Consider the following 72,089-nt stretch of genomic DNA (forward strand, 5'->3'; position numbering starts at 1 on the left):
GATTGTATAGATAATGCAAAGTTGCAAAAGATGTTAAAAGTTAGGACCCATCAGTACGGCATCAGCCTCAGAACTAAAGTACATCCTTAAACCTTGGCCTTTTAGAGGATTGGCAGTAGATGTCATAGGAGAAATCAATCTTGCATCTTCTAAAAAGCATTTATACATCCTAATGGTGACTGGTTATTTCGCTAAATGGGTAGAGGCTCAGGCTTTCAACAAGAACAATACACAGGTTGTGATAAATTTCTTGGAAGAAAAAATCTTTACAAGATTTGGGATTCCATAAACCATAACTTTTGATCAAGCCACAATGTTCAGAAACCCTGACTTGCTGGACTATCTTACTCAATTTGGGATTACTAAATTGCATTCTACACCTTACTATGCTCAAGCGAATGGCCAGGCTGAGGCTACCAATAAGATTATAGTGAAAGGAATCTAAAAGATGGTAGATAATAATCCAAGGAAGTGGGATGAATTATTGTTATACGCTCTATGGGCATATAGGACCTCTAAAAGGGAAGCAATAGGAGTTACTCCTTTTAACTTAGTTTATGGACACACTCCAATAATACTTGCTGAAATGAATGTAAGGTCATCTAGGGTAGCCTAACAAATGGGATTATCAGGAGATGATTAATAACAAGCAATGAATATTGAAGTCATTGATGCTCTAGAAGTTAAGGAAGAAGCCTTGGCTAAAATGAGAATCCAAAAAGAAAAGGTTGTTAGGGCCTACAACAAAAAAGTAGTGTCTATGATAAAGTTTGAAAAATGTTTCTGCCAGAAGCATCTTACAAAGATCCCCAGCTAGGGAAATGGTCACCCAAGTGGCAAGATCCCTTTTATCATTCATAAGAAAATGTCTGAAAATGCATACCTATTAAAAGACATAGATGACAATGTAAATGATAAAGCCTGGAATGACAAATTTCTAAAGAAATATCATCCCTCTATATGGAAACAACACGACCCTGTGTTTCAACAAAAAGGTGTAGAATTGTTTCAAACATACAGGGATTACTAAGATTACATCATTAAAAATAAAGATATACATTTTAAACGTTCCAACATTGTCTAACAACTGAACTAAGGTTTTTCATGGCTGACCAAGCATTATAGAGTTTCTCCCTCTGGAGGATCAATCTTTATTGCACATCCATTTCTTTAAACATTTCTTGCCTCAAATCGGCAAGCTTGGTGCACCCTTGGTCTAGCTTTCCCTTTTCAACATCAATGGGACTTTGGAGCGAAGACTTCTCATTGATGATGTTGATCTCTTCTCTGTTAATCTCAGCCAAGCGATACTATAGAGATTGTCTTTCCTCAAAAAGAGATTATATCCTCTGATCATAAGAACTCAAAGAATCTTGAATCTGTGCAGTGAAGTTTCTAAAGGACTTGGCTTAAACCTCTAAAGAAACCTCCTCTTCTTGGAGTCTGCGAGCTGAGAATTTAAGAGATTTAACTCTTATGTCAATGTTGCATTGCTGAAGAAGAAGAGTTTCCTTAACATAATGAAGGCAGGGTAACTAATACTCAAACCTTTGAGAGATTAGGGATTCCAAAATCTGCTTGAGAGCTTGTCTAGAAGTCTGATCATGAGGATTTTCTGAAAGAGTCAGGTAGAGGTCCCATATTTTGTCTTGCTCAGAAGACCCATCATTCAAGGAATTATCAGTATTTCTAGAAGCAGATTGATCCCTTATAATGATGGACATATTCACTTTAACCTCCTTTCCTCCATCAGACTCTTTCATCACACTTGCTTCTTGAGTGCTTCCCTCTGCATCATAAAGAAGAGAAGCCAAGTTAGAAAGATAGTGAAGTCTGGTTTTATGAGGATATGGGTTCATATAGAGGAAGTATAAGATGAATTCACGAGGAAAGAAGGGAAAGCCGGTCTCAAAAGAGGATTGTGAAGCTGATGATGAACCCTTGGATATAGAGGTGGTCAAAAGCTCAAGATTGCTCCTCAAAGGTATGACATATAAAGGAATAACACATGCTGGGACCTCACCTCCAATAATAGAGGGGTTCGCTATAATAATCGTTGGAGTAGTTGGAGAGCTTGGAAACTCAACATCGATCTAACGGAGTTGAATCCAAAGGATCTTCACTACACTGATTGAGTAGGTCTTCTTCAACAGACTCCATGCTGGGATGCATAGTCTCTTCTAGCTGGGGGGGCACCTTGTCCTTCCAAAGCAGAGATAGCTCTTGACTTCTAACTTGGGGGCAACGTTGCTCGGTGCAAAAGTGGGAAGCAAGATGATAGGTTCATCAGCAGGCATGATGACAGGTTCATCAAGAGAACCACTTTCTATAGTTAGTCCTGGATCAACTGTTACAGGAACATCTACAGAAGGTTGACTGATAGAGTTAAGATTTGATGGTTGTGCAAAATTGAGATTTGATGGCTTTTCAAAAGACGGATCACTAATATTCTTAGACTCTTTCAAACTAGAAGAACCTCTAATAAACATAGGTTAATGACAGAATGAAACTTCGTACAAAAGAGTGAAAGAAGGTATCCATACCTGCTTTGACTCCATGAAGTTTCATTTTTGGGAAGATTTGAGATATGGTCTTTGCATCATCCTCATCAGAAGAGATATCATAATGTTGGACCTCAGAAGATGCTTTTAACTTAGGATGTTTCCTGTAGGAATGTGATCCATGTGAGAAATGGTCATTTCCTACAAATGATAGTTCTATTAAGATTGGTGTGTTATCTAGTTCTAGTAGGAATAGGACTCCTAAAATCCTAATCCTAGTAGGATTAGAACTCCTAGTTTTGATAGGAGACTTTGTATTTTATTTGCTTTATAACTCTTTATTTTAGGTGTTTAAGTGATAAAGGAATCCTATTATGTTTAGGAGTCTAATTCCTTTATCATAGAGTCTTGTTAGGAATCTAGGTTAGATAGGATTGCTGAATTCTTATCCTAGGCGTATTTTTACTTATCTTAGGCGTGTGTGATGATTACTTAAATTTAGTTAGGAGTCTTTAATATTTATCTTGTTAGTATAATATTTATCTTTTTAGTAGTTAAGCTTGTTTAGGAGTGTTTAAGTTGTGTACTTATATATACACGTTCATATCAATAAAACAGGAGAGATGAATGAATTGTTTTGAGTTATTCGAATGCTATGTGCATTGAATTTTTGTTGTCGTACCAAGAACACATAAATCGTGGTTTGTGTGCATCTCCTAATCGAGGTTAAGTAGAGATCCTCTAGTTCTCGAGGCAACATAAGAGTTTATCCATTTAAAGTTTCGATCCTTAAGTGTTATTTACATCGTTTTTGTTTCAAGCATCTGCGGAATCACATCAGAATGCCTCAAGGATTTAGGAGCAGAAAGACAGCTAATATCTCTCTTCTTGGTAGCCTTCTGAACAAATTCAGATTGCTCCGCTAGTTCTGGGGATGGAGTGCTTTTGAAAGCTGAGAGACAGTTGTAATCTCTCTTCCTTGCAACTTTCTTAAAAGGATCGATCTGCACCATTGGTCCCATGGTTTAAATGTCCTCCACGGTCTGTACATCCCCATAAGAAAGCCCTGGATCATTAACAACATCATCCTCATCTTCTGAAGGAACAGGTTCAGGAATTCGCTGGCCTACAATGTTCCAATATAATATAGTCTGTCATATCTAGAGTCCACTTGCATTTCATCAGGAACTTTCAGTTTCTTCTTGCCAATTTTTGCTAAAAAGTAATAGAAGGCAAAAGGAAATGAGTAATATTCATTCCTCTTAAAAGTTATAAATAGTTATGGAAAGAGATCACTTGCAGCCTAAAAAGAGTTGATCCTCAAAGTGTGTTATAGCATCAGCACATTATTGATCACTTGGGAACAGATGAACCCACCATGTCTGGAAGCCTTAAACAGTTCTAGTAACCCATTTCCAAGGAGTAATGGATACAAGGGTGAGACTAAGAGTGTTGTTTCGAAGGGCTTTTCCTTCCTCACAACGACACCTTGACATCCAAGGATCATTGCGGGTCAGGAAATAAGGTATAGCTAACATTTTGAGCAATCCAAATTATCTTGCTACCAGTTGTGGGTTATAGACTTCAAAACCATAGTACTCAGGTTCAGCTATTATTAAATTCCTGGACCTAAGGACACTACTCCAAAAGTTCCCACTCCCTATGGAACTAGAGTGAATGTCTAAGGATTGCAGCCAAGCAGGCATTGCATAAAGGCGCCAAGGTTCCTTTTTAATAGAGACAACTTGCTTACCTGGGAAGATATTTCAGGTGCTAAGTTTGCTAGTAAAAACCAAGAAATATGAGAAAAGCAGACTTGGATGCCAAACCCCATCTGGAGATACAAGATTAAAGCTGACTTCACCATAATAGCTATATTCTTCAAGTTTAGAAAGGAATGAAAGCGGATCAAATGAAAGATCTTTTTCATATGAACCCCTAGATGCTTCAAAAGCATAAGGAGGGTTGATCATCATTAGAGTAGGAAATATAAGTGGCCCCTGCAAGTTAAAACCCACAAGGGTCCAAACCCCTTATTTGAAGAGAATATAAGGGATTCAGAGGTAGGAATGCCAAAATCTTTGAAGGATTCTATACTCCTAAAGAGGCCCCTATAAAGTCGTCCTAATAAAAAAAGGAGTTAAGGCCACTTCTTCAGAAGTATTGGAGATGTTAACAGTTAGAGATAGCCATAATATTACCACTCCTCCAGCTCTAGACATCATCAATTTGGAAAGCCCAAAAGTGAGGAATAATACTTCCTCGTGGGGAGTCGCTGCTTCACTTGAACCCTTATTGGTGAAGAAGTCAACAAATCTTTGGAAGCCACATTTGCTAGCACTAGTAGAAGGACTAGCAATTTGGCGGAAGATTGATAAAAATTGACTATATAGCTGATTATACTCCTTCAGATGATGGAAGATGGGAAGGTCAATCCCATATTTATCCGTTGTAGAAGTCCTAGTGATAAGGGTAATATCAGTCAATGTTACAGTCATCGGTTCCCATCTGAACAAGAAACAGTTGATGGTAGGGTCTAGGGGTGTTAACGAGCCAGGACGGCTCGCAAACTATTCGGATTCAGTTCGGTCAAAGCTCGATCAAAGCTCGGTCGGCTCGGAGGGGATCGATTCGAGTCCGGGATCGGCTCGAGATCTTAACGAGCCGAGCCTGAGCCTAATAGAGTTTGACTCGAAAGCTCGTAAACACATTCGATAAAATTTACATTACTATTTATATTTTACTATGTAATCCAATTTGAACCTTAAATAGTACTCCACTAGGCACTAAAATCCCACATTGGTTAAGAAAACAAGCACCAATCTTATTTTCCTTATGAACATTAGCTACTACTCCTTACCTTGACTTTTGAATTTGATTTTGTACCTCGGTTGGAAAATAAACTTTATACTCTATTTTCTTCACAAAAGGAATGAAGTATATATTAAAATATTTTATTATTTGATAATTCAACAATTTAATGATTTATTATTTAAATGCACTTAGAGCCTTATTGTTACAAGGTTGAAAGTTTTTTAAATAAAACATGAAGTCCTACATTGAAACATCAGTGAAGTTAAGAGGGAAACCAAGTTATAAAAGAATATATAGGGTGAGTTTTTCTCTTAAATAAAACATGGAATCCCACATTGAAAGCTTAGCAATGCTAAGGGAAACCAAGTTATATAAAAACATATGTAGAATGACTTAAATAAAACATGGAGTCCCACATTGAAAACTTGGCAATGCTAAGAGAACAACCAAGTTATAAAAGCATAGGTAGGATAAATTTATTTTCCTTCAACAAACTATGGACTCCTACATTGAAATTTTAGCAATGCTAAGAGGGAAACCAAGTTATAAAGGCATTGGGTGGGTGAGATACTTGGCCTATACAATTGGGCCTACCGCCTACATGTAACTTTAGTTGTTGACTTAGGCCTGTGTGGTTGAGCCTAAGCCCAACTTCTTCAAACTAAGTTTTGAGTCGAGCCTCGAGCCGAGCTTGGACTTTGTCTTGTCGAGCTCGAGCCGATCCCAAATATTGAAGGCTCGTTGAGCTTCTAGCTCGAGCCGAGCTTGACTTCCATTAGTTTTGAGCCAAGCCGAGCCTAAGCATGTTCGGTCTTGGTTCGGCTTGTTACCACCCCTATTAGCAGGGTCGCAACAAGCCAATAAGGCAGTGGATATAGCTCCATCAAAAGGAATGGTTTCATAAGAAGCTAGTCTCAAGAAAGGCAATATCTTTTTCTTGGTCCATTTATCATGAAAAGATTGCATGCGCAAAAACCATGCTCTTGCATCCACTCCTGAAATCCAACCTTTAAAAGGTTTGTTGGATAAAGGCTAGTGTAAATGGAAGGTTCACCTTGAAGTAAAAGGAAGCGTTCTGGGTTTAGTATCTTCTAAAATGATATGATCCAAGAATTAATAGCATTGTTCAAAAATAGGTTGATGTTGTTGGCTCTTTATTGTGAAAGGAAATCCAGGTCCAATGGCGGCCATTTTCTCCTCCAAAGGTGTATCAGGAGTATCAGTGCACTTATTCACATACCTGAATACTTGGGACTTATAGTTCCTAATGTTCACTTTGATGGCGTTGCATAATTGACGAGTTGCCTCAGATTGCATGGTAGCAACCTTTTTAGCCAGTGCCTCATGAATTTCATTTTCACCGTGAGTTCTTTGCTTAGACATGGTGAATTTAAATTTGGTAATATAATGTTTGTGAATTTGCAAAGGAATTAAATTGGTCTGAAAGATTTTAAGTTTTCTTGAAATCCTTGAAAGGATATTAATGGAGAAGACAACCAAAATTAAAACACGTACATAGTGCGTGTCATATTTTAGTTTGGATCAAAATGCAAGCACCGTGGCCTAGGAAGGTAAATGGTGGGTGATTTTAGACTCATGTTGAGATAATGAATGATATTGAGGAGAAAACTACATTATATATACGTAAGTAGGATGTGAAAGAGACTTTTTCTTTTTGGATAATATATGAAGTGAGGATGGCGAGGGGTTAAAAACTTGAATATGTGGTTGCTATTTATAGAGAAAATTTTTATGAATTTGTGGAGCTTAGTCAACCTCCATTAATGGAGGAAGTGAGGCTATGGTGTAGCTTTTGAAATTGTTGCCCCTAAAAATCTGATTTTGTAGACTGAAATTCAAATATTTACTGACAAGCTGTGAATTGTTGACAATTTGGCTCCTTTAGAGCTGCTGTGAACCAGACGAGCGAAAAGAAGGGAGGGGAAGAAGATGGTGAATCAATTTTCACTTCTTTTCCCTTTTTTTTGTTTTATTTTATCTTTTTCTTGTTGACTAAAAGACTTATGGTATATGGACTTGGACTTGGTATTTGGGTTTTGGATTGCTAAAGTGGATGGACAACATGAATGGATAACTTGTATAAAGATACCAAATGTAACGAGTTTAATTTATTTAGGAATAATGACATGAATAATAAAAAAAGTAAATGAATTATTTTAAACTTGTTAAATAAATCAAAACTAAATGAAATCATTATTTTGATAAACATAGTTATCAAATAAAATCGCATTATCATAAAAATAAATTTAAGTAGAAATGATATTAAACTTTAATAAATAATAAAATAATCTTTGAAATTCGGGGTATGACACTTCGATCTGGAGTTTAACCATTAATGGCGTGTGCAAGTGAGATTTGTCATCATTACTATTCGAAGTAATTTTGTACCCAAGGTTTAAATGATTAACAGTTTTAGTATCCCAAGAGACACAGCATGTATAACTTTAACCATATAATTTTAACATGCATTATTTGATTTGATTGCTCATTTTTGAATTTCTAATTCTTTGATTGGACTTAAATAAATAAATAATGCAAAAATAATTTAGAACAATTAAATGAGAAAATACTAAATTTTCATTTCATAATAATAAAAATTACAACCTAGAAATTTTTTTAAAAAAAAATTTTAATTTAATTTAGAATTTAAATCCTAAATTCCTAGACCTAATATAAATCATCCATAGGGGTCCTAGGCTTAAAAGCGTCTAAGTCAGCGTCGGAATCGCTGCCCTTGGTATCCCCCACAGCAGGGTCGTACTCATCGCTAGAAGTATCATGAATCCTCCTCCTTTAGGCAGGAGGTTCATCATCTTCTTCTTCTTCTTCCTTGTCATCTTCTTCATCCTCATCATCATCTCCGTCAGAATTGTATGACGAAGAGGAAGAATCCTCCAGAGAAGAAGAATTTTCTGAGGAGAAATGGTTTCCTCTCTCATCATCTTCTTCTTCTTCCTCCTCCTCCTCCACTTCTTCCTCTGAGTCCTCTGGGATTGCAGGAGGAGGGGAAGGAATACGTGGTTGAGGTTAATCAACCTCTTGGGAGTTGACCTCTGTTGTGATGCAGGATTCTGCAGAGGGTTGATGGATGTCCATTTGGAGATGGAAGTGTTTTGAGAGAGAAAGTTTGGGGAGATGAGAAGTTTTCTTTGCGGTAAGTTTTTTCAAGAGAAGGGTGTGATATTAGAATTATTACACTGTCCCCTTTTATAAGGGATTTCACTATCTTCTGAAAACCTGGTAAATCAAAACTTACGCCCCCTTTGTTCTAAAATGGGCCTTAACCAGATATACTCTTTATAATGGGCTTCTTAGTCATTACTCATTTAAATGGGTTTCTCATGACTTCAAAACCTTTATGTTTTAATTTACTTAATATCAACTTGGCCCAATAAAAGATGATCCAAACTAAAATATGACACGCACTATGTACGTGTTTTAATTTTGGTTGTCTTCTCCATTAATATCCTTTCAAGGATTTCAATAAAACTTAAAATCTTTCAGACCAATTTAATTCCTTTGCAAATTCACAAACATTACCAAATTTAAATTCACCATGTCTAAGAAAAGAACTCATCATCATCCTCTTCCGTGTCCTCATCTAAATATTTGTCCAACTCAATTTTAGCATCTCCCTCTTTCTCACACTTGTGTTTCTTATACTTGCTCTTCAAAGCCTCAATTTTTTTTATGTTTAGGAGAAAATGGTATTTGATCCTTACTTGATGATACCTCCTCCTTCAACACATCACTTGATGAAAAACCACGATACTCCTCATACATGGCATTCAAAGCCTCCCTCAAATTAGTTATCAAGGTACTTCCCATATCAACAAGATAAATTTGGGTTATCATCCACTCAACATAATCAAGTTTATAACGAGGATCAAGGACAACAGCAATAAAAATCAGCATGTAGACTTCTCCTTCGTTTTAGAAGCCATAACACACATTTCAAAATCCTCACTTGATTCTAACTCTTTCAACAATAAAGCAACATTCACCAACTCATGAAAGAATAAATTGGAAGTGACATATAGAGAGGCCGATACACGCAAGGTAAGATCATAGAAGGCTTGTAAAAATTCAGAAAATCTTTTCACATTACTCCAATCATCATAAGTAGGTGTACCCTTACCCTCCCTTTCATTCAACTCAATCACATAGTGAGGGTCTTCCTCACCATACCTCTCAAAAGCAGCTTCAAGATCAATGGCGGCACTCAACATTAAATAGGTGGAGTTCCACCTAGTAGGCACATCAAGACATAACAACTTTTTTGTGTTTATCTTTTCCTCCGAAACACATTTTTTAAACCTTAGCAACCTGGCAGGAGATTGTTTGATGAATCTCACAGCATGCTCAACACGATTAACAGACTCATTCATTGTTTTTAAACCATCAGAAACAACCAAAATGATTATATGTGCAACACAACGCATGTGAAGATACCTCCCCTTAAGAACCCCAGATTTCCAGTGATTAATTTTCCTTCTCAAGTATCCTATGGCAGTGTCATTGAAACTAGCATTGTCTACAGTTATGCAAAACACCTTTTCAAGCTCCCAATCAAGCAAACATTTCTCCACTCCTTTCCCTATTTCCTCACCCTTATGACTTGAAATGGGACAGAAATTTAGAATTCGTTTTTGCAACTCCAATTGTTATCAATAAAGTGAACAGTGAGACACATCTAATTAATTTGCTGAATCGAGGTCCATGAATCAGTAGTTAATGAAACCCTTGAATTACAATACTTTAACACATTTTTAAGCTTTCTTTTCTCAGTCAAATAAGTTTGATAACAGTCTTTGGCTACTGTGATTCTGGAAGGAACATGAAATCTAGGCTCCATAACATTACAGAAATGTCTAAACCCGACTCCCTCAACAAACTTAAAAGGCAGTTCATCAACAATCACCATGAAAGATAATGCTTTTCTAATACTAGCAGGATCATACTTTTGATAAGTTAAATTACTAGTACCATCACCTATTTTAGCACCCCTAAAAGAAAGAATATTTTGCTTTGAATCTTTAGGAGTGTTATAGGGATACTTACGACATCTATTAATGTGACCCCACAGAGCACTAGTGCCATTCTTCTTCGGATTGCACTTGTACTCCATACGACAATACTTGCAAATAGCTCGCAATCCAAGGGGTGTTTCCTTTTTCAGAAAATGCTCCCATACTTCTGAACGATCTTTCATTCTCTTCCTTTTTGTCTTGCCATCACCGTTATTTTCGGATGGAGAAACGAGCACTTCTTGCACATCATCATCCTCTTGTTCAACTTCTTGAACACTTTTTCCAGGATTACCAATGTTGGATGACATCTATTCAACAAGAACAAATAAAATTTATTGTGAAGAACAAATGAAGTGCGAAAATAAGCAAAAATAACAAAAAATTAACTAAAAAAGAACAAGATCGAGCATTTAGTGTACCTTTAACAGACGAAAGAATGAAACTATGAAAGATCGAGGAAGTGCAAAGAACTGTGAGAGATTGAGAGAGTAGAGAGGGAGATTGTTAATTTGTTATGAGACTTGAGAGAGAGGGAGTGGCGAACAGGCGAAGTGCTGAGAGGGAGTGGCGAAGGACTCTAGGGTTTTTATTTTTTAGGTTTTAACTTTTAACTTTTTAAGGTCTTTTTGGTTTTGGGCCATAAAATTGGGCCAGGTTATATAGTTAGACTATACTCGGTTAGATCGGTTCGGTGTACGGTTTGGAGTTCGGTTTTTTGACCTCCACACCAACTCCAAACCGAAAACCGAAATTTTATAAAAAATAGGTCCAAACCGCACCGAATTTTTAAAAAAACTGAACCATATTTCTTGTGCGGTTCGGTTTTCGGTTTTAAACCGTTTTAGTTTCACCCATACTCCTCTGTCCTTCCTCCTCTTATTTCATTATCTCTCTGTCTTGTTTCTCAGTTTTGGAGAAACTCAATCTTTTAAAACTCATTTCTTATTTTCTTTTTTAGTTTATTTGTGTTTTAAAGTAGTTTTATTTTGTTTACTTTTATTTTGAAACTAAAACCCATAATTTCCTAAACAAGCCTACTTAATTGTATTTTTAGTTAACTTAGTCATTGATAAACTTGATAAATGTTTCTTAATTTTCTAAAATAAAATAAAGAGTATAATAAAGTTAGTTTTGCCATGTTTAAAATAATTGTTCAAGTTAATAAAAAAAAATTAAGTTGAAGTACTTTCAGAAGAACTTAAAATGATTTCATAAATGATTTACTTTGATTTATAAACTCTCTTAAAATCCTTAAGAATTTCTTTAAGTTACTTGGATTATTTAAATCATTTATTTATATACGTATATAAAAAGGGGTTATTTAGGAAATAACTTAGATCTCGTTAATATTTATTGTAGACTCCGATTTCGTAGACGAGGAATATCAGGGGTGCTAATACGTTCGGTGAACTTAACCTTTGGGCACGCGTCACGAGGTAATCTTCGATGTCCATCTAAACATAGATCCCGTTAGCGTAAAACAAATTGATTACGTGATTATTATGTGCTTATAAAATTTATAACTATGAAGTATAATTATGGATTATCGACTTAATGCGGATTATGAATACGAATGACAAATGGACAATGACTATGGATTCTCGATTATGAACATGACTATGGACGATGTACGATATGACAAAGATGTTTATTATACCGTTATTAAAAATTGGTTAATGTCATTTAATAATGTTATGATTATTATTATATTATTATGATCATTATTATTATTATTATTATTATTATTATTATTATTATTATTATGATAATGATTATGATTATTATTGTTATTATTATTTTATTATTATTATTATGGGAATTTATGAAAATTGGTATTAATAAAGACTTGTGATATTGAAATGATTATGAAGCTGAAGTGATAAATGAACTCAAGTGATGGTTGTGTCTATGAAATGAATTATTGCAATCTCTACGAATGGATTGAGATTATGATGGATTGAATATGTTCACACTGGATTGAACAAGATGACGTAAATTGAACAAGATAACGTAAATGTGTATGCGATTTATGTGATGCCGTGAATTAAAAGATGTTAATCACGTAAAGTGAAATATCGGAGGGAAATGATGAATAATTTGCCCTGTATGAGTGGTTTAGCGGCCCCTACAGGTTCTCTGGTTACTATGCGGATTATTCAGTTACTGTCATTCTTCTATCTTGTTGTGATCCAAGTAGAAGGGGTGTGCACACTAGGGACTTTGTTATATGTTTATTCGTAGGTGGTTACAGGGGATTGACCCCGGCCTACAATGTTGAAGTAAGTGGTTACAGGGGATTGACCCCGGCTTACTGGCGTTCTCTTTCCTCTCCTTGAATAACTGGATTTGAATTAATGATGTGATTATTCAATGTATATATATATATATATATATGTGTGTGTGTGTATATGTGCTACGACTTCCAAAACTATTAATCTACTATTTTACAAAGTATTTTAAACGTAAGTATTTTACGGGATGGAGTTGGAATTACTCAGTTTTTCTGATTTTTGGGAGCGTCTCTCTTGTTTCTTTTCAATGTATTTGTGCAGGTGGGTGATCGAACGGGGGGACAAAAGGGAGATCATTTAGAGTGTCATCCACGTAGCATATGATTAGCTTCCGCTGGAACTCTGAAATATTTAATTAATTAGTAATTAATGTTTAACGAACTATTTACTTAGTTGTAATGATTAATGAATTTGAGTTTAGTTTGTTTTTAATTTAGCCTTGCATTTATTTCCAAGGAGATAAGTGCGGCGGTAGCGCCACCCGTCAAGTCGAACCCTCGTGGATTTTCTCCCCCAAACCCAAGCTTTGTCGATCAAAGAAGGGTTCGGGTCTGCGGGGGTGTTACAAGAAGATAGAGTACAAATTAGGAGTTAGTGGGAAAGTCTTGTTAACCCATGTTCACCCACTAAGGGCTAGAATTTGGGAATTAAAATGACATTATGATAATAACAAATGACGCTTAGTTATCCCTAAAAATAGGAACAACAGTTAACGAAATGTATTATAAAGACATGGCGTTATTGTTAAACTTATCTCACTCCCAAAATTCTTTACTTTCTACAAAATCCTGAACTCTTAAGAAATGGCTAACCAACAAGTTGTCACTCCCCCTAATTTCCCCGAAGAATGTTGGAGGCATATGTTCAACATAGAAATCATTAAAGAGGATTCGGAAGAATTTAAGGAAGAGGAGATTAATGTAATCCCCCACAATTTTAAAGAATTTTTATAAATATATTCAGTATTTATGTAGTTATATTTAAATCCAAATAAGTTTGGAAAATGATTTGACTATTTAAAAAGGGTTGACTATTTTGAAAGTCAAATGAAATTATTTTTCATAGCTTAATAAAATTAGAAATATTTTAATTAAGCATGTTTTAATAAAAGTTTTAAATATTAAAAGTATGTTAAAAAGGAAGTTTAATGGAATCGAAAATCCAAAAAGGGATAAAAAGGGAAAGAGTCATTTGATGACTAGAGTCTTAAATAGCCCATCTTATTAGTCATCAAGTTTCATTAATTATAATCTCTTTTCCTAAGCCCATAAAGGGAAGCCTTTATATAAATATCCTAAAAACCCAAATTATTTCACCCTACACATTATTTTCTCTCAATTCTCACGTCACTTCTCTCTCCCTCTACTCGACTTTTTTTCTCTCCCCTTCGTGCGCCATTGTTGCTCGTTCTCTCTCAAAAATTCGTTTATTCTTCTTCAAATAACGTTTCTTGTTCAACAAGAAACGTCACAAATCCCTCTCAAGAACCGAAATACCATCGCCGACCAGTCCCGTGCTGCTGTTGTGCTGTCCGGCGCCTCCTTCCCTCATTGTTGTTGGTTGTTTTCTTTCTTCCTTCCTAAGATTCCATTAAAAGACTAGTTTTTATGTTATTTTATTATTATTTATCATGTTTGCGAATTAAATTACTGTTTTATTTGTGTAAATATTTTCGGCTATCATGATTGTTAATATAATAAATTTTAGATTTATTATGTTGAGTTTATTTTTAGTTTTAATTATGAAATAAGAGTTTTTGGGTTTTTAATTTCTAAAACTAAAGTTATATATTATAAAGTATGAGATTTATTTAGTACGTAATTTTAAATACGTTTTATATGTTTTGAGGATGGTTATTAAATTTTATAAGTGCTGTAATTTTAGAAAAGAATGATTTATGGTGTTTTTAAGGATTTTTAATTGCTAGAATAGTAATACTATACTAGGAATTAAAAATAACGTAAGTTTAGTACTTAAAAACGATTTTAAAACGTGTTTTAAGGGGGTTTTAATCGTTTTAAAGCTGCTGTAATTTTTGGTTCAAGTTATTAATTTTAATTACTTTACTTTCTAGGCGGAGATTACATTGTAGGAGACTTTTAACGACTTAAAAGTGGCCTACAGGCTAGTGTATACAAGGTACGTACATTATCTACGTGTTATGTGATTTATCAGAAGTATGCTCTAAGAGTATTTTAATATTAGTATCATGTATAGGAACTTGTTTGTTCATATATGTGAATGCTAGAATTTATTTTACATGTTATGTGCCTATGTGCAACATGTGGTTTAGAAGTGATTATGTTATCAGATTATAAATGTTTTTATGGACTGTTTGATGCAAGCATGTTAAGTTAGTTTATTTATTAATTCGTGAGTGAATTAATATAAGTTAAAGTGAATCATGTATTACATGTATTCTTTGAGTATTATTTATTATCTTATAAGGACCGTGGACCTTATTTGGTAAGTTACAAGTTATACCTATATAAAGGTAAAGTTTATTGTTGGCTAGGTTCAACAAGTAAGTTAGTAAAGTATAAAAAGGAGTTAAAGGAGTCTTGATTAATAAGTTGTGATCACTTGTTAATCTGAAGATAAAAGAAATTATGTTATGACTGTTTGGTTATTAATTATGTGTTACTTGCTTGGTTGTGTCAACACAAGTAATAAAATGTAATTAATGTAAAGTGCAACCAGAATAAGTTATACACTTTAGACAGGTGCACGTCTAGAGTTGGACACTAAGGGTTGGAGTACATGGTGAGCGTGCCATGGGCTCTTCTAGGAATGGATTGATCACATCCCTCTATCAGTTCAAAGGTTCCTTGATATAGCAAGTCATTTTTGGAATATGTGGTAGCTCCCATATTTCATATTTTTAGATAAGTCAACTCGTCCAATAACTATTCCTTTTAAAGCAAGAAATAATATTTAGAGTCTAGTTCAGTATAAGTTGTCTGCAGATTATTTTATGCTTATATTGTTATTTATCCCTGCATGTTATTTTTATAGTATCATGTTTAGGATTATTTATGTCTGATATGTAGTACTCTGCTTTGCTGATTACGTGCTTGTTTGTGTGTGTGATCATGGTTTTTCCTACTGATCCTGTGATGATCCTTCTAGTGAGCAGAGTCAGTATTTCATTGACATTACAGGTTCGCAGATGCATCTCATTGGGAATCTGGAAGGGAGAGACTATTCATATACCTAGCATAGTTTAAGTTCTGTTTTCGTACGAACATCTTTATTTCAGTTTATGGTTTATTTAAGTTGGTGTGTTTAAGATTCAAACACTTGTCTTTTATTTAGTGAGTTTTAATAAAGTTGGTTTTTAGTAAATTATTTTCCGCTGCAAAATTCTGAGTAAGCCGATACGTTATTACACGGGCGATAATGCCTGGGTAATTCTCTAAGGTTTATTATAAAAGTATTTTCTAGAAAGAGAGAATTATCGGGGTGTTACAATTAGAAAATGGTAGGCCAACATCCTCAAATGCTTTGAAAAGAATTTAAAGATCCAACCAAAAGAAGTAAAGGAAAAAGGTTCAAGTGCTACAAGCATAGGAAGTGACATAGACTTCCTGACGACGAACCTATGGCCAAAACTAGGAAAAGGAGACTTACTCAAACCCCTAGTGGTTTGTAAGGCAATGGGCGAAAATATTGCAAAACAATATTTCCCTACTGACCTTGCCTTCATGTATCACAGATCAATCATCTATGAGAGCAGTCCGAGGATCTTCGTAAGGAAATACCGAGTTGTCCAATCGGATAATAACACGAGCTTCAAAAAGCTCTTACAATATAAGTGTACGTGCCTTTTGTGGCAAGAACACATTCTGGAGATGAAGTTTCCAATGCCCTTAGATGTACGTGTATTATTCAATTGTTCCATAAAAATGAATGATGAACCAAGGAAGTAACACCTAGGCTGTAATAGCCTATATTTTGAAACGTGTTTAAAATAAAGTGATTATGTTTATTACTTTAACTAAGTTTTAATAGAATAATAAGAAAAGGATTATTATTTTAAATACAATTATATCTTTGTGGGTGTATTTTATGGAAATAAATAAATTGAGTTAAAAAAAAATCATCAATTCACTTTTACGTGGCTTTAGTGGGAATTGCCACATTACACCTTTGTTGTCATTCCTCAAACATCATGACCCCAAAGAAATGGAGAGAACTCAGTGAATATGAAACCCCAAAGCCCAAAAATTTTCTCCTCAAAGCTATCTCGTATCACTTTCCTTCTGCCGGCGTTCCGTCGCCGCCATTCATGCTGGTTGCACGAATTGTCTTGTGTTCAGTTCAGCTTTTCAATTTTCTCTCTCCTTGGTGTTGATGCTGGTGGCTCGAATTACCGTCGCTGCTGCCATTTTTTCTCTCTCCACTAATTTTCTTGGTGCTAAAGTTGCTGCCGAGTTATTTCTTCAAAATCGACAATATGCAATGGGTTTTTGGAAATATATGCTAAATGAAAGTTGTATATCTCTTCGAGATATTCAATTTGGAGTCAAAAATCACTCAATTCCGACTTGTGTACTATAAGTTATGCCTCTTGCAAGTTTTTGTTATATGATGTTGTTTTCTCCCTCCTCTGCTGCGTTCTGTGATGGGTCGGTGCCGCCGCTGTTGGTGGTTGTTGTTGCAACCATTGTTTTGGTTGTTGATGTTGCTTCTTGGGATTGTTGTTTGGTGTTTTTCTCATTCTTCAGAATCTTGTTCACATAAACCATTGTTACAGGTATTAGTTCAATTTCCTCTTCTCCTATCTTTCTTCTTTTATTTATATTCAAAAATCAGATTTTTATGAGGTTTTGTAGCTATGATTTTCTTAATGGATTAAGATAAAAATGTTGGTGTTGTTTGTCAATTAGTTTGAAGAGTTGAACAGCAAAATGGTTTTGGTCTTAAATTGTTTAAAGACTTCCATTAGTAGAATATTTTTGAATCTGGGTATAGATTGCATAATCAAATTGTGAACTGGAAGCTAACTAGTATTTTTTTAAAAAGAGAAATTATTTAACATCATTATTTCTATAGATATTTATCTAATAATATGTTATTGTGTTTAAAGAAATCAGATAACAATCGAGTATTTATCATACTCACTCTTATTTTTAAGAAATGAAGTGGTTAAGTCATGGGTATCTTCTGTATCATTATTGATTTTGAAAAAAAAAAAAAGTATTTAAGTTAGTTTTGTTAGCAGAAGCTTATGATTGTAGGGCTCTCTTGGCATTCTGTAAATTGGCGAGTTAAGTTTTGAAAATAGAGTATCTTTTTCATATTGGATATAAGTTATAAGTGATACGACTTATAGTAAGTTATAGTTTCCTAGTGTTGAATAGTTGGTTGAGTTTAGTTAGTATATATAACATGAGATTGGGTTGATTATAAATTGTTGTTATTATTGTTGTGAGGTGATGGTTGGAGATTGGTTATGAATTTGGAGATATTGTACTCTTGGAAATTATTATGGAATCGAACGTTATTTGGGAGAATAAAAGAGGTACATACATGTCCTTCCATTTTCCAAATATATTATTGATATTTCGATCGATCATTATATAAGTTGATCTTGATATGTTTTCATAAGTTAAACTTATGTTGTATTAAAAATGTGATTTGAGTACTATATGGTTTGTGAAATACATGTTTATGAGTTTAAAGACAACGGCAGAACTAAATCGCATGTTAAGTTCTATTAGCTATAAGTTATGTTGTTTTGAGACTCAATAATATAAATTTGTTTGATGAACCATGTTACAAATTATGGTTGTATATAAATGATTTTATAAGTGGGAGTGTTCAGACATATTTATCAGTATATATATATATATATATAGCCCTCTCAAGTTGAGTTTATGAAATACATTCTAGGGAGTAAGTAAGTTGCCATATTTTCAAAAGTGCTTAAAAAGCTCATGAACTAGACTATGTTTTCACTAAATTAGGCGTATGAGTTCAAGTACATGTAAGTTATAAATGGAATTGACTCTAGAGAGATATCAAGTATAATCGATATATCTACTAGACAAATTATGAATCTATATTGTGTATGTAAATTATAGATAGATGCTTGTGATGCGATTCATTATGACTATAAGATGAGTCTTCAAAAGGAAGGAGTTTTCCGATATAATTTGAGGATTTTATCCTTCAGCTTCGGGGAATAAGAGTTTCTAAGTTCAATAACTAAATATCGTGTTATGTGTTTGCAAGGGGAAGAAGTTCAAATTATAATTAAATTATATTATTTAGAAGCACCTTTAGATATCCTCTTGAAGAAACTTTGGTTATACGCTGGGAATTTATAATACTATTGGAGTCAGCAATATATCATTTGGGATATTAGATTTAGTATGCATCTGTAAAGTTATAAGTAAGTTTTTTGAATGTGTTTTGGGGAGGAAGAGAACTTCAGACTAGAAGATATATCACATTACTCAGAGGTAGTCTTTGGAGAATCCTTTATGGAATTGAAGCATAGTTTCTTTAAAGTCCGTATTTGAAAGGGATTTAGCCAAAGAATTTTTATAAAAGGCTGATTTATACCAAGTTACTAGAAATTCGATTATATTATACAAGCAATTTAATTTGGGTATATTTAATACCCGAAAGTGATTCTGTTATGAGAATTTGAGATTTATGAATCTGAATTTTCGAAAATATGAAATTATGTATTCATTCTTATTCTGTTTTTATGAGGGGAAGAAGCTGCTAAAGCAGTGACGAACAACATTCGTAGAGCGAGTATTGCTCATTATGTGTTAGAGCGGGTATTGCTCTGGAGCGGGTATTGCTCCGTTATGTGGGGTCATGACCTAAAAGTCTTACAAGCAGTAAACAATGGAAGAGGGAGACGTCCCTTGTAAAAAAAGCTTAGAGAATTCGCCTGGAAGGCAACTCTATTCGTGTTCTCTTCCCCAGTGTAATATGATTTCTGAAAGAAAATAGAATATGTATTTGAATATTAGTGGTTTCGTGGAAAGTTATTTCAAACTTTAATTTCTGAAATGATGTTTTACTCACCCAAGTTATGGGATTCATGCGCCGATTATGGAAATGTTTTACCAAGAAACTTGTTAGGAATTTGAAGGAGTTAACTACGATATACATAGGGATTAAATGTTTTTGTGTATGATCCACAGAAGTGGGAGATATTTATTGACGTAAAGTATGTTAGAGTTGACTTCGGAAGATCGTATTAGTTCTATAGAAGTAACATTATAAATGGTGTTCAAATATTTGTTATATAATTCTTTGTTTATGACTTCGCTGTATCTTGATTTCAATTGTCTCGTAAGATAAACTTAAATCTGTAAATACGTTTTAAGCCACTGAAAAGATTTCTGGTTGGACAGTGTGTACTCAGTTTATCTGATTTTGTTCTTGGAACCTGTCCTGGTGGGGGCAGAGTTCATTATTAGAAATTGTGCAGGCAAGCACGCTCCAGAATGGATTGATGATCGTTAGTTATGGTAGGAGAGGTGTCCAGTTCAACCCGAGATGGAAATCAACGTTGTTGAAAAATATTCTTACAATGTATGATTTTATCTATTGAGAGATTTAATTGGTTTAGACTTTGAAGTTGTATATACTATTGTGGGCTGTCGTATCGTGGCGAAAAAGAACTGGAAGTGTATTTTTGAATTATATTTTGCTGCAGGTGATTGTGTAATCAAGGTTAATCACTGATAAATTAAAGTTTATGATTGTTAAGGGTAACTAGCGAGCAGCTCAGAAGTGCGGGCTGTTACATAGGCGATAAGGTCTTAGCATAATATTGAGGTTTTCCAACAAATTGGTAAAAAAAGCCTATTAAACTTCTCGAAAAAGGGTCCAAGTATTTAATTACTTACTAACCCTAGAAGTTATTATAAAAATGACTATTAAGAAATTAGACCAGTTATTTAAAGAAGTTGGCTTTAACAAGCATATTCATCATTTCACTTTCATCTCATAAAAAATTAAGATGGATAATGAAGCTTATGCAAACTTAGCGGCTGAATTTGATGATGATTGCTTCAACCATCGTCGTACTCTTAACATAATAAATGAAGACAAAGAAGCCTTCATAGCAACTAAGACAACACAATGGGGGGGAGAAAATAGCAAGGATATTTGGCGCTAATCCCATAGTGGAGCCAGAAGATTTGGCATTAGCAGAATCAAGAGCCACCAAAGTTGGTGCCAACATGGATATGTTGTCTACCCACATATGGCCAAAGCTAGCAGAAAGATCACACGATCAACTGCTGAAGGTCTGTAAAAACTGGGGAAAAGAGGTAATTAATACCTTAAATTTCCCAAGGCCACAAACTTTGAATTGGGCATATGCAGAGTACCTAATTCTCTCCTGTACCCAAACTTCTGTCAAAGTGGTGAGGGTAGAAGAAGGCTAAGAGGAAACTGAGGGAAGGATAGTACACTTCAAATGTGTATGTCAACTTTGGGAACTATGGCCCCAGAAAACTTCTTCTCATGGATGTATCCGGCATTAATCAATAGGAGGTATGCATGGGACAATAACTATCACATGTTGATCTTCAAAGCCAGGTTCAATTACTCCCCTGAAGATGACTACTATTTTAGGGTCACAAGGAGTACTATGTGGCGAGAATCAGAGGCTAAAGAATATCATGCCATGGTAGGACTTGTATGTGGAGAACATCTCCAAATGTTATCTATAAATGCATTTAATTAATTAAAAATATAATTTGTCTATGAATAAATGAATTGTAATATGAATATTTATGAAATTACTTCTCATAGTAATTTTCCTAAATGCGTTGATTAATCACTTGATTGTTTTAAATAATTATTTCATCAAAATGACATAAGATAATACATGTCTATCTATGCTTATGTTTCTCAATAAACTTTCCCCATGAATGAGCAGTTAAGAAAATGAGTGGGTGGAAAAAACTGAAGTCCATATATATATATATATGTGTGTGTGTGTGTGTGTGTGTGTGTGTGTGTGTGTGTGTGTGTGTGTGTATTCAATCTCCAAGAGATTTAGGATTTAAGAATTGATTACACTCACCTATCCATGTTTCGTCAATCTTTACGCCATATCCATTAAAATGTCCAAATTATCATAAGGCATTGGATATCATATCTGGAATAAGGATGAATTTATGAAGAAATAATCCATTAAATGGACTTCTTCTATTAAGAAATATTTTGGTAATAATCCTATCATACAACAGGATCCGAAACATACTAGGGGATCTAAAGCCTTTCAATTAGGGTCCAATTTAGATTTAACGCAATAATGTATATTTCCTAAACTTGAAAAAGATGATCAAGTTACTAATCTATTGGTTTGCAAATCATGGGGTAAAACCATAGTGGAAGAAATGTGGCAACCTAATATGCCCTGGAGATATCTAAGAAAAGTTTTTGTTAAAGGAAACACAAAAAGCATAAAGATTTATAGAACGGTGGATGGGTCATCTTCAAGAGATCTAATACAATACAAATGTGCATGTTAAATATGGCATAATCTCATGATCCATGATGTGGATCCTTATTGGATATTACAAAATTATCCTATAAGATTACGTCCTAAACGAACTTTCTTGATGGATTTCACAATGGCTAGAAAAAGAGGTGAGAGAATACACGAAATATTATTCTTCACAACTAAATTTAGACATCCTAGAGAAAGGTATGTTGACCACCTTAGAATAATGGAAGAAGAAACGTTCAGAATACTACTATATGATATTAACTATAACCCACTAAAGACAGCTCTTTGCTAATAATTTGTGGGCTCTGAGCACATCACCTCACAAATCAGGGGGGTAATTTGTTACTACCATTTTTGGATGATGATTAAGCATTTATTATGGTACATTGTATTAGGCCCCAACGGGTTTGATATTTATGTTAATATAGAAGCCCAATCATAATAGGGAGCCCATGAAATAAGGTCAAGAAAAGTCAAGGACCAAGTGAAGTGTTCAAGAGATGGAAGTCAAACGACAATGAAGGTGTGGGCAGTTAACAACATGATGAGGCAAGCTATGTGGCATCAGAACGTGCTTATTCCAGCGGCAGAAAGGAAGTTATGATTTGAATTAAAGATGATTCGAATCATTTCCCTCCAAAGATGCATGGGAGTTACGTATCATATTGGCGTATAACTACAAGTGAAAGGATCAAGCAGAAGACAACAAACACAACATACAACAACATGCAACTTACTTTCTAGCGTAGCCTTAGCTTAGCCTAGCCAACCCCCTTGTAGGGTTATAGTTTAGTTCTTACACTAGTAGAGAAACGTCGATTTGCGTCGGACCTGGGACCCCTATTTGCGTCGGACATGGGTCCAACGGCACAGGTCTCGACACAAATGACCTATAATTGATCTGCGTCGTATGCGAAAACGACGCAGATCGTTTAGCTATTTGCGTCGCACCTTGTATACGGTGCGACGCAGATGGCTCTCCCCAGCCCAACAAAGAAGGGAAATTTGCGTCGTACATAGCCAATGGTGCGACGCAAATCACGCATCTGCGTCGCACCATTGGCCATGTGCGACGCATAAGCTTCATTTTTTTTATAAAAAAAGTAGGATTTGCGTCGGATGGAGGGCCACATCCGACGCAAATGGCTCATTTTTCAAAAAAAAAAAAACAAAAATTCATTTCACCATTAACAACCAGATCTAAATTACAGACTTGAAAACAGAGACAAACTCACATGAACGAAAATAAAACACCAACCATATCTAAAAATGTCAAAATCATATTATACAACATGGATGAAACAGAATTACAACATGGTCGAAGCCAACATGGATGAAATACAAAATGTCAAAACAGAATGAAACACATGAACGAAAACAAAACAAAATCAGATCTAAAAACTGAACGAAAATAAAACGAAATTGAACATAAAAATTGAACGAAAATAAAACAAAATTGAACCTAAAAATTGAACAAAAATAAAACTAAATTGAATCTAAAAATTGAACGAAAGTAAAATATTATTCTTCTTCAATTTTGTTCTTTGTCAGATCTAAAAAATACAAGACTAAGATAAAAAAATTGAACCTAAAAATCAACAAAATCAAATCTAAACAAACTCCTCGTTCTTCTTCAATTATCTTATGGCTCTTCCTCAGTTGTTCTTTGTGAAATTTCTGGAAATTCGAACTGGAAAAGCGAAGAAATGTCGACAGTCACGAAATTGAAAAAACGAGGAGGTCTTCAAACAGATATGGAAAAAATGACAAATAACTAAAAATTAAGACATGCGAAAAAGAAGAAAAAGGAAAAATAAACAAGTTACCTTATTCTCGGAGTGCGAAGAACGAAATCAGTAGACTCATAAAACAAAATCGGTGTTTCACGAACGAACGAAATGGAGTGTTGTACGAACGAAATTTCACGAACGAAATGGAGTGAAGCGTGAAGAAATTGAAATGATGAACGAACGAAATGGAGTGCTGAACGAACGAAATTTAACGAACGAAATGGAACACGAAATGGAGTGAGTGAGGGAGGGGAGAGAGATGAGAGAGGAGATGAGTGTCGGCTGCTGGAATTTTTAGGTTTAAGGAAAGAAATGGAGTGAGGGAGGGGGGGGGGACAGAGAGAGCAGAGTGAGAGTGGAAGCGGATCAACGAGTTTTTACGTTAAGTATAAGCTAAGGCTGGAGTTTTTAGGTTAAGTTGTGGGCCGCGGATCTGCGTCGGACGTGCCATGAAGTCAGACGCAAATTGGGCTTTTGCAACGCGCTAAAGTACCATGCGACGCAGATCCGTGAAGACGATTTGCGTCGTATTTGCGTGAAGGTCCGACGCATATTGGGCTTTTGCAACGCACCTATGGTATATGCGACGCATATAGCTCAAACTGGTGCTCATTTACACATGATGTGCGTCGCACTCTTCTTCGCGTGCGACGCAAATGTCCCTTTTGCATCATTTCCGTTTCAGTGCGACGCAAATCAGAGGACGCAAATCGTCGTTTTTCTACTAGTAACGAGTTTGTTCATCTCCAGTTTATCCGAAACTCATGGAGGTAATCATCTTTGTGTTTTCCCTTTAATTCTCTAGCCTGGATTATCCTCATATGTGTTATAAAAGTTCATTCTAGATGTTTGTGACGTGAATGGTAATGTTTGGCTTTAATTAACAGATTAATTATTGCACGTCTTATTCTCTTTAATGTTTTTCGCTTGAATTATTAGGCGTTGTAGTTTAACCAATTAGATTACAATAAAGTACGTTAGCAAGGTTTTATCGAATTAAAACCGGTAACCCCCGGGGACTAAGACTCATGTGGCGCTCAGTATCAAACTATTGAGTGTGCATTGACTTGTTTGCAAAGTCAACCAACTGATTTGCACCAACAATCCATCATGACCATATCAAGACTTATCAAACTTTCTCCTTTTTTATGATCTGTGACCTCAAATAGTCTAGAAACGCGAACCTTGATTTTTCAATTATTTTAGTAGGATCAATTTCATGGAGAAAAGAATCAGACTGACATATAGATATATGGATAAGACAAACATAAATAATTATGTAGACAATAAATATTATTGGAATAAAAAAATTAGTCAATTGCATAATACCTTTGTAATGTCATTGACAAACTTTCATTTGATTCATCTCTAATGCCATCATGGTATGCTATAGTCTATAGGTTCAAAATTATATATACATATTTTGCATCTTTAAATAACTCAATTTTTAAAAATATGATTTTGAAAGATATAATTGATATCGTCACATATAATATGCTATTTTTAGAGTTATTTTTATATGTATTTAAAATAAAGAATAAATAATATGTTATTGTTCACCTAAATAAATAAATTTTATAAGTTGTAAAACTAATTGTACATGGAAATTATTTCGAAGCATATTTCAAGTAGTCTCTAATGGTAAAAAAAATTATAATATTGTGAATTTTTAGCAAAAGTTATATTCAATTTACATAGTATAGTAATTTAGGTTGTTTATTTAAAATAAGTCTGTAATCTTAACTTATCCAAAATAACTTATATGTATTTACATCTAGATTGAACACTATTGTATTTAAAAAAAAATAAAAAATTTAAAAATATGACATGCTTAGATAGAGTTCTCTATAATATTCTAAGGTCGTTTTTTAAAATCAAACTCTAATTTTCCATCATCCAAAATTCTAAAATATATGTAACTTTATTGTATAGATTTTAGTTTTTGTTGTAACAATGAATTTTCCTTAATAAATTTTGTTGCACACTAAATTGTTTAATTCTGTAAATTGGACCTATTATAAAATGCTATAATCACATATTGTATATGTAACACCGCGACAATTCTCTACTTTTCAAAATAGCTTTTAAATATAAAACTTAGAGAATTATCAAAGTATTATCGTCCGTGTGATAACGTATCAGCTTATTCAAAACTAGAATTTTTTGCACGCGGTGCGTGCTTGAATTTTTTTCGAAACAAAAACTCAATTTTCTTCGGTATAAGAGTCAAATTTTGAACATTAGACATACGAAGTATAATTGTTTTTAGTTGCAAAATTTGATTGGTTTAGTTCTGTCACTTAAGTCTCTCACCATTTTTTTTTACTTTTCAAAGTTAAATTCTATGAACAAAATAGAAATTTTATTGAATTTATTTATGATTTCTAATATTATAATTTTTTAGTTGATTTTGAATTAAGTACATTATTTCATAAATTGTAAAGAAAGTGGAAACTTTGATTTCGAGTCAATTTTTTCATAGGTTGTAGTTTGTAAGTGAATTTTTAAGTTTTTGTAAAGCTTAGCTTCCTCATTTTATTGATTTACATACGCAAATTATGCAATTTTATGATTTTAATTGACTTGTGAGTGATTGTTATAATTATATTTTTGGTATTTTTATTTGAAGCCCCCTTTGATTTGTAAGTGAATTTGTAATTTAGAATGGGAAGGGGGTAACATAATATGTTCATTTGGGGACACCATAGCTCCCCCCTTCCCTTATATAATAGAGATATGTTTTACTTTAATTCTTGAATGATATTTTACATAAACCTTTTTACCTCGATAATTAATCGTTATTATATATAACAGAAAAAGATAGGTCCAAATATATGTAAAAGTTCCATTATACTATATAGGAAACACTATAAAAAAAGTAAATAATTTTTTTTCTTGTCTAACTTCTAAATTATGATTTCACTGCAAATGCATCTCCAATTTTTTTTATCATGACCACGATTAATTGTGAATGGTTCTTGAGAATAGTGATTTGTAAGTAAATTTTTGTATGTATTGACGTTCTAAGTTATTAGTTTTAGTTTATAGTATGTTAATTTTAAGTTTTTAATAAAGTTTCCTGATTATTTGAGTGATTTGCGTGATTTTTATAACGTGAGTTTTTCAATTGTATGAGTGATTTGTAAAGTTTCTTCTTTTAAGTGATATGTGAGTGAGTGTTGTAAATTAATTTAAGTTTTCTTTGAGTGTCAATTTTGATTTTGACATTCCTTTCGTAATTTAGAAAGGAAAGGAGGGCAAAATAGGCATTTCAAAAGAGGACACCACACCTCCTCCTTGGCTTATATAATAGAGATTTACAATGGAAAACATAATAAATAAATCTTATAATAAAACTTAGTCAACCCAAAAGTCAACTGAAAAAGTCAAACCAACAAAAGTCAAAGTCAACGGCAATTGTCAAAATCAACTTCAATAATTAAAGTAAAAGTCAACCATGATAATTAATCTACACAGACTCTCTAATCCTCGAACCCATGATGCATCATCTTCAAACCTGTAGATGGACAATGTACTATTGATCCTTAGAGACTGCTCATCAAGATGGGTCATCACAAGATCAATAAGGCATACTCATGATCAACATACACACACAAAAGCACATAATCAACAAAGTTGAGTACTACATAATTACAAATAAATAATCCTAACATGATACTACTACATAAGAGTCCTAACAGCATTGCTTCGGGTTTCTTTCTATTCCCCGAACAATCATGATAATTAATCACGTCAAGTCAAATTTTTGTGAATGTTTTGTGAGTATGTATTGACGTTGTAGTATATTTGTAGTTTGTAGGTGATTTTTTTTAGTTTTTGTAAAGTTTCCTTATTTGAGTGATTTAACGTAAATTATGCAATTCTATGATTTTAGTTGACTTGTGAGTGATTGTTATAATTTTGTTTTTGGTATTTTTGTTTGAAGGTCCCCTTTAATTTGTAAGTAAATTTGTAATTTAAAAAAGCAAGGAGGGTAAAATAGTATATTCATTTGGGATACCGTAGCTCCCCTAAATGAACCACCTCGTTTGTTTACTGCGGGATATGTCTCGTTTCAAGAGTAATTGCCTGGAATCTTATTTCCATTTTGTTTTCCATTTCACCTGTAATTATATACAAATATATATTTATACTATGGTATGATATGATATGGATAAAGGATAAGAGTTAGCTCAAGTGGGTAGAGCGCTCCCCACCTCCCCTTGGCCCTTGAGGTTAGGGGTTTGATCCTTATCCATGTTAGTAGCCTTATAGGGGTTAGTCCTTAGTCTAACTTAATTTCCTAATATAATGAAAAAATGATATGATATGGATAGACATGAAAAGTGTAAGGTAATACCTCGAGTTAGGTTTAAATCATTAAAACACGGTTTTGATCTGAGGTCTCAGCAGTCAGGCAGTCACTCCACACCCCCAGCAGCAACCTACGCAAGAGGAGAGAGAAAGTGCGCGACGAGAGAGCAGTCGCCATGCCTACTGTTAGCGTTGGAAGAGACCGTCTTTTCGACGCTCTTGGCCAAACTTATGGTAAGTTTGCAAAAACTCTCTCTACAAAATACTGCGATTATTTTTGTCGATCGTATTACTGTCAATTTCTTGCTCTTCGATTTCTTCCGATGAAGTTTTCTGTGATGTTTTCGATTTTTCCAATCATCAGAAGATAAAGAATTTGAAGAATTGTGCTTCAGGTTCGGCATTGAGCTCGATGCTATAGTAAGTTTTTCTTACCTGATTTGTTTATTGTATTACTGTTTGATATTGATGAAATTTTGGTAATTTATCAACTTTTTTTCTTGCTTAAATGGTACAATTGATTGACTAATTAGACAACGGAGAAGGCAATTATGAGGAAGGAGAAGCATTTAACAGACAATGAGTCGACAGAAGATGAAGAAATTATATACAAAATTGAAGTACCTGCTAATAGGTAAGCTAATTATACTGCTGAATTGACATTCATGGGAAATCAGGTTCATCTCCGAGAACATTTATCATAAATGAACTGGCATTTTTGTGATAGAAAAATAGAATATATTCATATAATCTTAGTATACAGTCGTGTTTTTCGTTGCTTAGATATGCAGTCATAGCTGTTAAATTCCAATTGGAGGATATTTTTTTGCTTGGGTAAATCTCGGGGATGAAGTGGATGCCTCCGACATTCAGCCACACTTATTTTATTTTTACTGTATTTTTTTTAAAAAAAACATAACAGTAATTAGAAATTAAGGCTCCTCTTAACATGCGATTTATGAAGTATATTTTGTTTCTTTGTAGGTATGATTTACTTTGTCTGGAGGGTCTTGCGCAGGCCCTGCGAATTTTCGAAGAGCGTCAAGCTACTCCGACGTATACGCTCACTAATGTTACGGATCAATCAGTGCTGAAAATGCATGTAAAATCAGAGGTATAAGGTTATGAAGTCCTTCGCTTGATTTAGAGCTTTACTTGACATTGATTTATGCGTATGATCAATTCTTGTATTTGGTTTCATTTGTAGACATCTTCAATCCGGCCTTTTGTTGTTTGTGCTGTTCTAAGAGGTGTTACTTTTGATGAAGTAAGATACAACAGCTTCATTGAGCTTCAAGATAGGCTGCATCAGAACATATGCCGGTAATCAATCTTGTTTCCCTTGCTATCTATTTATATTGTCCTTTTCTTGCTGTTGTAATGTGCATAATGTATGGCTGCTATAATCAATTGACTCTCAGAATATGAGACAATTTGAAAAGGAAGGCAGATTGGAGGAAAAGGAAGAAAACTGTGGATGTGATCGCGTGCGTGGTATTGGTTTTCAACAACACAGAAGCGTTTTGTAATGAGTTAAAGATAAAAATCACAAACGAATTTTTAGCCTTAACTTAAAAGTTTCCCTTCATCATAATATGACCAAACCTATCATATGTTTGCGTTATATACATGGTGAATGAATTATTACTTAAAATATGAGAGCTTTATCCTATTATTCAAAAAAATAAATGTTAACTCCTGTACAATACCCAACCTAAAAGCCCACGTCACGTTTTCTCCCTTCATTGGTGGGTGCACATTGTTTTTTCTAGTTACCATGTGTGTTTTCCCTTTTTCTTTGTTGGCCAATTTTGACAGCACCAGACTTTACTACTGGGAAAAAGACGGTCTGACGCGGCGAGTTAGCGCTACGTAATCTACATCGTGGCAAGAAGGCTGTGATTTTCATTGCATTGTTACGTAAGGCATTCGTGGAATGACAAGTTGTAGGTTGCATAAATGGCTTTACGTACGAAATGACGAGGTGTTTATTCCATGGGATGGGTAATCTCATTAACCCATAGCAATAAGCGCTTAATTGCTCGGTATTGACTACAATATGACTAGCATATCGTCAAGTGAAACACCTAAAATTAAAGGGTTTCCAATTTTTTCTTTTGCTTTTTCCATATCCCATGTTGTTATTGCTTGTAAATTTTGCTATGCTATATTTACAAAGGCTCCCTCCTCTAGTACTCTTTTATGAATCTCTAGAGATCTCAAAGAAATCTATAGAGCTTTCATATAGATTTGGATAAATATAATCATTGGAGTCGTTTGTTCTCCTTGTTGCTCGGTAGTGGCTTGGAAATGTGGATGATGAACTATTCCATCATTGCTAAAAGGTGGATGTTGGTTGCCTTTCGAATTCGTGGTCTATATTCGTCGAGAAAAGCAGTGGATCTTGAAAGCAAAACTTTGTTTCATTGAGAAATTTTATTTAGATCTAATTTTTCTTCTTTATCTTTCTCTTCTTTTTTCTTCCTTTTTTTTAGACTGCCACGTGGCTGCCTTGTTTTTGAGCCCTAGTCACGTGAGAGTGGATACCTTGTTTTTAAGCCCTAGTCATGTGAGAGCAGAGATACTCTGTATCTCTTTCTTTCTTCTTTTTCCTTCCTTTTTACTTTTTTCGCCTTTTTCTTATTATTTCTAGACTCAGAGTGAAAATAATTTTCTTAACTTTTAATTTTTTTTATTGCTCTTTTTTTTTTGGTAGCTGTTGTCATGTATAGGTATTACGAAATTCTATCTTCCTATATCATCAAAAGTACCCTAATATTGTATGAATAACAATTTTGGACATAATATGGTTTTAAAAGGAAGACAAAGGAAAAACAAGGTTAAAACGCCACTTGTGTAAAAAAATTCACGCCACAACAGCCGCGAAAGGTTCTAGTTCCCGTTACAAGCCATTCTCGTGACGACGTGACCGTTCCCGCAAACATGACCGCTACTATGTTTTTTGTCCATGATCTAAAAGCTTTGCTTTTCACCATAACCATGGAATTGAGGGAGAGGAAAAGTATGAAAGAGGGAGGAAGTATGAGAGAAGAAAAATTTAACCAGACATGACACGGGGGATGGATTGATTAAATCTGTGAGGCCACACACCCTAGAATGGTATAATATAGTGTGTAGTCGTAAATAAACAGTTCAAAAAGGAAAGTGTATAGATTAAACAAAATAGAGGGAGTACAAACTAGCTATGGGACTCAATGGTGCTATCTTTTGAGATTGAATGTTGAAACCCTCCCTGTTTCTTGTCACGTCTGGAGGTTATAAGTGGTAGACGGGTGGTTTTGGACGGTAACATTTGTTATGCGTTCTGGATCAAACCAGTTAAGTTTTAGATATTTAGTTAAGTGACTTTAGTACAGTTTTATATTATATGTTATATTCTCATTATTTTGTTGGAATTATCTTTCCTGGTGCAAATAAGGAACCCCCTATGAAAAACCTCGTGGCAGGTTAACCTTCCTCATGGAATGCTGTAGCAGTTTTCACATTAAGAAAATCACAAGTTAATAAGGGCGATAAAAAGAGGGACTCAAATACCTGAACCCATGAATTGCTTGTTTGAAGGCTGAAATTTATACCAGCAATCTATGTTAAACAAAATCAACATAACTACTTTTCTTAATTGCCTTTTTAAGGCTTTTATAGAATGAGTTGAATTAAGCTTTTGTGTAATAACGTCATATTTACAATCTTTACTCAAATAAGGAATTTCCCCATATAAACAAATATGAAGCACACTTAAAGTTTAAGACTGAGTAAATAGGATGTCATAAATAAATGGATGTCCTACATAATAACAATATGTATAAATGAGACTATTAAGAATATTAAAGAATCTAACACGGAAGATTACTGATTTAACAACCATATGGAAGTCAAATGCTTGATATTTTAAGATTTTGGATGAGTACTTTTGTTTTTAGCTATTAGCATGGATGATTATGGTTATTGCAACAATTTCTAAATAAGAGACATCGTAGTTCATTATCTTTGCAAACATGGAAAGTTGATATCTATATTCTTGTTGCAGCCGAAGAACCTTGGTAGCTATTGGGACTCATGACTTGGATACCATCCAAGGCCCTTTCACTTATGAGGTATAAGATAGTGCTGTCTAGTCAAACCAATCTAATAGGCACATACTTGTTCGAACACTTTATGAATAACTCTTTGATAGGTGCTTTCAATTAGTTGTTTTTTTGGATTAATGTCCTACTCTGATGGCACATATTTTATAGTGTAACGTTTGCTGATGGATTTCTGTAATATATTTGTGAGCTCCTTGTACTGTGGGTTTTAATTTGGTTTGGCTCAACATGACAAGAAAGTATGGGTCTCTGCTTGGATGACCTCATAGTTACATGGAAACTTTCTTGATAGTATAAGCTAAAACTGAAAGGTGTCTTTCATTTTGTTACTTGCGGTTTAAGTAATGTTCCAACCGAATCATGGCTAGAAACATTTTCATAGATCCCAGGGGCCTGTGAGGAGTCTCTTGCCTATTTAATGCATGCTTGGCATATTTCTTGAGTTAATAAGATAATCAGGATACTGAAGCCTGAAGGGGCTAATAAATAGGTGCGTCACTTTAAATCCGGTCAGAATTATTTGATCCAGACCTGTATTGTAGTTGAAATTAGATAACCGAAATTTGACGTTACCCTTAATTGACTCTATTAGAACTTACCCAAAAAGTTAAAATGACTACAATCAACTTTTTTTTTTTCCCTGTAACATATTATTTGACCACAGAACCGAATATGAGCTGGTTCGACCTAATTGGATGCAAATGATTAATCACTTGTATATGACTCAAATTGAGTTCACCTGAACTGATGTGATTTAAGCGATATATTGTCCACCTCTAGTAACAAAGTACAAGCTTAAAGTTCACTCTTTCTTTAATGTTGGTCATTTTCAGCAATTGCTGGTTTTTGTTTTTGTATAGTCCTTTTTAGTGTTTTCATATACAAATGTGATATTGACCGAATTGTTCCCTTTTTTGTATCCTTATTTTACTTTGTGAGTAAGATCGGCCGATAATGTTTGAGGTTGGATCTCTACCTTTTATAGGTTTAACAAATGAATGGAGAGAGGAGTTTCCTAATTTCATTTGGGGATAAGTTTTAACTGTGGTATATCATTAGTTTTTATCACCTTACAGCTACTAGTTATGTAGCTATGGTTTGCTCCCTTCTCAGAAGAGTGTGTATGAGGCTTAGCAACTTTAAAGTAAGGTTTCCGGAAAGGAATATGAGTGAGACCTTGAATGGTGTTGAGTCTTAAAGTTTGTTGAGGAGAAAGTTGAATGTATGTGATGCTATGAAGTTTCAGAAGATTCAGGTAAAAAGAAAGACCATTACAAATCATGATTGCTGTTATCTAAATATTAATAGTTCCGCATTTTGCGTTTTGCTCCTTGAAAGACTTGATTTTGAAGGATAAACAAATATGTGGTCCAAAATGCAAGCACCGTGGCCTAGGAAGGTAAATGGTGGGTGATTTTAGACTCATGTTGAGATAATGAATGATATTGAGGAGAAAACTACATTATATATACGTAAGTAGGATGTGAAAGAGACTTTTTCTTTTTGGATAATATATGAAGTGAGGATGGCGAGGGGTTAAAAACTTGAATCTGTGGATGGTCTGGTTTGGTGTCTTGTAAAGGTGATGATGATGCCGAGTTATAACGATGCCCAATTTCAAAATTGAGAGTGCTATCTTTTAATGGAATACAACGTTGTGATAAAATATGATATAGTGAAGAGCTTCTAAGGTTTTTCTTGGAATCAGATCCTTAGAGAAGACTTGAATCCTAAGCTCACCTTCATTAGTCAAGTGATTGTACTCTCAACCCTTTCTGCTTATGATTGTTGCCGTCATTGAGGGTTGATGGCTTTTGTTCCTAGTTATAGTATCTTGATAAGTTGCTTAAGAATAGATTAGAATAGTTTGGTGGTGTTGTGGAGAGAATTTGAGGGAGCCAAGGTGCTTTTTGGAAGTTAATCAAGTGATACACTTGTTTGTCTTGCAACCGATGATGATCTGCAGAGGGAAATACAAGGATCTTAGCTTTAAGTTAGATGTGGAAAAGTCTTGTATGTATTTAGCTCCAGAGAGATTGGTAGACAATAGCAACAAAGCCTTTGGTTTTAGGTGGAGGTTGGTTCAGTTTGCCTTTTGTTTTTGGTGTGACGTTTAAGCTTCATTAATGATGGTTGTTATGTGTCCTCCTGTAGAAGGTTCTCATGTTTTGTAAGGTGTATGATCTATGTTACCAAGGTTTTGCCAGGATTATCTGATGTTATGTGCGATACTGTGATTGACATTTCTCTTGGTCTCCTTGTCCCCTTCTTTTTTCTCGTATCTTCCAAGACATTCCTTTCCATTAATTGTAATTTCCTTCATCTAAAAAAAGTTATTTTGATGTATACTGTAGGAACAGTTGACTTTCTCTGTAAGGGTATTATGTGGGTTTGTGATGATACTTCTCAATGTAGGCATGTCTTTGGTATATGTTTACTACACTTCTCTGTGTAAAATAGATTCAATAGATATTAAGGTAGTCTTTCTTTGATAGCTGGCTTCATGACTCAATTTACAAATCAGTTCATTTGAATATATTTGAACTTGCATTAATATGTTTGTTTTGTGATATGATACAATCCCTTTCCTTTAAATATAAAAGCCGTAAATTACATATTGTTTTGTTAATTCCACTAGTTAGGTGACATATGAAGCTAAAAAAGACTATTTTTGGATGAAAGGTCTAGCATTTTCTTGTGATTTTTTTTAATGGGTAATTTATTTATTGATTTGCTTTCACCTTTTCCTTTATTCTGATCACAGGCTTTGCCACCATCCGAAATAGATTTTGTCCCATTGAAGCAGGTACTAGTTGAATCTGTTATCTTTTTTCTCATCTTTATCCTAGTATCTAAAATTATGAAATTACCACATGTTTTGAGCACATGTTTAGATTTCAAAGATAATTAATGTCAAACCCTTCAGGATATTTTTGTTTTAGATGAGATAGAATTTATAACTTCTTTGTTGTCTGGATATTTTTGAAACTTGTGTGACATGTTCAGTTCAAACGACTCGTTAGGTATATAATGATGAAGTTTATGTATGGCTCTACATTTTATGCTCCATTTTGACTTTCAAGGTAATCCATATACCTGTTCGTAAAATATTCCCCTGCCACTCAAATAATTTGACCTTTGTAGGTGATTATCAATGGCGGATCCTCACCAACCATTTTACAGGGGCCGAGTAGAAATAATAAATGTTCAATTGCAAAATTTTGAAGATTAATAAAACACTAGGCAGATTAAAAGTTAAATATATTATTATCAGTGGCTATAAAGAAGTTGTAGCTCATGCAATTATTTGAAGTCCCAATACTTCAGTTTTTAAGTAGTTTTGTCCATTTATTTGTTTGGCCATTATCAATTCTTCAATGAATTGTAAGAGTAGTTCATAAGTGGGTAGATTTGTAAGAAATTAAAGGAATGTTTCATTGGTATAATTAGTAACTAAATTTAATCAAATTGCTTCATTACTTCATGGCAAAAAAATAAGGTTCATCTATTATTTATGATTGTTAGGAATGATTTGAGGAAATAATTATTGTTTACAGTTGGAAACTGAAAGAGAAGAAGATAGTAAACATAAATGGAAAAGATTTTTCAAAATTAGGAAAGATATAGGGGAAATGGAAAAAAGGAGGAAAGAAAAAAAGAAAAAAGAAAAGAAGAAAAAAGAAAAAAGGAAAAAAAAAAAGAAAAAAGGAAAAAAGAGGAAAGTGGCAGTAGAAGCAGGTGCATGCTAATAGTCAGAATCGAACCCGGGTTGTTATTGTTCTCTAAATGAATATTTGCGCAGATTACGCCACTGTGCCAACTTTAATATTGTCTAGTAAATTGTATCTAATCTTATTTATTCTATTAATCTAAGAGGGGCCAGGCCCCTGCCTGCCCCTCTTAAAATCCGCCATTGATTATGGGAAGCCATGAAGTAGGTTCATGTTTGATATGATGATTCATATCTAAGACATCCACATGGGATATATTATGTCAAATCATTGACAAATTTTATTAGCTACCCCTTATATGTTACTTGCTGTTTGTCAGTCATGGTGTCAAAACAAGGCTGCATCGTATCGCCCGTATCCAATGGTTTTCAAATCTACCGAACCGATACTACCTGCATCGTAAAGGTGTAAAAGAAACCACATTTTAGTTGGGTTCAAGATCATGGTCTGAGCCGATATTTGGCAGTACGACAATCGCATCATCCCCGTTCCCGCATCACCGTGACCATTACTGCAATCGTGACCGAAACCACATTTTCGAACTATGGTCATAGTGGAGCAAATGAGCAGTAGAAGGTTATATGGGTTTGATCCATGCATATACAACCATGTATGCCTTAGTTTTTACTTGCCTGCTTTCTCCTTGATCTTGACCTAATTATGATGTCTAATCATGATCAAAACTATAGTGACTTACATCCGCAAACAGAAAAGATTATCTCCCATATTTATCTCCTTAAAGAACCCTAAAGCAAGAACAGAGAGACTGCTTTGCATTTGGGTGTTGAGGTTTTGGGGGGGGGGGGGGAGGGGGAGGTTATTCTTGCTTACTTGTATCATCCTTGTTGCATTTGTTTGTATTATCTTGATAAGATCCATACAGGTGTGTCTCAGAGGTTAGGAAGAAAAGGAAGGAAAGGCAAGTTAGTCTTTCCCTCCGAAATTCTCTATCAGTTGACAGTTTTTACATTCTTCTTCAGACCAAAATATCAAAAGAATAGCCTGGGGAACACATCCGAAGAAGCTTCCTGTTTTCATTGCTGGAATTCGACATGATCCACCTCCATCTAACATATGTTTTCCATCTCACAACTCTATTAAGACAAAGCACAAACTTTTGGGTGAAGACACTTATTACTTTTTCGACTTTGCAGATTATTATTATTGCTAAATCGAAACAAGATTTCTGCATAAAGGCTTTTCCAGATTGTTGGACCTAGAGTTCCAAAAATATTAGGCAAATAAAAAAGGATATTCATCTGTTATAGATTTTGACATGTAATATTAAAAGAAATACTAGTGAAAATGCTAGATACATCCCCCTCAACTCATCTTCCTATCCAGAGAATCGGCAGCCTGTGACAAATTAGTGGACTCTCTTTATTTTCACTCTCGAGATTTCCAGCATATAGGATTTCCTAAAGGTAGTAAAGAAATCAGTAACTGAAGAATGTGAAAATTCAACCTCTATTTTCACTTCAAATAGAGAAAATAATGTTTAATTCTAAAACAAAAAAATCTATTTCATTCCTCATCTTCTTTGTATTAATTATTGTTTTCTCACTTTTGCTTTTGCTATTTTCTTGAGAGTATCTTCTGGTTTGGCACAATCTTCTTGGTCATTCTCTTCTTCTAGATATGGTCCCTTAGTTAAGCATGTTTTTCTTTGAGCTGTTTTTATTGCTACCATTGACCTTCTGCTGCCAACTACAGAAAAGTTGCCTGTTTATTTTCTCTCTTCGGCCAATAAAAAATATATATGCTAGTAAACCTCAATCTACTGAAAAGTCAATTCTGAGCTACTGTTTGCTGTTGCAATGTCTATTGACATATAAAAGGTACACTTGTGAACTATTCCCAAATCTTAAGGTTTATATGATTCGAAAGTGGAAGTTGAGGCAAATTAACTTCCAAACCTCAGTGTATGGCAATTATAATTTTCCTTCTTTTGTTTCTGTGTTAAATTTGTGTTTAATGATTTAATCTGTTTTAATAAATTGGTGCTGAGTTGCTCAAACTTCTGTTACATCTGATTCTTCTATTTATTTTTTATGTTATAGGTAAAATCATTCAGGGTGGATGAGCTAATGGAGTTCTACAAGGTGATTATTCTCTCTTGTGTTTGTCATGCAACTTTTGTTCCTCATTGATGTTCGTACTTGGAATCTTGACACTATCTAGATGCTAGTAAGCTTTTCATACTTAGTCCTTGTCAAAAAAAAAAAAAGGTTTCCATACTTAGTCTCACTGTATTGTATTTTGACAGTCTGATTTGAAGCTGAAGAAATACTTGCATATAATAGAGAACTCACCTGTGTTTCCAGTTATATATGATCGTGACAGGTATAATGAGTATAACTTTGCCTCATCCTTTTACTATTCTTATTATCTGCCTTTTCTTTAATTATTATAATTGTGGTATGTCTTGTACTTATTATTAGGCTATAATTTTGGTGTGTTAAAAAGGTCGTGCCTTAAATAACTGCATATGTTATTAAGTTTGATAACTCTGGATAGCTTGTCTTACATTTTTCCCTTTGCATCTTTCTTTCTTTAATATTTCTAAAACGTACAGTATGCGATCTGCAGAACAGTGTTGTCTTTACCCCCAATAATAAATGGCGCACATTCAGCTATTACTCTGGAGACAAAAAATGTTTTCATAGAATGTACAGCCACTGATTTGACGAAGGCTAAGATTGTTCTGAATACTATGGTATGAGAGAAAGATTATTGTCTTGTCTTTTGCATTTAATTGAGATTTTGGCTTATGATGATTATTCTGGAATCAGGTTACTATGTTCTCGGGGTACTGTGAAAAGAAATTTGAAGTTGAACCAGTTGAAGTGCTATATTCAGATGGAAAGTCATATGTTTGTCCTGATCTTTCACTCTATGAGATGGAAGTATCTCTGTCGTACATCAATGATGCAATTGGAGTATCTCTGGAGGCAGATGAGGTGATGGGGACTGCTTTCCTATGCTGATATTAGCCTGCAAATTGTAACTGTCGTGTTAGTGTTTGAACATATTGGTCTGTTTTTTTACTAAGTCTAAGTCATTGTGAATATTGCTGCAATGGACCATGTGCTCTGACTTCTTTCATGCTCTTAACTGCTATAGTTTCTCAATGTTCTAGTGGATGAATGTTTATTAGGTTATAGAATAAATCAATAAACAAGCAAAGGAAGATGGTAATAAATGGATACTAAACTAGAATTTGATAGAGCATATTGTTTATTAGGTGGTAATAAATACTAAACTAGAATTTGATAGAGCATATTGTTTATTAGGTGGTAATAAATGGATGTGAAACAGGATAGTTTGTCCCCTCAGTTTATTATAATGCCAGAGCGATGGAGCAGTATCTTATTTGAAGAGGAAGGAAGAGAAGGGGGGTGGGGGGTGCAAGTAGCTTTACATGGAGTTAGGGTAGTACTTTCTCCTACTCATATTTGGTAGATCTATAAAAGGCTTAATTATTCTCTTTGGAAGGATACATGAATCGTCATGTCATTTTATGAACTTGTGTGTTGATACAACATAAGATGGGCATTGGTTGAATATATGGGTTTTTATCTTGTACTTCGTCTATTTCTATATAAATGTAACTCTTTAACTTTTGCGCTATTCAAGTACTTCCTGGGTTTCAAAATAATTGTGAATGGGGGGGGGGGAGGCACAATAATTAAGAAGCCCATTTGACGACGAGAGAGATAGAGAGGGATAAAAAGAGGGACTTATGTGATGAAAAGAGGGATAGAGAGAAGTCATTAATGAAATGAGGTAATTAAGAAGCCCATTCGACAAAGAGAGAGATAGAGAGCGATAGAAAGAGGGACTTATATCATGAAGAGAGAGATAGAGAGAACCCATTAATCAAATAAGATAATGTTGCCATTTTTTTGTAACTTTTTGAAAAGGAAGTGTTGTAATTATTTTGGAACAAAAGGAAGTACTATCTTTGGTCGTATTTCTAATATATAAAAACCAAATGTTATTATGTAAAATGTTGTTGGACTGCCTTTCTTTATATTTTCAAAATATCAACTCATGATAAATTCTAATAGATATTTAGATATATTATTATTGGTCAAAAGTCACAGTTTCGCAATTATATAGAGACAAAAGGAGTATTATTAGTGTATGTTTCTCATAGTTTCCGTGATTTAGTACTTTGCTTTTTTCCATGTTTGATTGTATCTTTCTTTTCTTATTATGTACATATATTTTCTCTCATTTCTTTTATTTTGATTTTCATTATGTGCCGTTGGTTTCATCATTGACTAAAAAATTTGATAAGATGTGGGATATTTCAGAAACGAAACATTTTTATAGAAAAGCGTGAGCATGACACTAGGTTTTGTGATTCTTTTTCCCTAAGATAAGAGTAGGTGTAAAAACTTGTTGGTGAGGGATTGATTTCATGAATCAATTATTGGATGGGAGCCTACTCTGGAGAATGTTGGCATCATCTTGATCTGACTGTGATTCCTAATTTTATTTTATTCATGAATCAATTTGTATGTACTTTCACATCGTGTGAAAGCCGGTCATTTTTGCACTTTCTCCTTTTATTTACAATAGGAGCTCTTTAATGTAAAAAGGCAGGATGCTCAAATTTCTTATTCAAAGCCAACAGGTTACTCAATTATTGAAGAAGATGCAATTGGATGCCAAGAAGTTTGATTCAGCTGATAATCAGTGCAAAATTAATGTTTTGATTCCTCCTACCAGAAGCGATATTCTTCATCCTTGTGATGTGATGGAGGTATATAGCAAAATGACTTGTTGGCGTGTGTGCATTAGTCTCAGGAATACTATGTTAATTTTCTCCTTGTTTCTAGGATGTTGCTATTGCTTTTGGATACAATGAAATTCCAAAGAGAAAGCCTGCATCGATAAAGCCACTGGGATTGAATGAACTAAGTGATCTGATTAGATCTGAGGTAATCATATATTTGTTTGTTGATATGCCAATGCTTGGTCAGCTAATCTTCGTTTCATGTTCTGTATATCTGTGCTTATTGTGGTTGAGGTGTGATTTTTAGACCTGCAGTTTTGGGTTAGAGGGCCAATGCTTGCTGACAATCATTAAAGAACATATAAATAGGGTTTCTATGTTGTTGTAGCATATCCCCATCTGTTTCTTGGATTACCCTACACGATATCTGAATATTGTTAATATACGCATATTTTTACGGCACCTCCTGGATTTCTTCAAGTAGATATCACAAAGATTGTAGTAAGCTACTAGGCTTGGACCACAGCTGCAAAACTGAAAATTTGTCGGTTTACCTGAAAAGAAAAAAAATGCTGTTTTTCTGTACAATATCTGTCGGCAAAAGCAAAAATGATTAATTATTTTTAGTTTTTTATGAAGACCAATGTACATTTTAAAGTATGTGTCAACAAGTCATGTGGATGGAGTAGGGATCACGCCTATTTGTCACCTGCACTTTAGAATGTAATCTGGACTGTGGTATTCAGATTTGACTTGTATGCTTAGCTAAAAGAGCCTCTCAGGAATATCTGGTTTTTCTTAGCACTTGTGAGTAATCTATGGAAAAATACACCAGTTATTGATCAGATTGAGATGAAGCAGGGGTTGAATAGCTAAGTAAACCTTGGCTTGAATTAAGTGACACAAAAGATTGTGGCAAATGATAATAAGATCACTCATGTTTTATATACTACCAAGTTGTAAGATGAAGTAAGCATGTCTTTGTGAACTCTTTTTATTATATTTTTTATTTTCTGTGTTTTCCTTATTTTGCATGGCCTGTCTTGGACTCGCAGCTGTTTATTGGTATTTGAATTTTCTACTCCTCCTTTCTCCTCAGATTGCAATGAATGGATTTTCAGAGGTTTTGAATTGGATATTGTGCTCTTACAAAGAAAATTTTTCCATGTTGAGTCGTAAGGATGACAAATCGTCTGCAGTGATTATTGCAAATCCTCGTTCTGCTGATTTTGAGGTTTGTGTTTGTATCACATAGAATTAAGTGGCTGAATTCCCACACCCCCCCCCATATTGTGCTCTCAATTTTTTTCCAATTCCTGATAGGTTGCATTTATTTATCCCAATGTTGATCGAGTATTTTCTTTTTAGTTTGCTGATAAGGTCAGCTAATGCTTTTGCATATATTAGGTGTCACCTTTCAGTGAGTTGAATCAAATCTTTTGCTCTTTCCCATGGCTTCTAATACAAAAGAAATGGCAAAAAGAAGGGAACCAAGAAGAATTTTTCTCCTTATCTATCTTCTAAGCTAGGTTACACAGATACGGGGACGAGTACAGGGACTAAAAAGGCAAAATCAAAATTTTCGAAAATGGGTATGGTTTGAATTCAACAGATATATAAAAAAAATATTATTTTTAAAAGTTTCAGTCATTCCTGATAGAAGTTTCGGTCATACTTAAAAGTAAATTGAAATAGTACTTAATTGATAAGTCTTAAACTCCCTTCCAAGAATTTTTTATATCGGAAGGGCTAGTTAAAATTCAAAGACTAGATAAAGAAAGAGTGAAGAAAAGCTAACAATAGTACTTGCACGTGAATTTAACCAAAAAAAAAAGAATTTGTGAGAAAACAGGAGTACAGCTGTCTTAAGTTGTACTGCAGCATCTAAATAATTTTAAGAAAAAAAAAAGTTTCAAACCAAAAAATGCATCATTTCTACAGCAAGAAAGGACTTCCTTTCGTGGAAGAAATCTCCAGCGGCTGCGATGAAGGAAGGAACGCGCAGGAGTAGCTGTGACTAAGGAAGAGCTGCCGGAGGTGGCAGCCGACGACGGTGGACGACGTAGCTTTTTAATCTAGGTGAAAGAGTTCGAAAAGTTTGGGAAGCCCTAGATCTGCTTTTTGCCCCTTCATATATAATTAAAAGTAGCTGGGTACATTTCTATCCCTTTAAATCCTTCCCCAACACGTACCCGGTTTCAGCCCATCCATACCCAAACCAAACCCACGTACCCACCCATCCCGACTTGTTTTGGAGACGAATCCAAGGCAAATCCGTCCTGTACCCGTCCTCGGTACGGGATTCGGTGTCCGGGAGGAGTACTTGTGCTGCATACCTTCTAAGTATCTGCTTTAAAGGAGTTAAGAGAGCAAATTTATTTTGCACAAAAACAGGGAATGGATGTGATAAACTGACTTGGCTATGACCGATTAAGAGAGATGATTAGAAAATGAAAGATAACATGAATATTTACAGTAAAATGAAAGATAATTTCAAGCATTCAAGAGGCTTGAGTCTCTCCCAAGAACAAATTATAACTCTTAATAATATTTTCACATAATCTCTCTCCAAACTATTCTATATATAGAGTATGTTTCCCGCTAACTTTCTAAGTTATTCATCAAGCTATCCTTTACTAACATACCTAAAATCCTATCCCCTTTGTATCAATCTGTAAAAATACCGGCCCACCAAAATTCCACCCTGTCCTCAAGGTGGATGGTAATTAGCACTCGATACTTGTCCAAAACAAGGCTGTTTATGCGATCTTCAGTGCATTGCTGCCAGATACATTTGAGCGCTTCTTGGTTGAGTGTTGCCAATAAACTGAGCAAGTAGCCATGGAGACTGCTGGGTGGTACATTGGACGGCAGAGTGGAAGTGATCATGGAGTGAGATGATTGTAATGTCTGGTTGTAAGATTTTGGGTTGGGTAAATCAGAAATGAAACTTGGTTTTAAAATAAAAAAGTTGGGCAGGTTTAATGAAAATTCGGTTAGGCTGATATGTGAGTAAAGAATGATGTGAGACCTGGGTATGGGCTCAAAAATTTAGGTTTTAAAGAAGGTGGGTGTATGAGTGGAAGGGTTGAAATGGGGTTCTAGAAATTTGGTGGAGAAATGGCCTGGAAACCTGGGTTTTGCATTAATATAGTCAAATTCAGGCCCTTTTTTCTTTCGCTTGAGTGGCTGGAGCAATAAAGTGGGTTAGGTTTTAAGGAAGAGGTGAGTTTCTTTGAAAAAGGCTGGGTTGGGTTGATAGAAAAAATGAAGAGTAGAGAGTGGATTTTGAGTTGTGGGCCTCAAAAGTGGGCTTAGCTCCACTCAATAAGGTAAAAACCAGTAGGCATGTGATTTTCCACACCGCGAAAGATTCCTCCCTGGTTAATTACCAAACTGCCCTTACTACAATCTGCCAGCTTCAGCTTCCTTCCCAAGCCAACGCCAAACTTAGTACTTCTCCCACGCTCCCCGTTTCTGCAAGCTCCAGAGGCCGTAGTCCACCAGAATTTTTGCCGGCAATAAAGCCAGAATCACCGCCGTTTTCCTCACTGGAAAATTACCGGGTCCACCATTTGACCTGCACGTTGTCGATCCACCTTTCATGAATCCTCCAAAATGGTCTATTTCTAGAATTTGTTTCCCACTAACCTTCTAACTTATTCTTGAAGCTACTCTTTACTAACATGCCTAAAATGCCCCTTCCCTGTCTATTACAATGGTAAGTGATAGGGGAATTGGCAAAAATGACGAGAGTTTTTTTTTTTTTTTTTTTTTTTTTTTTTTTTTTTTGTGAAAAAGATGGAAAATGATGCGGATTCGTCCCAAGGTTTCCTATTTGTTTAGTTTTAATGCTCAAGTTCGAAGCCATTTATTAAAGGATAGATAAAGCTCTTTTCTCAAGCAAGTTCACCTTGCAAGTCTCACCTTCAAGATGCAATAAAGTCACTTTTTTTTTTTGGTTTGGGAATCACTCAATTCACACGTATCAAACACTTCCTTTAATAAACAACGGAATGCAATTATGAATGAACTAACCTTTAAATAGGCTTTAGAAATCTAAACCTAATTAGAATAGGACTATAATAACTAGTCCTAAAAGATAATACACGAAAAACATTGATTCAACACCAGTTCAGTTCTAACACCATGACACTTCTAATAAGGTTTGACTTCTACTATGATTAAATTTCTAACACGATTAGACTTCTAATCTTAATCTAATAGTTCCATTAGAACACGGACTCGTTCCAAAGACATAATAACAATAAAATTCCAAGACAAGTAGGTTCCAATAAGCCTATAACTCTACTATGAGTCTTAATAGAACTAGAACTCTTCCAGAAATCTTTTAGAGCTCCAAAATCCTCCTTGAACAATAGTCCATGCTTGCTTTCGTATAAGAAAATAAGGAGGCTAGAAGTTCATTTACTTTTGTATTATATAGTAGAATGGTATATTGATTTTCTTGTCACCAATTTTTCCAATGAAAAAAATTGAAAAATGACATAGGCAAACAAAGCTTAACCCCTTATGAATAAATCTAGTGCTTAATATTTCTTGGAAAGAGTCTTCACTTTCCTCTGCACATTCATGTGAAAAAATATGTTTGTTGGATGTCCTCAAACCTACCTTTAGATGGAATATTAGAGTTTTGGTATTATGTACCAACTTATATTCAAGGGCTTGGGACTAGGATGATAATTTCCCAGGAAACATGTATTGCTTGCTTATAAGATGCTATTTCAAAGACATTTATTTGTTGTGGATCCCTAAATAATCATTGGTTGATATTTTGGAGGATGCCGGGGGAGGGGGGGGGGGTTGAGACTAGGCATTCTATATGCATTAACTTGAGGAGTTCAGAAGAATAAAGAGAGATGTTAGGTTAAAGGTAAGCAGTTTATATAATATCCCCATGTTACATCAATGGAGGACTCGAGACAAAAATAAAGCCTAAACAAAGAAAGTTCTACATAAACTATGAAGTTCTGGATTAGAATAAATTAGATGTGGAAGCTGAAGCCCAAAAGGGTCATTGGAAATGCCATACTCAAGTCATCTCAACAATATAGTTTTTGGAGCACATGTTACATAAATAAGCTATAGAAACCACTAAAATTAACCCTAGAATATGTATCCGTCAAAAGTACTATTAAAATCAAACAAAGAATTTGTACATGAACATATTACATATAAAACGCTTTTTGTTTTGAAACAGATTCTTTGTTTCATAAAAGATTCACATTATGATTTCAATGCAATGTCATTGATCACTTTACAACAACAATGGAATAGCCACCAAATCAATAATACGTGTGAACTAAACCTAATGCTTGGATACTTGCTAAAGAAATGACAACGAGGCTGCATTTCCTATGAATAGAAATGAATTTTTTTAATCACTTTAAAACATTCATCTTACTGCTCAGTAGCAGCTGTGGAAGTTGTAGTTTATAAGAATCAAAACCATGGACCGTAGCGGTTTTTGTATACGGTTTGTTGCTAAGAGGCCTCAGGTTGAGAATTGAGTATTTTACTTTCTGATATATTTGGGAATTTTCATAAGGTATCCTAGAGATTTTAAAGAATTAGATACCCTCGCATTTTGTACCCTAAGGTTTGTAATAAATCCAGAATATATCTTTAATGACTAACAAATGTGAAAGATGTCGTTATTTAGCCTTTTGAGCAATTAACCATGATGCTAAAATTTGTTGGATTGGTGGAATGGGAAATGCAAATAAAGAGCGTTTAAATTTTTGTTGACTGTTGGGTGTTGACGACATTTTCTATGTGTGATAGTCATTAAGGATATATAGTGGATTTGTTATAAACCTTCGGGGTACAGGATGCAATTTTCAAAATATGGGGGTACCTTGTGCATTCTTAGAAAGCTCAGGGGTGCGTGGAAAATTTCTAAATAATACTTCCTTCGCTTTTTTACTTGTAGCATTGAAGCATGACTCAAGAATATAGGAGAGGAGAGTGATAGAAAGAGATATTGAAGGATCCCATGTGTTAGGAGAGAGAAAGAGAGAATATATTACCAAAATTGTCAATGTTGCAAGTATTATGCATCTTACTGAAGTGGGAAATGTTGCCAGTGAAACAAAAAATGGAAGAAGTATGTAATTTGAAATGGCTATACTTTTAATTGAATGTGTCGAACCACACATTGACCAAATGTGAAACTCGCGTCTTATGTAATGCGTTGGCCCTGACAACTTCTATGACCTCAGTGTGCTTGATGTCTTTAGAACACTATGGTGGCTATCTTTTGTATCTCTTTAATGTTCTAATGTTGCACACTTATTCTATAATATGCATACCTTTTATTTAATCATGTATGACTAAGAATCTTGGATATGATGTAATGTTATGATTTTTCAGGTGGTACGTAGCAGTCTCATGTCTGGTATATTGAAAACTGTCGGACATAATAAAGATCATCCGAAGCCTATCAAGGTAGGCCATTGTACTTATGTTGCTAACAGACATATTATAAACTGTGCCACTTTAAAGATTCCTTTTCTGTGCTTTTCTCTGATGGATTCTACTGTAATGCTGTTAAATATTTGTATGGCACGAGGCTGTTAATTTCATTTAAAATCTTCTGCAAGGGACAAAATTTGTATTACCCTCTGCTAGTTCTCCTCATTTCACCTCCATTCTTGTAATTGATATGTTTTAAGGTCAGTATAATTGACGCCAACAGTTCCAATAATGCCCCATTTTTTTAAACAGTCCCAACAAGTGATTAACTCGAATAGTCCCAAAATTTTTGTGGTGTCTTCCCTAATCTATCAGTAACCTGAATAAGCTTCGTGTAAACAGGTCAAAGATTGCCATATATCATATTTTCTTTTGTCCTCTTTTAAGAAATTAACCATCGCCTGCTGCCACCAGCCCCCTCCTCTCTATATTAATTTCACCCCCTTGGCAATTTCTCACGACCTCAAACCCCATTGAACTTTTCCGCTATCAACCCCCTCATTGGATTTTTTCCCTGCCACCCCCTTCAAATTTCTAATTTCTTCTCTCATCTGCTTTGTAAGACGTCTTGAACCCTAGAGAATGCCTCACCACAATGAATTTCTATATTTCACTTCGTTTCCTACCCTGATGTTACGGTGCTGCTGACTCCTTGTGTTCTGAGAACATCCATTTTTTAGAAGAATATAGAATTTTTGCTGCAAGATTTACAAGGTAGGTAGTTAATATCTTATACTTTGCCTTTCTAATTCTGATATTTACTTTTTCCATGTACATGTATGTGTTCGTGCACCATATCCTACAATGTTAAGAAAATAATACGCTAGATTATCTTCCGTGCTTGGCCTTTTCCGTTGTTTTACATGTGTGCCTCTGACTCTAATGTTTAGAGTTGATGTCAGGGGTTCTTGACATCCATGGTTATAATTGTACGGTGGAGCAGGTCTTTGGTGGCTGTCTGGTCATGCTTTTATGTCTTTTATTGTAATTTCATCTGTTGATTCTCCTGTAATGTCGTTTTTCAAATTGATGTTTAGATTTTTGAAGTTGGTGATATAGCGCTCCTTGATGATACAAAAGATGTTGGTGCCCGGAATTGCCGTCAACTTGCAGCGCTTTATTGTGGTGCTAGTTCTGGTTTTGAGGTAATCTTTGAGTGAATATCTTTTTGTTGCTTGTAAGTTGTAACCAGTTCAAACAGATGGATCCAGATACAATCTGATATCCTGTGCATCAATATAGGGTCTAGTTGTCATTTTAAAACTGTGTGGAACACTGGGAAGACATTTAGGTTTATCTCATAACTAGTTATGTGAAACTATCTTTTAAAGATTACTTGAAGTATCAATATCCATATGAGGTATTAGATGTGCTGGACAACGCCACAAGGTTACGTCAAGTTAAATGGTGAGTTGGAGCAACTAAATTTCTGGGTGTATTTTTGTCGAACATTTGATTTTCCTCTTTTGACTGGTTATTATTTCATGCTAGTGTTTCAGAAGGATTTACCCTTAGGGATGGAGGGACAAATTGGTGGCTTCATGTGAGTGTGTGACTGTTGTTGCTTGCCAATGCATTCTAGGAATTCAATGTAGAATTAATCATCTATGATATGAAGGTCAAGGGACAAATTGGTGGCATTCATGAGAGTGTGACTCTTGTTACTTGCCAATATATTCTAGGAATTCAATGTAGGATTAATCATCTTAGGATATGACGGTGAATGTCATATTGCTGCTAAAACTATAAATTGGTTTAGTATTTATCAAGGTTGATGTGGAATAGATGGCTTCCTTAGAACAAATTCTAATTATGTTAGGATTTATTTGTTTTTCCTAATTCTAGTAGGAATAGGACTCTTGAAATCCTAATCCTAGTAGGATTAGAACTCCTAGTTCTGTTAGGAGTCTTAAAGTTTAGTTGGTTTGTATTTATAGTTGAGTTAGAAGTCCAAGTCCTAGTTGGATTAGGATTCCTAATTGGAGTAGGATTATAGATTCATTAGAAGTCTAGTTAGTAGGCGCCAAGTTGGAGCTTGTTCCACCTGGATTAGGAGTGTGCTTATTTTCTTGTTATCTTGTTTTAGTTTCCTAGTTCTGATATGACTAAGGTTTTGCTTTGTTTGAGTTGTTTACACGCCTATATAAAGTTGTTTTAATGCATTAATAAAAAGAGTTTGTTTTGGAGTTATTAAGAGTGCTCATTGAAGAGACCTTCGTGTGTTAGCTAACAAAACTCAAACCCTTTAAGAGGAGATTGTGCCGAGACCACAACTTGCCAACCTTGAAGCGAGACTTCAAGGATCAATCTATCCTTATTATTTTCGTGCATTAATCATCATAAAACATAAAAATATTCCCAGATTGTTCATTAGTGTTACATAAATCAGGTTACGTTGATTTTAGTACTCAAGAGAGCTCACAAGATCCGATATTTTTCTAAAGATTCTCGTGGTTTTTAAAGCTTCATCAAAAGGGGTTTTGAGATCCACATCTAGGTGCCTTTCTTTTGGAAGCAGGACCGGGTAGATGAGTTTGTTTTTGGAGCAAGTGATATGAAATTTGTTGCGGGGTGAAAAGACTATAGAACAAAAGATACGGGGTCTGGGGTTCTGAATGGAGTGTTTGATGCCATGCAAATAACATTGTAGACTTACAAACTTTTGATATTGGTCCAAAGATAACATATCTGAAATTTATCTCTTAACTACTGTGTAAATTGTTTAAAACTGTCAATTAGCTAGCCATATGTATCAATTAATAGTCTGTTTCCTCATTTACTGGTCTTTATGTAGATCAGTAGATGCCAGAGCTCATAGGGCAGAGCGGAAGGCCTTACAGATTCTTCACTATCATGAGTTTTATATAGTTTGTACTTTGTACCATTAATTGGAGCCAGTATGAACTTTCTGGCATTTCAGGAAATTTTTACTTATTGGTACCTCATGTGCTAATGTGTATGGGGGTGTATTCTTTCAGCCATAGTGCTTTGGCTCTCGAGAGCAGGGTTCTCTCTGTTTGTCTCTCCTTTTGTTTTTCAAGCTTAGGCATTGAATGCCTTCAGTGTGCTTACAGAATTCGGTTAGTTAGGTTAAAAGCGAGTAGTTCGTACTTGATCAATAAGTAGAGGAAGTCTTATGATCTTATTGTATTGAACGATTCCGGTTGCTTTATTTCTGCCCCCGCCCCTTTCTCGTACTCCAAAAAGGCAGAGAAAGGGGGCAAGGGGCAGTTAACAATTGCTTCTGTTCGGTTCCCAATAAATCCTGTGTAGGAGTTGATTTTTCTTTTTGTGACAGCAGATTTAATGCACTCTTAACCGTTGTGCTCTGCAGATAATACACTCCCTAATCGACAGAGTTATGGAAATAGTTGGTACTCCTTTTGTTGCTGAAGGGGATTGCTCTGGCTACTACATAAAGCGTGCAGATGTAAGTGTTTTGTGCCATGCAACTTGATTTTTCGTAGTCTTAGGTTCTATAGTTGACTGTTTTCTGTTTTGCTAAAGAACCCGGAGTTTCTTTCGGGGAGGCAAGCCAACATCATTTACAAAGGCAAGCACATAGGCACTTTTGGTATTGTGCATCCAGAGGTATTTTCTTCTTTCTTTGAAGCTGGTTGAGCTGCATTGTTGTTTCACAACCATATGCATTATATACTACATCATTATTTCCTATTTGCATATCGAGAAATATATATATATATATATATATAGAATTAGGGTCTCATGAGAAGGTTCTTTAAATGAGGGGGTGATAAGGATTTTGCATTTTTTTTTGAAGTGTTGAAGTGTATGTACATATGTTTTCTTTCTAAGTATGCAATTTTTTTTATCATGTGCCTCTTTTTAAGCAGCATGTGCATCTTTTTTCTTTTCAATAAAAGCTATTTTCAGCTCCAAAAAAGTTACCCATGTATTCATCTCATTTTAAGAAATTTTCTGTTAGCTTTCGTACCTATATACTATCTTTTTATTCATTTGTTCTTCTCACTTTCCTTTTTGGGTTGTATTTTTTTTGGTTCTTCCTACTTTTAACTTTTCCCTCACAACTCACAAGAACTACCCATGTGACTTCCCATCGCCCATCATTTAAATTTGCTCCATGGTTTCTTCCCAAAAGCAAAAGGGATGAACAAATAAATGCAGATGTAGTATATATCAGTAATGTTTAGGCTAGGACACTACTTATATGAGAATGTGAAAATAGTGGAACAATAATTCAATTTTTTTACTTCCTCCGTTTCAATTTAGTTGTGACACTTTTAAAATCACGGACTCCTAGACAATTTTTGGAGAGGAAAGATAGAGAAAGAGACTAAAAGGGTCCCATGTGATAGGAGAGAGATAGAGAGAAGTTATTACCCAAAATGAAAGTGTCACAACTAAATTGAAACGGAGGAAGTAGTAAAAATGTAATCCTTTTTAAAGATATCACGTGGTAATCCTTTTTGCTGACTGATTCCACAAGGAAAAAAATCGTTACATTTTAGCCAGAATGGATTACTTGTTGGCTAAAAAGGGATTACTACTTAGTGCTCTCATGTTCTCATATAAGTAGTGTTTTACAAGTATAATTTAACCGACTTTTTGAAAAAGCTGAAATGTCTACAATTGCAAATATGAGTACTTGTGTTTGAAATTTGCCACACTTAATGTGTTGGCTTTGAAGCTGTGTGCTGTACAGAAACATGGTTAAGCGGTGTGTGTATTTCTATGAGTATAGGTTGGCTTACACCGAATAAGCATATATTGGCTTACCCAAATAAGAATTCATCGACTTTTGCTGATCAGAACCACGTCATACTTAGTTATGGAGAATGATAATGAGGGAATTGGTTAGCCGATAACTTTTATTACTTTTGATTGTTGGTTCTGATAGACATTATGGTTTTGGTGACTTTAATGACTAGCTAGCAGATGTTGTATCTCTATGTAACTACATAATTTGAAATAACTTTAAAACTTATTGAACCATTCCATTACCTCATTCATGTTATTTTCTGTTAATATTTCTCAACGAGAGCTTCACAAATTAAACAACAGAGAATTAAGCAATATGTCCACCTGACATTCATCTGGTTTACTTTTTTCTCAGACCCGGGTTCTAGCTCAAAGCTTGTAATTTTCATGTAGAAGCTAGAAAGTGAAGGTCTTTCCAGCTGAAATGAGCCATGTGACCCCATTCCTCCCATAGTTAATGCCCTAGTTGGCTTATTCTTAGAGATTTAGTAAAGTGGAAAAGGGCCAACTGAAATAGGTTTTATTGAAGTAGTAAATTACACCCATAGATATATTATTGGGCATTTACCACTCAAATTGAAATTAGTCAAATATAAATGTGGGACACATTAAGAAATGGAGGTGAAGATGCTAGGTAGCTAAGTTGGTAAAAGTCTTGTGGGCGTGATACTTAAGACGGTTCTCGAGTTTACATGCTATCTAGATTTGGATTTCAGGCATGATGAAAGCTTCTAGATTTCTTGTCCAGTTTCATGGTCAATGACTCCATGTTAGCTTTGTATTTTTGTTCTTAGCCAAGAGAGGCTGCAGTCTTCATGTACTAGTTGACTAGACTCATATATCCTTTTGTGCTTATAAAAACTAATACTCATGTTTCCTTTAGTTGGTTTGCCATGGTAATGATGCTCAATTTTTACTTTCTGATAATATGTGGTTTCAGGTCTTGAACAACTTTGATATTCCAGATCCTTGTTCGTATGTGGAACTTAATGTAGAGAGCTTCTTATAGTTGTTATCTTGTTATAAAACTGGTAAGTGCATTTCACATCCTTGTATTTCGCATAATTACAACTATTTTGTGTCTCTCTGCAAGGGAATGATGTTGGACTTCTAAATCGATGTTTTATACAGGTTCCTGCAATTGTCCGTATTTTGGTCTCATTTCATGACGAGCTGTGAGCCTCTGATTTTAGTTGGGTGTGTAAACAGCAACGTGATGCTTGATGGAAATATCATGTAACTTTGGATTTAATAGCTCAGAGAAAGGCTGTCTACTGTAACAGCAAAGACAAACTTTGAGGCATATTCTTAGGTGGTCATGGAATCTGCTCATTTATCAATATTTATTGTAGCATTTATAATAGGTTGCCTATTTAAAATGTAATTTTAGTTTTTTTCCTCTATTTACGCCTCTCTCATACCGTGAGAGACTTGTGATCTCCTGTTCATTTTTACGTAAAACATCACTCTAGTTGTACTTGTGGCGACAGCATTTCTGATTCTAATTTTGAACTATTTTTTTGTATGGTTGTGTATCCGAATAAAGTCTAATTGGGCCAGCCAATCCATGATATTCGTTTCAAATTACTCTCGTTATTCAAAACGAGCAACATGTTTCTTTTTAGGAAGTCTCTTAGTAGTTGCAACATCACTTATTTCGGTAAATTCTTCTATGCAAATTGTCTACCTTCATTTAACTTCTCAACCGAGTTTAGTATCTCTCGCTAAAAGGAATTTGAACTCGAGTTTGCGCGTCTTTCCAAGAAAGAAAGGAATTTCTTAGCCTTCCCACCCCTCCCCCCACCCCCCATTTCCCCCTTTTTCAATAGTGTAAATGATTTTGTTTAGAGTAGGAAAAGAAATCTCCCCTAATGGCCTTGGACTCGAGTGAGCCTTTGTCTTCAATTTCACCTGTTGGATCGAAAAGGCCTCAAGATATGTCTTCTCAAAGATAGATGCAAGTCCTTTGAGCAGTTTTAGTAAATACTACCTTTGTATTTTTTTAGTTGCACCATTTGTTTTTTTGATATTTGTTGAGATACTTCTTTAAACTTGAATAATTTTTAATGGTATAAGTAAAAATTATAAAAATTTGATATTTAGAATCCTCGTATTGAGGCGAATTTAACAAGATCCTACTTGATTATGTTTTTTTTTCTTACGTAATGGTGCGAGATAACTTAATAAAGTTGGTGATGAATAGTGCCAAAAAGCAAATGGTGCAACTAAACAAATATGGAGGTAGTATACAGTGGCTACGATTCCAAATTACAGTCCGGGATGCGTAAATTTCAAGGGTGCATTCACGAGTTTTAGTTAGTCCAGCCAACCTTACCCTCTACTCTCAATTTTGAACATGCAGCAATTTGGATGTGTTTAGAGGCTTTGCCTTTAGCCTACGATCAAGAGAGCTCCTAAAATAATCAACACCATCTCCTTCATTTACCATGTCTTGGAATGAGAGGATTTGAATGATCGCTATCCGACTGTTACTTCTTGAAATTCTCATTGTAGTGGAAGAGAAAAAAAATAGTTTTGAGTGTTTTTGAAATACGAGAATATATGTTTATCATTTGTTAGAACTGTGAAAAGTTAGGTCACGAAACCATAAAGTCCAAAGTTGAAAATGCCCAAGTTGAAGAAGAGTTTCATTTATTGCTAAAGGATAAAGGTAACATGTCGGTGGAGTTTTATGGGAGCCCATGTAACAACCCGCACTTTCGAGCTGTTAGCTTAACATACCTAACATTTACAAACCTCATTAATAAAAAATAAATCTTGATTAACTATAACCTGCAAAGGAAAAATAGGCTTAGAAACCAGATCTTGATCCTAAACCTATGAGTTATGGACCTACAATACAATATTCTTATTTCTAAGCTAAATACAAAATTGGTCCGACCCTAATCCCAAAATATAACGCAAACAGTATGATAAGACTATTTCCAATTAAAAATAAAATTGCACTTTAAATCCAAATCGTAAAATATCTTCTCTCTTATCTATCATATTCCATGCTCTCCATACCACACATGTAAATACTAGAAGAGGATACAAACAAACACAAAACTAAAACAAGCGAAAATTTCAGTAACTTTACTTCACCCCATCAAAAATGTTGTAGTTTGCAAACGTTTTGGATATTATGCTCGAACAAAGAAACTTCTCCATGTTGAGTCGTAAGAATGACAAATCCCCGTTTTGCTGATTTTGAGGTTTGTGATTGTGTCACATAGAAATAAGTGGCTGTATTCCCGAACTCCCCCCCAACCCCTCAAAATTTTCCCGATTCTTGATAGGCTGCATTTATTTATCCCAATGTTGATTGAGTATTTTATTTCTAGATTGTTGATAACGTCAGCTAATTCTGTTGCATATATTAGGTGTCACCTTTTAGTAAGTTGAATCAAATCTTTTGCTCTTTCCCATGGCTTCTAATACAAAACAAATGGCAAAAAGAAGAGGAACAAAGAAGAACTTTTCTCCTTGTCTATCATCTAAGCTAGGTTGCACAGATAAGGGGACGAGTACAGGGACTGAAAAGGCAAAATCAAAATTTTCGAAATTGGATACGATTTGGATTCAACAGATATATAAAAAAATAAATTATTTTAAAAAGTTTCAGTCATCACTAATAAAAGTTTTGGTCATAATTAAAAGAATTAAAATAGTACTTAAATCCAAATAGTACAACATATTCTCTCTTATCTATCATATTCCATGCTCTCCATACCACCACACCTATAATAGCAGAAGAGGATATACACAAACACAAAACTAAAATGATCGGAAAGCTCAGTAACTTTACTTCACCTCGTCAAAAATGTTTTAGTTTGCAAACGTTAATCACACATTATCTAAATATGAAAATTATTCGGATAATATTTCATCATTTTATATAGACCATTGTCATAACACATTAGCTGGCAAATACAACTTTACAAGTTTTGAAATAAATGTAATGTAACATAACATACACAAAATATGTCTCCCATTGAGTACTTAATAATGGAATATACTATCGTCCTAATTGGTCCATTTCAAAGGAAGAACAATAAAAAAAGCTAAACCCAAAAGCATTTTGAAAAAATAAAATCTATTTATTAAATCTATGCCTAATTAATTATTCTTGATCGAGTCTCGTCCATCGGTGGACAAATCTCTGGTAGTGGTGGATGTCTCGCCTACCATCTCTCATCTTTTGGAGAGGAAGGGCACATCTCTACCCTCCTCCTTATGGATCAGCCGGACGCGGCTGTTCAAACTGACAACCAACTAGAAGTGGCCGAAACAACGGAGGTTTGGCCTTCAGGGAGCCGGTTTCACATCTGGTGGCTGAAATTCCCCCAGCCTATAAATCTGCGTTCGTATCTTCGAGTGAGTCATACTACTCAAATGTGTTCGGACGCTGCGAGTTGGTGGACATCCAATGAGTCCGTCCAATAAACTTGCAGTCGTTTTTTCCATCAAGAGAACTGACCCCTCCACATTTTCAGATAAGGGCAAAGGACCCTCCACAGAGCATGCTGTTTTGATAGCAGACTCAAACAATGAGTCCTCACATGCCTTTGCCAAGATGTCTAGGGCTAAAAGAGATAAGCTCAAGCAGGAGCTTTCAAATGCTACCCTGAGTCCTACATCAAGGGTTTAAGGGGGTCCTCGTCTGAGCACGTGGGCTATATGTCCCAACTTGTTGCCGATATAAATCCCTTAGCTTTGTTGTTCTAGTTTTTTAATTAGTATATAATTTTTTTTTATTTTTTTGACATCGTCCACTGACCATGCTTTCATTATTCGTCCATACAGCTCTTTCCTCGCAGCATGATTACTGGAGATAGGTGAGGGAGCCGAGAAAAGAAAATAAGCAGTTTGTCCGCCAAGCTACAATGGCCGGGGACAAGGCCATTATGGATTGCGAGAACTAAAAACTCTTCATTGTCAATCACAAGAGGCTTGGAAGATTTGTCTGACCACCATGGAGTCTAGCAACCAACAATATGTCATTTAGATAAATGAGCAGCTCGAGGAAAAAGACGAGTGGAAGCTGACCGTGGATGCCGTGTCTATCGATCTCAAAAGGGGAGAGAAACACTGCGCTTTTGGCTGCTGCCAAATTCAGAAGAGAAAATCTCACTCTAAGTGAGAATAATGTTTGTCTTAAGGCGACGGTAGACCAAGCCTTTTCTGATGCAAAGGTGGTGTGCGAGTCGCGCGAGGGTCGGGGCTCGTGGTGCGTGCGAGCGTTGCGCGAATGTGTGGTGCGCGGCTAGTCGTCGCCGGTGATTATCACCGGCGAGTTTAGCGGGGTTAAAATAACCTAATATGTTATTATATATTATATTAGTTTTAATATTGTACATTCTGTTTTTATATTAATTTAAGGTGTAACTTAATTAATTTGTAATATGAGTAAATTAGTAATTAATTAAGTTGTGTAATTAGTTTAAGTTATTAATCTGATTTAAGTTGTAAATTTGATTTAAAGTTTAGTAATTAAGTAAGGTGTTAAGTAAAGAAAGTAGTTTATTGATTATTAGATGGAATATTATAATGACCTTGCTATTTGAACCTGATTTTAGGAGTATTGGAATATAAGACTTGAATGGACTTGGTAAAGGTATTGGATTATTAAACTAAATAAAATCAGTTTGGCTCACTAACGTTGAATCTTAAAAGACGCTAAGCTCAATAGAGTAGGAAAGAAAAGGAAGTTAATAAACACAATGAGATTAGCTATCGTTTATACTTCGAATTACTAAGTCGATATAGTTAGTCACGTATTAGTTGATAATATTATCAAGGACGTAGTACTGAAGTAACTTCCTTTACTTGTTCAGGTCCCAATTTCATAAGCGTAACGTTTGACTAAGACAACGAAAATTATCTGTTAAAAGGTACGTACGCGTACCAGTTTAGTTGCAAGTACTAGTGTCATGCTAGGTTGTGATTTATTCTATCAAAACCTAGTATCATGATAGAGAACAATTTTGATTCCTGAGATTATTTGGTAACATGTTTATGATTGGAAATCGAGATTTGGCATTGTAATGCGTAATTCTATCGTAGTATGAACATGAGCATTGGATTCGTATTATTTGATCCATGGTGTAACAAGAGTGTTACAAGAGAAAAGTTTTGAAATCTGTATCTAAGAAAATATGTTAAATGATTCTATCTTATTGTGGTATGAATGGACTGTTGAACCCTAGTTTTGATGATGACAAAGATGCAAACTAAGTAGTGAACTAATGAGTTATTTAAGTGTATGATGTTTAAGGTATCAATGAAAAGAATTGGGAGAATAGGAAGTCAAGGAAGAAGTCAAGAGAGGATTTCAAAGGCTAAGTAAAGAAGTTTCTATAAGTTGATACTGGAGCAAGCATTGGATCAAGAAGAATAGAAGTTAGGCGTTTTATTTCTAGTTCCAATGTAAAGGAACAAAGTAAGAATGGTAAGGAACAGTGGCAGCTTTATTTGAGAATGAGAGTTTGTTCCTTTGTAAGGAACAAACTAAGTGGCACTAAACAATATGTTAAAGGAACTTAGTTAATAAAAGCTACTAGACTTAGGCGTGCAAAAGTATAACGGTTAAATGTGCAATTGAGTAAGTCATGCCTAAATTATAGGAAATTAGTTTTATCTAATTTCAAATGATAAAATCAGTTTAAAAAAGAAAATCCGTTTGAGAAAAAGATTTTGTTTTTTCGGAAAAATGAAGAAAATAAATATCCGGTTTTTTAGAAAGAATTTGTTTAAAAGATATTATTTTCTTAAAGATTAAAAATTCAATTTTAAAGATAAAAACTGTTTTTATAAAACAAATTTTCGGATAAAGCTCAAGGAACTCCTATTACTTAGGAGTAGTGGCTAAAATATATCCACGTTCATTCTTAGATCATGGGATCATAGGACATGATGTGAAACGTGTTCCTTAGGGGAAGGAACATCATGGGTTAATGGACTTAACATGTAATCAAGTTTTAATCCCATGTTATTTATGAGTATTACTATAAATATTGAAGTCTAGATAAAGTTCCAAATTGTGTATGACTAAGTAATTAAGTGAGTTTAACTAATTAAGTGTCAGTGCCTTCATTCTCTCATAATAGCCATTTGTTATTTGCTTTCTTACTCTAATTCCACTAAGCTTATTTCGATCAAATTGTATTTTGATTTTTGGGGTAAGGGAACTTTGAGTGAAGTTCTATAAGAGAAAGGCTTTGAGTGAAGCTTGTATGAGTGAGAAAACTTCGAGTGAAGTTGAGAGGAACTGCTGTTAAGGGAACAGTGGCTCAGGAACTTGAGTTTAGGAACTCAATGTGTGGCTCGAGTTAGAATTAGGTTGTAACAAAGTTGTTTGGCCTAATTAGTGAAAGAGTTGAGTTTAAAATCCCTAGTGGTCGAGGTTGTTTCTTCTTGTTGGGCCAAAGAAGTTTTTCCTCGTAAAAATCCCTTGTGTTCCTCTAGCTTGTTTATTCGTATAAGTTTTAATTTCCGCAAAAAGTTACGTTTATTTCTACACCTACAATTCACCCCCCTTTTGTAGTGTTCCTAGAGAAATGACAACTGGTATCAGAGCCAAAACTCACGTAAGATAGGAAACCCTATTGAGAAAAAGATCCAAGGAACAATGAATACCACCGAGAAACTTGAAGGTATGGAGAGTCATTGAAGTTGGTGATTTCGAAGTCACAACTACAAATGACAAAAATGAGGTAACTCTAAAACCCGTCTCTGATTATGACAAATCTGATTTTGAAAAAATGGAAGTAAATGCCATGGCTATTAAACTTTGCATTGTGGACTTGGACCCCATGAACATAATAGGATCATGGGATGCAAATCCGCAAAGCAAATATGGGATTTACTAGAAGTAACCCACGAAGGAACTAATGAAGTTAAAAGATCGAAAATTGATTTACTTATGAATCAATATGAACTGTTCTGCATGAAATCCAAAGAAAGCATCCGAGACATGTTTACTCGTTTTACTAACATTATAATGAGTTGGCTTCTCTTGGAAAGTTTATTTCATCTGAGGAACAGGTTCGAAAGGTTCTTAGGAGTCTTCCTAAGGACAGATGGATGGCTAAAGTCACTGCTCTTCAAGAAACAAAAGACTTCACTAAGTTCAACTTAGAACAGCTGGCAGGGTCACTTATGACTCATGAGCTTCACCTTGATACTGAATATGGTGAAAGCTCCAAATCAAAATCAATTGCTCTCAAAGCAGATGATGAAGATGATTCGGACTCGAAGAAGAAGAAGCAGCCCTCATGGTTCGAAAATTTCGAAAGATGTACAGGAACATGAAGAATGGAAACTTCAAAGGTAAAACTAAGAAATTTTCTAACAAAGCTGCTTGTCATAAATGTGGTAGTACAGATCACTTCATCAAGGAATGTCCTCTTTGGGAAAATGACAAAACCAAAGAAAGGAACAAGGAACGCTTTGCTGAAAGGAACAAAGAATAAAAGCACCTTTCTCTAAGGCAAATGTGCGCAAAGCTATGATAGCTGCTTGGGGAGATTCAGAGACGGAAGAAGAAGAGGAACAACCAACTGAAGAAACAGCAAACCTTTGCCTCATGGCAAACACTGACGAAAAAGAAGATGAAGAAAAATTGAGGTAAGTCAACATGGACTTGAGTCAGAACTAGATGGTAAAACTAGGCTGAAATATATGATCTTCTTTATGATGCAATTCTTGAATGTAGAGATGAACGTGAAAAACGTAACAAACGGAACAAGCCTTAAAGTTTGCAAGGAACACATAGAATGGCTTAAGAAAATGAGAACAGATGTTGAAACAAGATTCTTGATTTATTTGATAAAAACTTAAAAATCAAAGAATGTTATGAAAGTTTGAAAAATGAAAATTATCTAATTAATTTAGAGATTTCACACTTGAAGGAATTTGTCCCTGTTCTGAGTTCCTTTGATATAAGATCAACCCCTTTGAAAGGATACAGATCTGAGATTGAAAAAATGAATAAAGGAAAAATATTTAAAGGAACAGATCTGTAATCTTAAAAAGGAACTGGTTGTCGCAAGGAACAGAGGCAAAATCATGAAAGTTCCTAAGTGGATTGAGAAACCACAGACCAAAAGGAAGGAAGGTCTTGGTTTTGAAAACTACAAGAAAAGGAACAAGACAAAGAAATATGTTGATCTACCTAGTGACAAGTTCTGTATGTATTGTGGCAAGGTAGGTCATTACATAAATCAATGTCAATTAAAATATGAGATGATTGGGAAAAATGTGACAATAAGTAAGAAAAAATGGGTTGTCAAAACAAATCCTAGTCAAGAACAGGAACCCACGAAAGATGGGGTTCCTACAACTAACACTTAGTTGATTTTTGCAGGTTGGAGTGAGGGGGAACAACACATGGTATCTCGATAGTGGTTGTTCCAAGCACATGACAGGAGACAAAACGAAGTTTCTCTCACTCACAACCTATGAAGGTGGAGTGTAACATTTGGTGATAATAAGAAAGGTAACATAGTTGTCATGGGTAAGGTGGTAAGTCACCATACACTCCATTGAAAATGTATTTTTAGTTGAAGGTCTAAAACATAATCTATTAAGCATTTCTCAATTCTGTGACAAAGGAAATACTGTAAAATTTGATAAAGAAAAATGCTTGATCATCAACATTAAAACTAAGAAGGTTATCTTGGAAGGAACAAGGAAAGGGAACACATACATTGTGGATCTAGACCTTGTTCCTCAAATCAATTTAACTTGTCTTAGTGTTATTGAAGATGATTCACTTCTTGGCACAAGCGTCTAGGACATGCTAGCTTTTCATTACTTGAGAAACTTAGATCAAAAGACTTGTTTTAGGATTACCATCCATAAAATTTCATATTGATCAAGTTTGTGATGCATGTGCACGAGGTAAGCAAGTAAGATCCTCTTTCAAATCTAAAACGATTGTAAGTACCACTAAACCATTAGATTAATTCATATGGACTTATGTGGACCCATGAGAATTCAAAGCAGAAGTGGAAAGAGGTATGTACTTGTGATTGTAGATGACTACTCTAGGTACACTTGGGTTATTTTTCTCACTAGTAAAGATGAAACTTATGATGAGTTCCTTGTCTTTGCTAAAAGAGTTCAAAACTAAGTGGACATAAAATAATGCACATTAGATCAGATCATGGCAAGGAATTCGAAAATTATAAATTTAATGACTAAGCAGAGATAATGGCCTAGATCATAATTTTTCTGCCCCTAGAACACCACAACAAAATGGTGTTGTAGAAAGGAAAAATAGAACTTTGGAGGAAATGTCTAGAACCATGTTAATTGCTAGTGAACTTCCAAGGAACTTTTGGGCTGAAGCTGTTAATACTGCTTGTCACATAATTAATCGTGCCATGATGAGACCTATCATTAATAAAACTCCTTATGAACTTTATTTGGAAAGAAACCAAATATCACCTATTTTAGAACATTTGGTGCAAATGTTATGTGCATAATAATGGAAAAGATAATCTTGGAAAATTTGATGCAAGGAGTGATGAAGCAACATTTTTAGGATACTCCTCACATAGTAAAGCTTATAGAGTATATAACAAAGAACTATGTGTGTTGAAGAAAGCATTCATGTAATCTTTGATGAATCTGACAAATATAATCCAAGCATACAGGTTGATGACTATGAGATAGGGTTAGCACAACCAAGTACAAGGAACCAGATTCACAAGAAGAAGAAGAAGTGAAAGAGGAAAGGAACGAGGAATTGAAAATAATGACATCAATGATGTTCCTGTTCCTCAAGGAGGAGAAGATGTCCTGTTCCTCAAATGAAGGAACTGAGTCCACCGAGGCTAACAGAGGAACAACTGAGCAGAGTTCCTCATCTACTCAAGGAACTCATGAGGAACAACATGTTCCTATAAGAGAGTTTCAACCAAAACCTTGGAGATTACAAAAGTCACATCCTTGGAACTCATAATCAGCGACATATCCAAAGGTACGCAAACTAGATCTCAGTTAAGGAACTTTTGTGCATTTCATGCGTTCCTATCAATGATGGAACCAAGAAATCATGAAGAAGCCTTAACTGACTCTGATTGGATTACTAATGCAAGCTGAATTAAATGAGTTTGAAAGAAACAAGGTATGGCATCTAGTTCCTTCATCTAAACAACAAAAAGTAATTGGCTTAAAATGGGTGTTTAGAAACAAACTAGATGAATATGGAACCATTGTAAGAAACAAAGCTAGACTTGTAGTAAAAGGTTATAATCAACAAGAAGGAATTGATTATGAAGAAACCTTTGCTCCTGTAGCTAGATTAGAAGCCATTAGAATTTTAATTGCATTTGCTGCTTACATGGGATTTAAATTATATCAAATGGATGTTAAGTGTGCATTTTTAAATGGCTATCTAAACGAAGATGTATATGTTGAAACCCCCTGGTTTGAAAATAATAATCTCCCAAATCATGTCTACAAGCTTGATAAAGCTCTTTATGGGTTAAAACAAGCACCTAGATCATGGTATGAGAGATTATCAAGTTCCTTTTAGAAAACAATTTTAAAAGAGGAAAGGTTGATAAAACCTTGTTCCTAAAATCTAAAGGAACTGATATTTTGCTTGTTCAAATATATGTTGATGACATCATATTCGGAGCTACTAATGAAACATTGTGCAAAGAATTCTCAAGTCTCATGAGCAATGAATTTGAAATGAGTATGATGGGTGAGTTAAATTTCTTTCTTGGACTACAAATCAAACAAACTGAAAAGGATAATTGTTCACCAACAAAAATACATAAAGGAACTATTAAAGAAATATGGCCTCGAAAATTCAAAGATAAATCACACTCCTATGGGAACTTCAACTAGATTAGATGAAGACTCCATAGGAACAAGTGTTGATCAAACAAAATATAGAGGAATGATTGGTTCACTTTTGTATCTAACTGCTAGTCGTCCAGACATAGCTTTCAGTGTTGGTTTGTGTGCTAGATTTCAAGCAAATCCAAAGGAGTCTCACCTCACTGCTGTGAAGAGAATTCTTAGATATCTTAAAGGAACAGATGATCTTGGACTCTACTATCCAAGAAGTGATACATTCGAACTAAAAGGATATGCAGATGCAGATTATGCTGGAGATCTTGTAAATAGGAAAAGCACCTCAGGTATGGCACAATTCCTTTGTCATAGTTTAGTTTCTTGGAGTACCAAGAAACAAAACACAGTTGCTTTATCCACTGCTGAAGCAGAATATGTAGCAGCTGCTGCATGTTGCTCTCAAATGCTTTGGATAAAACAACAACTTAGTGACTATGGAATAAACTTTGAATGTGTTCCTATTTATTGTGACAATACAAGTGCTATAGTATATCTAAAGATCCAGTGCATCATTCTAGAGTAAAGCATATACATATAGACATCACTTTTTAAGAGAAAATGTTGAAAAAGGTTTGATTAAACTTGAGTTTTGTCAAACTGATTATCAGATTGCTGATATCTAACTAAGCCTTTGCAAAGAGATAGATATGAAAAATTAAGGCTTGAGTTAGGTTAATAAAAATTAAGTGATTGTTCCTATGTCATTCCCCCATGTTTGAATCAATTTGAGTGACTTTGTGTGCTAAAAATAATTGTGTTTAATTGCCTAAGACCATTGCAAATTGGAATGTTGCAAAACATAAACATGAATTCAAAGAAATTAAACAACTCACAAATGTCACATAATACTCCCCTTACTGTTCCTAAGGTAAGAAACATGCATGATATGAAGGACATTGATATGTAGCATTAGTTGTTCCTATAGCACAAGTTCCTTAGCATTTATTTTCTTTCAAAAATTAAAATCATAAAAAATCCGAAAAATCCCAAAAATAAAGGGAACAGTTTAATTAAATCTTGGTTCTTATTTATCTTTTTCGTTTTTCTTTTTTTTTTATTTTTTTTATCTTTTCCCGCGTGTCATAATTACTATTACATGCAAAACCTCCTTCAATTCATTCATTAAGAAACCGTGTTCCTCAACTCTTCATCTTCACCATACCGAAACCTCATCACACCTCTTGATACTCCATAAAAACCTCCAAACCTTCTCAAATCATGGCAAAAACTTCAAGAAACTCCTTTTCCACATCACAAAAACACCGACACTTCAAAAATGGAAATTTCTTCATCTCCAACAAAACCCTTGAAACCGACATAATTCAAGAAAACCCCATAGAGGAACACAATTAGAATCTCCAGAAGGAGATGCGTAGAAGAAAGTTAATTGGGAAGATGATGAAGAAGAAACCCCGGAACAATCTCAGGGGGAAGAAGAAGAAATCACACCTGTTCCTTCCAAAGGAACTGTTTCTTCTCTTCCAAGAAACGGGTCGAACGAAGTGAATCTAGGTATGTTTGGGTTTTTGCGTCGATTTAGAATGGGCAAATAAAATTGAATTTCAGAATTAACTCCATTCTAAAGGAACAAGGCATGGAATTCTTGTTTGAATTCGCCTTTAATAATGCTCTTGTTCCTCTAGCTATGGATGAATTTGTGCAAATTTTGTTAAACTAATGGAACTTGCACAACTGAGGTTAGAGGAAAGAAAATAAGGTTTAATCAAGCCAACTTTGGCAAAGTAGGGAAGTTCCTTGCAAAGGAACTGATTTGTATTTTAAACGGAAAGGAACTGTTTCTTTTCCGAATTTTCCTCAAGACAAAATTTAGAATATTTTGGAGGAACGCTGGCCAAAACAAACTTAACCATAACCTACTCTCTCCCCTTCACAAAGTACTTTTAATTGGTTTGGAGAGCACTCATTCCTCGAACTGAAAAGAGGAATGAAGTGGGTCTCTTGGATATGTGTTACATGTTTTGCTTGGACCAACATACAAATCAACTTCCCTTCCCTCTTCATTCAACATCTTAACTCACTGTATTGAAACAATTGTGTATTGGTACGGTGCCTTGATAACTTCTTACTTCATCACTTTGAAGTAAGACTTACGGTTGGACCACATAGGAGTAAACAAGGGAACATTTGAATGAGAAGACCTCTAAATGGACTTGGTTGTCTGTCCAAGAAGGTGTTCTCATTCAAGGAAGAATGGTTCCAGTTCCTCAGGAAAAAGAAAACTGCCTAACTGATTAGAAGAAGATAATGATGTTATCTTGGGAAACCTGTTCCTAACCGGAGGAACCAAAACCTAAGAGGCGCAAACACATTGCCCTAAGCCTAAACCTCTGTTCCTCGAGAGTGAGAAGAGCATCGTCAAAAATTGCTCCTGTTCTGTTCCTTCCAACAAGGACTCTCCTTTAGTCCTTTCGGATAATGAGGAACAGGACCCTCACTCTCAAGGAACCTACTCCACCTCCATCTCCAAACTCTCTGTTCCTTTCACAAAACTCCTCCATTTCCCTTCATCCTTCTCTGTTCCTTCCAGTTTTGAGCAGTTGAAGGATGAAATAAAAGGCCAAATCCTTTTGCTTCCACCTCCACAACTCTTCCACCCACACCACCATTCTTCCTCCCATTTATCACCCTTCACCTTCTGTTTCATTCCTGGAACAGATGACCTTCCACTAAACCCCTCAGTTCCTTCACAAATCCCCATCTGCCTCAGTTCCAAGGGTAAGGAACAGGAAACTCCGGATGATGCTAACTGGGTTAATGAAGTTGCTTCCTGCACAACATATGATAAAATTTTATAATCATCTTCATTGGACTTTGGATGCCAAAACTGATAATGTAAGTCTTATGAAGACTTGAGTGATACGTGGTTGCGCACAAAAGAAGATGGACTCTATGGCCGTGCCTTGGAGGCTGAAGGAACAGGTTAACTACATCATGGTGGTGTGATAAGAAATTGGAGGATGTGGTTGAAGAAGAAGTTGTAGAGGAACACCATTCCCCTTCCCTTTCTTAGTTTTTTTTTGTTTTGTTTGTTTCCTTTTTTTACAAGGAACACAACTTTTGTTTATCCTTTTTCTTTTCTTTCTTTGTTTTGTTATGGAACAAGTGCTATATAATCAATGACTTTTGCTATATGTCTATTGTTTCAAATGATTTGCATAATTTCTTCCTTGGAATGGCTAGTATTATGTGATTGATGTTTGAGCAAGTTTACTCTTTGATTTCTAACTTAACCCAATGGTGCTTGTATATTGGTCTTAAGGTGTTAAATCAATTCATCAATACATGCAGAGTCTATTCTTTTTGAGGATGACAAAGGGGGAAATGATTTAAGGAACAAACTGTACATAACTTGAAAAAATGGACAAATTAAAAAAATTAAAAAATTGGATAAGGTAAATGAAAAATCAAAAATAGGTTAAGGTAAATGAAAAATCAAAATTCAGTTACTCACATAATTGTGTTTTATTTTTCATTTTCTTCTTTATGTTTTTTATTTCATTCACTTATATTATTTGTTATTTTCCTTAGTTTGTACCTTTGTTGTCATCATCAAAAAGGGGGAAATTGTTGAACCCTAGTTTTGATAATGACAAAGAAACAAAGAACAAACTAAGTAGTGAACTAATGATTATTTAAGTGTATGGTGTTTAAGGTATCAATGAAGGAACTGGGAGAATACGAAGTCAATGAAGAAGTCAAGAGAGGATTTCAAAGGCTAAGTAAAGAAGTTTCTATGTTGATACTGGAGCAAGCATTGGATCAAGAAGAATAGAAGCTAGGCGTTTTATTTTCTAGTTCCAATGTAAAGGAACAAAGAAAGAATGGTAAGGAACGTGGCAGTTATTTGAGAATGAGAGTTTGTTCCTTGTAAGGAACAAACTAAGTGGCACTAACGAATATGTTAAAGGAACTTGTTAATAAAAGGAACTAGACTTAGGCGTGAAGTATAACGGTTAAAAAATAATGAGTAAGTCATGCCTAAATTATAGGAAATTAGTTTTATCTAATTTCAAATGATAAAATCAGTTTTAAAAAGAAAATCTGTTTTAGAAAAGATTTTTTTTTCGGAAAATAAGAAAATAAATATCCGGTTTTAGAAAGATTTTTTAAAAGATATTATTTTCTTAAAGATTAAAATTCAGTTTTAAAGATAAAAAAGTTTTATAAAACTGATTTTCGGATAAAGCTCAAGGAACTCCTATTACTTAGGAGTAATGGCTAATATATCCACGTTCATTTATAGTTCATGGGATCATGGGACATGATGTAAACGTGTTCCTTAGGGGAAGGAACATCATGGGTAATGGACTTAAACATGTACTCAATTTAATCCCACGTTCTTATGATTCACTATAAATATGAAGTCTAGATAAGTTCCAAATTGTGTCTGACTAAGTAATTAAGTGAGTTTAACTTATTAAGTGTCAGTGCCTTCATTCTCTCATAATAGCCATTTGTTCTTTGCCTTCTTACTCTAATTCCACTAAGCTTATTTCGATCAATTGTATTTTGGTTTTTGGGGTAAGGGAACTTTGAGTGAAGTTCTGTAAGAGAAGGCTTTGAGTGAAGCTTGTATGGTGGAGAAAACTTCGAGTGAAGTTGAGAGGAACTGCTGTTAAGGGAACAGTGGCTCAGGAACTTGAGTTTAGGAACTCAAGGTGTGGCTCGAGTTAGAATTAGGTTGTAACAAAGTTGTTTGGCCTAATTAGTGAAAGTGTTGAGTTTAAAATCCCTAGTGGTCGAGGTTGTTTCTTCTTGTTGGGCCCAAGAAGTTTTTCCTCGTAAAAATCCCTTGTGTTCCTTTAGCTTGTTTATTCGTTTAAGTTTTAATTTCCGCAAAAAGTTACGTTTATTTCTACACCTACAATTCACCCCCCCTCTTGTAGTGTTCCTAGGGAAATAACAATGGACAATATTAAGAATGAACTATGGCAATAAACTTGTATTGGACTCCCTACAAGGGATGAACAATGGGGGGGGGGTATGGGACTCGTTCTACACTCCTACGCAGGCCTTCTGTGACGACAGTAGTGTCCTTATAAATTTTGATAACTCAAGTAGGCGGAAGGTTCCGTACGATCTTGGGGGTATGCATACTAAGGTGATGGATGTGAGACGGAACGAACCCGTATTTGCATTTCATCTAATAGACCAAGTTGTCTATTAAGGATTAAGTAGCCTGTATGATTCTAGTAAGATGATGATGCCCGTTCGCTGCCAACTAAATAAAAAGTAAAGGATGTAATGCTATTGTAGTATCATGTCTAGGAATGTTCATTGTTGCTTTGTGTGTAAATAACACTAAAGGCAAATGTTGGCCAATTTTCTGCTTTGTGTGTAAATAACACTAATGAAAAACATCACACTGATGATGGTTGTTGTGTTTCTAACAAGGTTTTTAATGACAAAATTTGTAATGATCTAAAATCTTGTAGTGCATAATTTCTTGATTACTCCTTGTGGCATGTTAGATTAGGACATGCTCCCTTCAGCAAACTCAAACATATTACCTGCTTGAAAGGTCATTTTAAGAAACCCGAGAGTGACATTTGCATCTCTTGTCCTATGGCCAAGCTTACAAAACAACCATACCCCTTGAGTGAGACCAAAGTGGCAGGACCCTTTGACCTACTTCACATTGATATCTGGGGACCATATAAGGTTTCCTACAAAGGAAAATATTGATTTTTCCTGACTATAGTTGATGATTTTACTAGAGCAACTTGGGTTCATCTGTTGAAGAACAAGTCTGATTCATGTGTAACTATTAAAAATTTCCGTGTTTGTGCAGAGAATCAATTTCACAGAAATGTGAGAATAGTTAGATCAGATAATGCTCTAGAATTCAAAGACCAAGAGTGCATCTCTTTATTCATTAAAAGATGTATAATTCATCAGACAAGTTGTGTTGATAGGCCTCAACGGAATGGGGTTGTGGAGAGGAAGCATTGACATCTGCTTGAAATGAGCAGGGCTTTGAGATTTGGAGCAGGGTTACCTCTATCTACTGGGGGATTGTGTTTTGACTGCAGCTCACCTTATAAACAGACTGCCTTCATCTGTGATTAACAACAAAACACCATATGAAATGATGTTTCACAAAGCCTGCAACTATCATGAGCTGAGATCTTTTGGTTGTCTAGCTATGGCCTACAACCCGACAGAGAAAAGGATAAGTTCAAAGCAAGAGCAGTGCCTTGCTTGTTCCTAGGCTACCCAGCAACACAAAAGGGATATAAGCTTGAAAGTTTGCTTAACAAGAAACAATTTGTGTGAATGTAAAGTTCTATGAACATGTATTTCCCATGTTGAATAATACCTACAAAGACCTTATGAACCCTGTACCTATTCAACTACCCTCACAACATGTAATTGAGGACAACTACCTTAACCAAACCACTGAAAATCCAAACACATTTACTGAAACTGAGCCACACAATGTCACACCTGTCCATACATCTTCTCCTAAACCCTTACCTGTAAGAAAATCCAGCAGGGTCTCTAAGAAACCAGCCTGGATGAATGATTATGTTACATCCCATTCACACAACACTGCAGAGTCAGTGAGTGAAGCTACACCAGTTGCAACAACAAGTGTCGGTGAGCACTTTCCTAACATGGTGGGAAAATTAGTTGAAACAGCAAAGCCTAGATCATATTGTGAGGTTGCTACTCACTTAGGTTGGGTAGAAGCTATGAACAAGGAGATAGAAGCCTTGGTTGAAAATGAAACATGGGAGATTACTGCTCTTCCACCTGGTAGAAAAGCTATTGGATACAGGTGGGTGTATAAAACCAAATACAAAGCAAATGGTTCCGTTGAAAGAAAGAAAGCAAGACTTGTCATACAAGGCTACAATCAGAAGAAGGGCGTTGAATACACCTATACATATGCACCTGTAGCCAAAATGAGGACAATCAGGGCCTTGTTGGAAGTGGCTGCAATGTATCAATGGCACACTTGTCAAATGGATGTGCAAAATGCATTTTTACATGGAGACTTGAAAGAGGATATCTATATGCAGATTCCTTTGGGTTATAATGAACCTGAAAATTCTAGGAGACAGAGGGAGTTTGATACTCCAGTGTGTAAATTAAAAAAGGCCTTGTATGGGTTGAAACAAGCACCCAGGCAGTGGTTTGCAAAACTGTCTACTGCCTTGATTTCATTTGGATTTGTCCAGTCTCAATCTGATCACTCTCTGTTTCTTCAAGAGGGAGAGGGAACATTCACAGCTATACTCATTTATGTTGATGATCTGATCATCACTGTTAATTATACTAAAGAGATAACAAGGCTAAAACAGTTGCTAAGCTCTCAGTTTCATATGAAAGACCTTGAAGATTTAAGCTACTTTCTAGGCATGGAATTCACAAGATCAACTCAAGGCATATTTATCTTTCAAAGAAAATATGCACTTCATCTTCTCAAAGAGCATGGTGTTGACAAACAGAATTAACTTAAGCTTCCTCTTGACACATACATGAAACTAGAACCTCAAAAGGGAACTCCTCTCTCTAATCCTGAGCCTTATAGAAGGTTGGTGGGACAACTAATTTATCTTACCATTTCTAGGTCTGATATCAATTTTTCAGTCCAACTATTGAGTCAGTTCATGCAAGCTCCCACCCCCATACATATGCAAGCAGCAAGAAGAGTTTTAAGATACATAAAAAATGCTCCTGAACAAGGTATTCTTTTGGCAAGTAATGCAGCAACAAAACTTACTGCTATTATGACTCCGATTGGGCTTCTTGCCCCTTCTCTAGAAGATCCACTACAGGCTATTATATACTGCTAGGCACATCTCCTGTTTCCTGAAAAAGCAAGAAGCAGACTGTAGTGTCAAGGGCTTCAGCTGAAACTGAGTATAGAGCCATGAATCTCACCACCTGTGAAGTGACATGACTCCTTTCTCTTCTTAAGGACTTGGGACCAAATAAACTCCAAGCAGCTGCACTAAAGTGTGACAATCAAGCAGCTCTCTCCATTGCAGCTAATCCGGTTCTTCATGAAAGAACTAAACACATAGAGATAACATCCCATTTTATTCGAGAAAAAGTGAAAGAAGGCATCATACATACCTCATATGTGCCTTCCCAGGAGCAGCTTGCAGATGTTCT

The 72,089-nt window shown here is 35.0% G+C and overlaps 1 protein-coding gene and 1 long non-coding RNA gene across 2 annotated transcripts; both read left to right on the top strand.

Annotated features, from left to right (window-relative positions):
* The first annotated feature begins 16,686 nt into the window (after positions 1 to 16,686).
* LOC104885091 (uncharacterized) lies at positions 16,687 to 20,340 on the top strand. The gene is made up of 2 exons (XR_007275618.2): positions 16,687 to 18,181; positions 20,090 to 20,340. It is a non-coding gene; the product is annotated as an uncharacterized LOC104885091 (long non-coding RNA).
* Positions 20,341 to 28,322: 7,982 nt separating this feature from the next.
* LOC104896904 (phenylalanine--tRNA ligase beta subunit, cytoplasmic) lies at positions 28,323 to 53,595 on the top strand. Its single transcript, XM_010683691.4, has 20 exons — positions 28,323 to 28,488; positions 28,619 to 28,674; positions 28,788 to 28,888; positions 29,239 to 29,368; positions 29,462 to 29,577; positions 32,303 to 32,369; positions 35,125 to 35,166; positions 38,152 to 38,193; positions 38,358 to 38,434; positions 38,681 to 38,807; positions 38,884 to 39,051; positions 40,734 to 40,862; positions 40,939 to 41,040; positions 41,935 to 42,069; positions 47,229 to 47,303; positions 48,368 to 48,475; positions 50,665 to 50,760; positions 50,838 to 50,921; positions 53,011 to 53,101; positions 53,202 to 53,595. The coding sequence occupies exons 1-19, from the start codon at positions 28,431 to 28,433 to the stop codon at positions 53,077 to 53,079; spliced, it is 1,782 nt and encodes a 593-aa protein (XP_010681993.2). The 5' UTR covers positions 28,323 to 28,430; the 3' UTR covers positions 53,080 to 53,101; positions 53,202 to 53,595.
* Positions 53,596 to 72,089: the final 18,494 nt, after the last annotated feature.

This window comes from Beta vulgaris, chromosome 6 (assembly GCF_026745355.1).
Source record: "Beta vulgaris subsp. vulgaris cultivar EL10 chromosome 6, EL10.2, whole genome shotgun sequence".
NCBI lineage: Eukaryota > Viridiplantae > Streptophyta > Magnoliopsida > Caryophyllales > Amaranthaceae > Beta > Beta vulgaris.

Bases quoted from the DNA above. Each gene is read 5' to 3' on its own strand.
- LOC104896904 (XM_010683691.4), top strand. From the start codon at position 28,431: ATGCCTACTGTTAGCGTTGGAAGAGACCGTCTTTTCGACGCTCTTGGC. The intron at 29,578-32,302 runs GTAATCAATCTT...TTCTTGTTGCAG, and splicing joins CTGCATCAGAACATATGCCG to CCGAAGAACCTTGGTAGCTA. The intron at 39,052-40,733 runs GTGATGGGGACT...CAAAGCCAACAG, and splicing joins TATCTCTGGAGGCAGATGAG to GTTACTCAATTATTGAAGAA.